A 62,791-nucleotide genomic window follows, 5' to 3' on the forward strand; every position below is an offset into this window, starting at 1 on the left:
TTCACTGGGACCAAGAGAGCTTCAGTTTCAGTGGTCCCGTTTCTTCAGAGATCCACTCCTTCTGCGGAGCTTTCTTCACGCAGGTATAGTGTATCCATGAATCTATACCCTTCAGTTTCACAGCGGTATAAGGTGCAGATGTAAACTTCATCTCCAGGTTGAAATTCATGTATCCAATTCATGGATTGATTAATGGCACATCTGTCAAATCAGGTTGGCTAGAGTATACCTGTTCCATAACCTGCAGGCAGTCATGTTCCAGTTCCCCTTTCTCATCCACCAGCATTAAAGTGGCAGCATTCAAGGCTGAAGACATTTTTAAAATGACATTGTCTTGTTTAGTCAACACCACCTGATATTGGGCTAACCTTCTCTTGCTGCTTGGAGAAGCTAGCCAGTGGTCGTCTTCAGTCTCCCACAGTTTGAGTCAGGACTCCCAGTGCTGCATGCTGCCTCTCATGCATATCTAACATAAAGGGTTTTTTTTAAGTCCAGCAGACCCAGAGCAGGGGCTCTCATTAGTTCAGCTTTAATGGAATCAAATCCTTTTCAATTCCAAATTAATACAGAAAAACCTCAGTAATGCAGCTGAGATGATTGCTAAACACACACACACACAAATCCTTAGTATCTACCCCTGCTTCTTGATGTTATGCTCACCCTTCCTGTGTCCTCAGGTTAATGGCTGCAGGGGTGGAGGGGAGGGCTGCTTACAACAAGTTACCAGCATCCTGATGTCTTTGACAGGCAGATCATGTTGTTCTCGGTAAAGGTTTCCTTCTCTTCATCAGGAGGCACATGGTGATGATTTCTTCCTTCTCAGTCCTGGGGTTCACTTGAGTTTGTTTCTGTATGTATGTTGTTTTTCAGTGGTTCCCAAATTTATTTATTTCTTTCTGTTCTCCTTGTTTTCTCTAATACTGCCTTTACTTGAATAACATGGGTTTGCACTGCGGCAGCAATGAGTGGCTGACCACTCTCATGGGCTGGGATCTGTGGTGTTGCCCTAGAGTCACAGACAGTTCAAGCCAGAATAAATAATAGTTATCAGTATAAATGAAAATGAACGTAGGTGCTAGTTATCTGACCACTGATTGCTGTCACAGACCAAGCAAGCTAAAATCAGCTCAGGCCAAGACAATGCCAGCCAAGTCCTGGTCTTCTGCACCGTGAGGTCAACACAAAGCCGCTGCCCCTGAATAATAATACCTTTGCAAGCCGCCTTTAAGACCAGGTCCTAGCTACTCTCACAACCAAGAGACCCCTTCCCTTCTAGAGGAAAGGCCCCACTTCAAGCAACCAGGGGAAACGGTTTCAAGCCTTCCCGCTCAGGCGGGTAGAAGATCCCCGCCACCTCCTGCCTCAACAGGAGCTAGACTTAAATGTGTCAATGCCGCCAGCGGCGCCACAATTGACGCCTTTGCACCTCCGGCAGAGCAAAACGTTCATAAACGCGGGGTGTCTTCCTCGTCTTCCACAGCCACCGCACCCCTGCTGCTGACCAACGGGGGGGGGCGGCGACCCGGCCCACGCGGGACGGACTCCCGCAGCCAGGAGGACCGACGCCCACTTCACCGCTCGCTCCTGCAGGCGGCCCGCGGCACAGGCACCGGGCCTTGCGACCACCCTCGCAGCACACCGGGGATGGAGACCCCGGCCGCGGCAGCCCACCCGCCCTCCCCGCCGCGGGGGGGCTGCTCCCTGCCTGCCGGTGCGGCCCCCACCCCCCGTCCCTCGGGGCGTCCCTGGGGAGGCGGGGGCCGGTGCCGCCGCTAGAGAGCGCTGCCGCATCGCGCCGGGACGGCCGGGACCGGGATGGGGACGGGGGGGGCGGATTGCTGCTGCTGCTGCTGCTGCTGCCGCCGCGGTGGCGGGGCGGGGGGGGCGGGCCGCCGCGGTTTGCAGCGCTCTGCAGGCTTGCAGAAAGCCCGGCGGGCCGGCGGCGCCTGCCTTCGCTGCGGCCTTGGGTTGTGTCTGGGAGGGCGCGGGGGGGCGCTCAGCCGGCGTTGGCTGCGCTTTCGCAGACGACTTGGGAGATGGTGTGTGCGGGAGAGGGTTGAAAAGAGAGTCGCAGTTAAGGCTGTGAAGTTCGGAGCACGCTGCTCTGCCACACAAGCTGTGTCTTGGTTTCTTTGCTCTGTGTTTCTGGGAAAACCTCAGGCGGTCTGGGGGAGGCAAAGGCGCGATCGTGCTCAAAGCCCCAGGACCGTGGAGACGGACTGAGCTTCAGCCTGTGGGCTGAGGCAAGCGGCCATTCCCCCTGCTTGATGTGGGTGAGCCCACACGAGGAATGCTGGGTCCAGTTAGGGCGACCCAGTACAAGAAAGGCTGGAGCCCGGCTGTGGCCGTCGAGATAGGGAGCTGGAGCACAGGACAGGCTGAGGGAATCAGGTTTGTTCACCTGGAGCAGAGAAGGCGAGTGTGGAGTCTAACTTGCCGTCCTAGAGAGGGTCACAGAGAAGATGAAGGCGAGGTCTGAGGGTTACAGAGAAGATGAAGGTGAGGTCTTCTCTGAAGTGCACCATGATGGGGCAAGAGGCAAGGAGCAAAAGCTGTGACGAGGGAAAGTCCGGTTGGACGTAAGGAAAAATCTTCTTCCCTTGAGAGCGGGGCAGCCCTAGGATGGGGACCAGGGAGGGGGGCATCTCCAATCTTGGAGATGGTCAACACTTGGTTGGAAAAAGCCCTAAGAAGTCTGCTCAGAGTTAGCCATGCTTTGAGCAGGGGTTGGATTCAAGATTTCCAGAGATCTCTTCCCACTTAACTTTTTCTACAGTTATATCATTTTCCTGGTGGAACAGGAGAGCCAGGACAGCCGGTGGAGCACTGCTGAGCCCAGCTGGGCATAGAGCTGCACTCTGTGGCAGCCCTGGCAGTATTAGAGAGGTACTTATTAAAATGGCAAACACAGAATGGGAAGGATCAGAGCTAACACGCTCTGACCAGGAAACAGTGACCAAAGAGGGAGTGGGTATTTGCTGTCACCAGGATTTACTGCTTAAAGTCAATATTGGTAAATCAGCCAGAAAGTGTTCTTATCTCTGCAAGACCAGGCTCTTGCAGGGTGGAATGGCTTTTCATTGACCTCTCGTGGCCTCTGGCTGTAAGTTGCTGGCCCACTTTCTGCTCAGGCTTAGCTATGACTTCACTTCTGCCAAGGACCAGAAAACCCTCCCACCTCAAAACATCACCCATGAGAAACAGCCTGCCACAAATCACCCCTGACTTTCTGCAGATGTGGGGGGCCCTGTTTCACAAGGGCAATTTGAGAAGTGGGAAGCCAGGGTGCACCAACTAAACCACCTCTCTTCTCCCATCGAGCTGGAAGCATGTTTCCTGGAAGGATATTGAAGTATAATTGGCAGTAGGCAGAGGAGAGTCTGGTTCTCCTGGATGTGGTGTCAACTTCCCTCTCCTCAGCTGTCCTGTCATGGCTGTTAGCCCTCAGGATCGCTCCCCATGCTCTGCAGGTCATGGGGACAGGACCCGCGGCCCTGACATGAGCTCACAGCAGCATGGTCAGCCCAGCCCAGTTGACATTAACAAACACCAAGCTGAATCTCAGGACTGAGGAGAGAATCGTGGTGGTCATACTCACTGCATATCACAGCATGCCTGCCTTGGTCTGCATGGCTCAGGTAGCAGGTCAGAGCATCCTGGAAGAGCCTCATGCAGCCCTCTCACCAGTACAGCACAGCAAGGAGGGGAGCATTGTGTCGGGCACAGACCCAGCTCCCTGTGCTGGCCCCATAGCTCAGAAGCCCACTCATAGAATCATAGAATCATTTAGGTTGGAAAAGACCTTCAAGATCATCGAGTTCAACCATTAACCATGCCCACTAAACCATGTCCTGAAGTACCCCATCCACTCGCTTTTTGAATATCTCCAGGGATGGTGACTCAACCACTTCCCTGGGGAGCCCGTTCCAATGTTTGACAACCCTCTCAGTAAAAAAAAATTTCCTAATATCTGACCTAAATCTCCCTTACCTCAACTTGAGGCCATTTCCTCTTGTCCTATCTCCAGCCACCTGACAGAAGAGACCAACACCCACTTCGCTACAACCCCCTCTCCCTGCACCCATTACCCGCTCTTCATCATCCAGAAGGCTACAGTCAGTTAAAGGTCTCTGACCTCCGCCAGCCTTCCCCTTTGTGTCAGACCCAGACCCTACTTGTCACCTCAGAGGGTAAAAATGACCTTCATTGCACACTCTGTTAACAGCCCTGGGTAAAGACATCTCTCTGGGGCTCAGGAAGGAGGGAAAGGAGGGAGAGGGTGATGCAATCTGCAAAACAGCAGCCTCCCTCCCCTAGTTACAGCCACTGTTGCCAGCCCATCCCCAGCTCCATTCAGACAGCAGGACCTACCTCAGGGATGCACATGGACCTCTACTTGTCCAGCTTTGCACCTAAACCCCATCTGCATAAGCAAGAGCTCTGTTATCTGTCCTCTTGTCAGAGAAAGAAACAGTACCTTGTGAGTGAAAGTGCTGATAAGGAAGGCTTTATCTTTCCCTTGGTTATTTTGTGATAAGATTTGTTGCTTGCAGGTACACCTTTCTTACCGGCTGCCAAAGAAACCAGTTAGAGTAAGAGCAGCTCTAAGACAGAGCGTGTGGTACCCAGTGTAACTCCAGGACCTCATGGCCAACAAAGCCATCTCTGCAGAGATGGACAGAGGTGCTTTCTCTGGTCCCTGTGAGCCTCTGCCCACAGGGAGCTCTCCAGTCCTTGCGGCACAGGATCGGCACCGCTGCCCACACGTGTTTCAGCAACAAGCATTGCCCCGTGTTCATAGAGAATTCACCCTGCCCAGCCTTCGCCACCTCCTACAGCTCCACTTCAACACCGGAGAAGGAGGGACATGGTAGATTGTTTTGTGCCCTCCTTGACCGACAGGAGCTGTGAGACGAGTCTAAAGCCTCCCAGAAGTTTCTTGTCCCCAAAATCTAAAGAGCTGTGGAAACCGGGTGAGCCTAAATGTCTGCAGATGTGGAGGTGGGCAGCGCAGCCAATTTCTCCCCCACCTCCTCTGTGAGCATTGCAGAGGGCTGGAGAGCTGGAAAGAGCCACTAGCTCTTCCTGGCCTTCACCACGGCACGTGTGGGGCTCTGCCAGGTGGCAGGGTCTCCTGCCTGCCTGCAGCAGAGCCTACAGACCAGCCTCCTTGCAACGCAGCATCACCCTTGCAGGAGGACCCCAGCACAGATTTTGTGGTGGTGCTCAACCATAACATGGCATTCTGCCTCTGGCTCCCCTTCAGGCCCGTGCAGCCTCAGCTGCCTTCACCCAGTGCCTTGGTCTGCGGTCAGCATCCCTCCCCCAGCTACAGCTCCCTCCGTGCTGCAGGGCTTCTGCGAGGCCCTCTGGTTATGCCTTAAGTATTTGGGGTTGTGAATGAGGTTTGGGTAGTTCATGGCAGAAGGTGAGAGATCTTGCTCTGCTCCCACCGGTATCAGCCACTCAAGGGGACAGCGCAACCTTGTGTTGGCTGAGATGACTATGGAGACCAAAACAGTGCCAGGACACCTGTGTAGGGAGAGCTGTCCCTCCAGGAGCTGCCCACGGGGAATGGGCTGCATTTGCTTAGTTATGGGGCTGCTGGATGCTTTCTGCTTTGACACACACCAGGTGCTTTAGAGCTTCTGGCGGTGTAACTGCAGAGGTCATCCCAGGATTTTGGGGTGGGGAGGCTGTGCTAAGTGCTTGTGAGCACTTGCCCCTCATGCGACGTGCCTGGGACTGAAGCAGGGGCAGGAGTCAGTGATGTCCATCCTGTCACTCAAAAGATGACATTACTGGTGTCACCAGTGAGATGTCACATCTGCTGAGACACAGAGCCTGCAGGGCTCTGGGACAGCAGCAGCAACATCTCTGGAGCCACAAAAAATCTATAAATCCCCCAAATCGAGGGTGACCTCAGTGCCTGGCCAGTCCTGTGCTCTGGGAGACAGGCCCTTGGTAACTCAGATAATAGCAATAGAGACTTCCACCCCACCCCAAGAGGAGAAAGACTCTCTGTGTCAGGATATTACAGGAACATGAGAGCCACCCCTCCTGCCACACACAGGAGAGAAGACCACAAGACCCAAAATGTGGGAAGAGAAAGAGGGTGCCACCTTCCTTCCTGGCTTCAGGAGAAATCCTGTGTGTGGCTGGGGATCCAAGGGCACAGCAGGCTGTGCAGAGTGGCTCCTGTCTTTGCCCCAAACGGCATTTCCCTCACAGAAGTGTATGGTTCAGCCAAGTTTCAGCCTGTCACATTTGGCTGTTTTCAACCACCTTTTGTTTGCCTAACACAGCAGCTCAGCAAGTTTAGTGTGAGGTTGCCCAGAAATTGGAAACAAAATGCTTTCCAGGCTTTAGGAAAGCAAGCTGTTTACCAAGGAGGAGAACAGACTGTGAGAAAGACCTTCAGACGGAAGATAACACAAGGGGCGGTAGGATTTATCGGGTGCAGGAAAAAGCCCAAGCTGGGCTGCTCCAGCCAGCTAAAAATCATGGTGGGATTCAGCTTCACAATGCCACTTGCATTTCTGCAAATCAGAAATGCCCTTCAGAAACATGGAGGGACGCTGGTCTGTACGCTTAAACTGCAGCATGGTGGGGCACTGTGCAGCCCTCCATGGGACCACCACCCAGGTGGAACAGCCTGCTGGCAGAGACAGTTGGGGGGGCCTCATGGACCGCAGGCAGCAGGCACCTCGGAAAGGACTGCCTTTATGCAAGCAACCACGTTCCCCCTCATCATAACCTGAAAGAAGCATAGAAAGCAGAGTGATCAGGAAAGTGCAGGCTTTATTACTCACAAGGAAAGAACTGGTCCAGTACTTATCAGAGTTTATCATGCAGGAGTCAAAACATTGAAAAAACCCCAAACCAACAGCAATTAAAATAGAATATCTGTGCTGTACTCATCATCCCGGTATTCATTTTCCAGAGGAATATTGAAAGCTTCTGGTATTTCTGCTTCTGCTGGTTTCAGCAGGTCTTCTTCACCTACAAGGCCTGTAAGAGACAAATAATTTCATATTGGGGGTCTCTCATGCATTACCCCTCCATGCCATGCTAAAGCCCCCATGGCCAGGCTCCTGCAATTGCTTGTGATGTTAGGTAGCTCCCAGTGGTCTGCCTGCTTTTCAAAGGACACGGCAGTCCCAGGGGCTGTGGAGGGGAGTTGGAGAGGGTAAAGCCCCAGCAGGTTTAAAGGCAGGAGTCAAATAAACACAGGCCATTTCAAGATCTCAGGGCTGGGAGCTGGACTAGTGTGATGTGCCCCAGTCAGACCCCGTCCCTAGGATGCAGTATGGTTTTTTTCCTTGGCATGAGGGCATTGCACGCCTTGCAGTGAAAGGTCTTTTCTCCTTCCCTGGCACAGATGTTGCTGGAAATGCATTAATTGCAGGTCAGGCTCACCACCTCTGAAGCAGATCCTAGGTTTTCCTGGTTTTGAAGCAACCTGCAGGCTTGGCCCACTGGCCACTAAAGTAAATGTGCTCTCCTCTTCCCAAGCCAGATCTGGGAGCAACTCCTGCTGGCCCCAGCTGCATTAGCTGTAAATGGATTTTCTGAGCCCAGATGGCAATCTGCCATTCAGACCAGCTTAGAGCCCTCCATGCCTCGGTCCTGGCAGATTTCAGAGGGGTGGTCCCCTGCAGACACCCACCCCTTGCCCTAGTGCCCACCTTTCCCTCCCCCTCCACCCCGGTGACAGCCCCCAAACCAGGCGGACTCTGGACAGAGCGTGTCCGGGCTTCGGCTCTCCCTGACCAGCTCTGGTCTCAAGAGACCACATCTTCTCTCCACAGCCTCTCTGCCCTAACCTGGCTCTTGGCAGAGACCAGGGGTGTCCTTAGGACAAGGAGCTATTTAGGACCAGGCACCACAGACCCCATGCCAATGACTCTGCTGACAGCAGTGGGCTTTTTGTCACTCCCTGTGACTTGGAGAGTGGTATCTGCTGCCACAGCTCCAGCATCCCCCACCACCATTTCACAGCTACCCAAGTCGCGTTTGGTGGGGCAGGGACCTGTGCCCTAGTGGTGCCGTGGGCCGGCTGTTGATAAGGTGGGCAACCTTGGCTGACAGTCCTCAAGAGGCGGCACTGCACTGCCCCCCCGAGCCCCCACAGGGCCAGTGGCCCTCCGGCAGCTCACCCACAGGATCCTCGATCATGGCTCCCTGCTGCCCCGCTGCCGCTCCCACTTCCATCTCACTGACCAGGTCCTGGATTGTCAGCACGGGCAATTGATGCACTGGCTCAGGCAGTGCTGGACTGGAGGCCACTGGCCCAGCCTCCTCCTGCGGGTTGGGCTGGGGGTCCAGCTCCAGTTCTGGCTCCTGGCTGAGCTCCATCACAGGCTGGCGGCCTCGTCCTCGCCTGCCTCCTCTGCTTCTCTTTTGCCGTTTGATCTTCTTGTAATCCCTGCCGGGGGATTTCACAGGGGCAAAGAGTTGGGTGTGGGGCGGAGGACTTTCCCTCCTGTGCCAAGGCTGCTTTGCCAGCCCCCCTCCTGGGATCGTGACCCCGTCCATCCCAGCAGAAGCTGCATTTCTGCAGCCCTCCTCCCCAGCCCTGCACGGCAGCCTCCTGTGGCTGCACTGGCAGGCAGGAGCTTGGGCACCAGATTTTTCCCCAGCCCCACGCTGTGGTTGAGGATTGCTTGGCACCCAACCTACCACCTACGTAACCCCCCCACCCCACCCCACCTCTGCCCCCCAACACCTGCCTAGACCTTCAGCAGCTACTGGCTGCAGGTCACCTTCCCCCACTGAAGATTGATGGGGCATAAAGCATAAATGAGATTCACCTCAGAACCCACTGAACTGAGTCTTTCTCGTGGGCTTCAGCTCTTCTTTTCCGGAGCATTTCCCGGTCTCTCAAGCGATGGGCGATGCTGACATCTACAAGGACAAATTAAGTGCAAACATGAGATCCTGGCCAAGGGACAGTTTGATCCCTCTCTGCCTGGTGACAGAGGACTGATGCAAGAGACCATGCTGTTTCTGTCATGAAGTGGGTCTTGATACAAAACTGCTTGGGTGCTGTACTTCCAGCTCAGCCTCAGTGGCTAGGATCTGATGACACACCACCCAGAGCTCCCAGGCTCCGGCACTGGATGTTACGCTAAATTTCTAGTTGCATTTTTCTTCCTGCTTCTGCAGCCTTGGGGTCACTCTTGTCCAACCTACCTAGCACTGTAGGGACCTGGAGCCTGATGGAAGCATGGGGCAGGCTTCCCGTGCTACGAGGACACCATGAAATCCCTTGGCTTAGATCAAGTAGCACGACAGTGCTCCCTTGAGAAAAAGGGCTTTGTTCAGAAGCAACACCGCTCCCACGCGTCTGGGAAAAAGTGGGGACTCTTCCCATGCATACACTGAAGAGGTCACAAAAGCACTGATTTTTATAGTTTCAACAAAACCCACACAATAAAAAAGCAACACTATGACCTGCTCCTTCCAGATGTAATCAGATACAGCTCCTTCGACAAAGAGCCTCAGCTCACACTAAAGTATTAGGTCAAATTGGTGAAGAATGGTCATCATTCCCTTGTCCAGCTGGGAGAACTGGACTCACCCCAGTATGCCTTTGTCTTTCCTGTGCCCAGAGCTGCCTAAATCTGGGCTTGGTATTCCAAGTGCTGTCTAATAATAACAGCCACCATCACAACCACAAAGTAAAAAATTATCCTACTTTCTGTTGTTGCCTATTAGTTTTTCTGTTTTTTTATTGCTAGTTTTTGTACGGTAGTTCGAGGACTCCCCTTTGCCTGGAGCACAGTAGAGCCGTACGGGAGAAGATGGCTCCTTTCCTAAAAAAATTCCAGCCTAACCAGACCAAAGAGAAAAGGCACAGCAGGATGTGATACAGATTTGAACATACAACGCCACATACAACAACAGTGCCAGAGTATCTCAGTTATGGCAAACGCATCTCGGCATGACCAGAGAAGGTGTCAGCCTCTGAGACGAAAAACACTGCACTTGGACTGCACACCGTACAGCCAAGTAGATGTTCCCCAAATGGGAAGCTGCTTCTCAATGTGAAGCAGTATCAAAGGCCACAGGGCACAGCCAGCGAGAGATGACTCTGCCATCCACATAGCAAAAGGCATGAAGCTGCTTGGGAAGATGAGGCTACAAGTTGTAGTAGCAGGATCTACCCAGGGCTCACAGGGCTTCAGTTTAACGACTGAAGTGCATAATCCCTTGCACATCCCTTTGCAGCCAAGGTAACTTTCTTTCCCTTTCAAAATGTCTTATGACCCATAAAAGTATTTTTAGCTGCTTGCAATCAGTGTCCTTCCCAACCCATCCCAAGCAAATTGTTTTGCACAGGTAGCAAACACCCCTCATTTATTTCTAATCAGTCCAAGAGAGTACTCCCACGGCTGCTCCAAAGCTGCCGGTCCCCTGCTAGCACTAGGCAGGAAAGATCACAGTAAAACATCGGCATACCAATGAAAAATTATTTAGCAGAGGATACAAAGATACAGAGATGAAATGAAAAGAAAAAAATCCATCAAGCTAAGAGAACAATGAGAGAGTATTGCCAGTCTGCAAACAGACAATATATTGATGCTGCCTGAGGGACTTTGTCCAAGTTGAAAAGCCTTTATAGGTGCTTCTGCCTTTATGATCAGAAACACAACTCAGAAAAAGACACATATATTTGCAGTTAAATGCACATCCTCCATCCCCCAAGCATAAACTGGCAATTATTAACTCCTTTTTTAGAAACCACCAGTGACAAAGATCATTCTCTCCTCTCTCCAAAAACTTAAATTAGGAATATTGTCATCATTACCTGGCGTGGCATACTCCTCCCTGTTTGCAGAGGGTGGCTGGGATGAGTCCGAACAGGCAAGGTCTTTGCTTAAACTCTCCATCGCTCTTTGCAGTTTTAGATAGAAAGCAGCTTAGTTCCCCACGAACAGCATCTGGAGATACTGGTGCAGAATAATGAGAGCTTGAGAAAAAAAAACGCAGACTGCCCGCCCCAAACCTCTTATCTGGCTAGGCCACTAGTAGACCAATAATATTCTCCTTATCAGAGTGCAAAGGTGCACGAGTCTCTGCCCAGGCTCTACTGCGTGGATTGCAAAACATGTTAGTACTTTTATACAGCAACCACTTCAAGTAGGAAATTTACACTCACTGCTGCTAAACTGTGACTTAAATGCCCTCTTTTGTAGTAGAGAGAAGCTGCATGGCAGGGCAGGATGCTGCACTGCCTCACTGCTGGTTTCCAGAGTGAGGTGCAGGGAGGTGTTTTTAGTCCTTGTGGACCCCTTGCAAGGTGTGAAATGGGATGTGTGCTGTTTGAAAGGTGTTTGCACAGGACCCTAGCAGTGCTAGTGGGAAGGGGCTTCCATCTCCACTCCAGCCCCTCCTCACAGCAGGACTGTCTGCTGCACGAGGTCAGGGTGGCTGTAGCATCATATGTTTTGAAAACCCCTAAGGATGGAGACTGCCAAATTCATATGACCTGTCCAAGGGCTACACCACCTTCCTGAGAAATCCAGACAGAATAATGGATCCATACCAGGACTCCAGCCAAGGGCCTCTGCATCTTGAGGACTTCCCAATGACTTGCTGGTCCAGCACCCGGTGGATCAAGGCTATGAGCAAAGCAATTTCCTCATGAAGCAGGATGGGAATGGGCAGCCCCAGTAAAACCAGGGTCCCTTGCTCCCACAGGAGGGTATCCTTTAGTGGTTGCTCCCAGCTCCCTGTTGCCCATCGCAGACCCAGACCTGCACAGCATGCAGGCTCGTGCAGTCTCTGTAGGACCTTCTTCAGGGCCAGTACAGCTGCAAAGAGGAAGCTTCTGCTTGGTACAATGGCTTCAATCCTGAGATCCTGCTCCCTGCTCTGCGGTCTGCATGGCTGGGCCCCCAGGTCAGTCCGCCTCAGTTTCCTGCATTTGGAATGAGGTGGCAGTCCTGGCCTCCTCTTGCCTTCAGAGTTTCTTGTGCCAGGATAGTGCAGAAAAGCTTAAGATTATACCTGTGTATAACAATTCTGCTGGACCAGGGACTCGTCCCCACTTTGGCCAGTTTCTAACACACTCAGTGCCAGAGTATTTGGGATTCAGCTTCTACCAGCACTTTTCCCCATAAGATATTCAACTGCTTATGCTCTGGTGAGGTGCTGGTGCCCCTAACCCCCCCACCAATGACTTCAAAGTGGCTCCAAGACTGGTAGAAGAACCTGACAATGTGGCTACCCCCAGGTGCTTTGGGAATTGGCTGCCTTTCATGGTATGGATGATCCCACCTCCTTGGGCAGTCCCAAGACCTGCCCTGCAGCAGAGCAGCTCCTCAGGAGTAAGCAGATCTGGCCTGCCTCCAGTTTTTGCCAGGCTTTTTGCTTTTTTAATGTACAGCCTTTCCTCTCTGCAGGTTCTCTCTCTAGGTCCCTGGAAGCTCCAGAGTTTGAAATTTTGTGCATGAGGTTTTCTTAAGATGTAACCTGGGGGTCCGTGGTCATCTCTGCTCCCTTTCTGCTTATCCCTTGAGTTACCACTTTGCTCTAGGGCTCCTCCCCTGTGTCCACTGCAGATTACATGGTACCTCCAGAGAGGTGGGGCAGGTTTAACAGCCCCAAAAGAAGGAGCAGGGTGGTGGCAGCAGAGCAGATATGGGAAGACTCTGATACAGGAGGGTGGGCCAGGATGGATGGCAGGCATAAAGAGATGTGAGGCTTCCAAGTCATTCACAGGGAACTTTCTTGCAGCTCAGTCACAAGTGAAGGCAAGGTGTCCCATGCTGGTGAGGCTGTCCACGTTACAGTAATGTATGATGTTGCACGGCCCTGGGGTCACCCTGCCTCATGCAGACATCCTGAAAACTCTATCTTGCAGGATGCTCCAGTGCAAAGACAGTGCTTGGGGAGGGGGGAAAACATACCACACCTCGAATGCTGTGTTCAGTTTTGGGCTCCTCACTACAGGAAAGATATTGAGGTGCTGGTGTGTGTGCCCAAAGAAGAGCAATGAAGCTGGTCAAAGGTCTAGAGAACAAGTGCTACGAGAAGCAGCTGAGGGAACTGGGGTTGTTTAGCCTGGAGAAAAGGATGCAGAGGGAAGATCTTATCACTCTCTACAACTACCTGAAAGGAGGTTGTAGTGAGGTGGGTGTCAGTCTCTTCTCTCAAGTAACAAGAGATAGGATGAAAGGAAATGGCCTCAAGTTGCACCAGGGAAGGTTTAGATTGGATATTAGCAAAAATTTCTTCACCGAAAGGGTTGTCAAGCACTGAAACAGGCTGCCCAGGGAAGAGATTGAGTCACCATCCTGAGAGGTATTAAAAGACATGTAGATGTGGCACTTGGGGGACATGGTTTAGTGGTGGACTTGGTAGCATTAGGTTAACAGTTGGACTAGATGATCTTAAGGGCCTTTTCCAAACTAAACTATTCTATTCTATGATTCTATATGCCTGGCCATAGCGGGACATCACATGTGGAAGCATACAAAGAGCTTGACATATTCTGGGCTGCTTGCAGGTGATATGCCACATGAAAGAAAGGGTGTAAATCCCCGGCTGTTTCAGTGCTGCATGGGAACTGAGTGCATGCTCAGGCTGTAGCTAACTGAGCTTCTCACACCCCCCATCTACTCAGTCACTCCAAAGCCTGGTGACGTCTGATAAATGACTCTTGACTCAGCAAAACATTGCCATAAGACTCTGCAGAGCTGGTACTGGGAATGTTTCTCCATTCCAGCCATCTTCTAGCTGGGTAGAAACCAATAGATTTGTAAAGAATGTTTGTAAAAGAAAGAGTTGCTGTGCCCTCGGAGTCTTTAGAGGTGCTTAATAGAATAGATGGGCTTTAAAATCTTCCAGAGCCTGCACTTGCATCTCTCAAGACTGAAATCTCTGTAAAGATTTGGCTCTTGTGTGTGAATTACTTTAAATGCCAAGGAAGTGATTTTATTATTCCATGGGATCCCATTTGGAAATTACAGTGTGGAAATTACAGACTACACCACTTAGTTTCAAGTTGTCTCTGCCCCGAAGTGGAGGGACTGAGAGGCAGAGACTTGCCCACAATGCCAGGAACACTGGGCTCGGACACTCATTTTAGAGCCCAGTGTTGTTTCTGTGTCCCCCATCAGCACGAGCAACACAGCACTCCTTCTCCAGCAGAGCTCTGTAGCAGATATAGCCAAAGCTGCCTTCCCTTTGCTATAGGTGAATTTGTGCAAGTAGGTTAAACTTTCTGGCCAGTCTCAGTTGCATGAGCTGTTGCAGCTGGATGCTTTACAGTGTGCCAGGCACTGCTTCCTTCCCCTTTCTCTCCACATTTTGGTTCAGCTAGCCCTGGGCCACCTTCATTGATGCATCCAGTTTCCTAGGTGAGGACCTGGAGGAGCTCAACCAGGTGTCCAGCAACCTGAGCAGCTCCAGTGTCACAGGTTCCTTGAGTGTCATTGGAGCTGCTTGGTAGGGGACCCCCCGCCACCTTGGGCACATCTCACCATGCTGGTCCCCGACACGGCTTTCACTACCCAAAAGCCCTGGGAATGCTTTGTCCAAGGGACAGCTGGACCTAGCACTGGATCCTGTCACTGGGCCTGCCTCTGGACACTGTTGGGACTGCTGTCACTGCAGACACAGCAACACCAAGGCTTTGGATCTATGCAGATGTCAAAGCTCTTTATGAGACTCAGTGGTATCTCTGTTTACCCCCATCTGGCATTGCTACTGCAAGGCAATATCCAGAGACCTGCCTACCCCTCCCTGCAGTCATGGATACAGCCCTCAACCCACTGTTATCTGGGGGATCAACATGGGCAGCTGGGAGAGTTATACGGCTGTCACTCTAGCAGGGGGTCAGGGGCACTTCTTCTTCCAGTTTCATCTTGCATGAGAACAACAGAGAAGCAATTTTCAGGCTTGTCCTTCACTCCAACTTGAGGCAGGTTTGGGGGCAACTTGCCTGATTGCAACATGCTTCTCTGGGAGCAGGACTACTAGTAGCTCTGTGTGATGAACTATGGTGCCTGTGAAAGAAGATAATCCCTTTCTGCCCCTGCCTTGACTGAAGCATGAAAAGTTGGGAAACAGATTGGTAAATTCAACAGGCAAAATTGTATGCAAAAGTGCAAATCCACATGCATACCCCCTGCCACAGACCAGTGCATTGCAGGCATCTTGCTATCCACCAGCTGTCTCCTGAGTCTCGCCTGACCTTGCCAGACACAAATCTGCTGGCCTTCAGAGTCAGACTTTCTGTACCAGACCGGCTCCAGCCATTCTGCACCAGCTCCTGAGGTTTGTGGTGGTGTTAAATCACTCCTTTCGCCTCCCCTTGGTCTGAGACTTGTTTTTGAGCCATGTGAGATAAACAGGCAAATCCACCAGTCCCTGGGAGGACGGGTATCTCTGAATTCACTGTGTGTAGACTACACACTGATCCCATCCTGAGGCTTCCCACACTTTGACCTTGTAAGTCTGGCCCACAAGTATGTGCTTTAGCTCTGCAGTTTCTGAATAAACACTCCACGTTGTGCTGGAGGCATGCAGTTTCCCTTTTTAGAAGAGCCCCCAAATTGTCTGTGTTGCTCTTTCCTAGCCTCTGCAAGAGACATGGCTCTCGGGATACACAATGACAGGCTGCAGCCACTCAGCCTGTGTGGCTCAAGCCACTGTGTGGGGCTGAGATGCTGCCCCTGCCCTCCCATGAGAACAGGTCCCAGTTATGCACCATGCTATGCTGGGCAAAATCTTCCCCTCAGCCCTGGCAGAGAGCTGGGACGGAGCTGCCGGAATACATCCTGCCTGCAGTTGGGTTGGCAGCAGCAGATGCAGAAAACCCCAGGGGGGAGATGAGCAAGGCATTTGTGTTGCTCACCATGGAAGTGTTTTGGGGCTGATAACCCCACCAAAACCCTTCCCCACTGTGCAGGGGAGACACCATCTGAAGGTCTGCATAGAAGGAGTGGCAACACAGAGAGCAACATGCAGCCAGATCACCCCCCCTTGCTACCTGAGGACTGGAAGGGGGCAAACAGGCTTGCAGAGCCCCCGGACAAATAAGCAGATGGTCTAATAGCAGCAGCTGTGGACAGGTGAGCAAGCTGTGTCCCTTCCCGTGCAGAAGTGGAAAGGGTCTGGGGAAGGAAAACAGGGACAATCAAAGCTCGGGACAATTCTGAGCAACTAGCCAGGCTAGGACTTTTCAGCCTGGGGAAGAGCTTTTAATCTGCTGGGTAATTAGTTCAGTTTGGAGGTTGCTCTAAAGTACTGGAGCAGAGATCTGGGTTCCCTTGTGTTCAGGGTCTCCCCCTGGGCTCTTTCCATGCTCCCATGTGTCATCTGGGCTGATTCCTCTTGTGTGAAAGGCTCTTGGAGAAAAAGCTGAATAACATCTAGTATGAGAAGTGCAGCTGTTACTGTTTTCAATTTATATCAGCTCTGGAAGCAGTGGTGTTTGCAAGGGAGTCAGGGAGTTTTCTTCTCCCATGCTGAAGAAACTTTACTTTTCCTTCGCTAAATGGCCTCTGCAGAAAAAACCTGCACTTGTTCAGGACCTTCTTCATCGGGATCTGTGTGTTTCTTGCTGCTCCCTTGTGGCCTTTCTCACAGGAATACTCACAGTGCAGAGCCTTGTTTTGTGATGTGGATTTGAAATGAATGTTTTGACTGTATGCTTTTACTAGCCCTTTGTGGGAGTTGGCTTGTGCTGTTTTCCCTCAGCCTTGCATAAAAAAGTGATGTTGAAATAAGATTGTGCATGTCATTTTATTATTCACCTTCACTAACTTAAATGTGCAATCAGGAAAGAGCACACAGGATCAATTAATCACCTGTTGCTAAGCTCAGGAAAGCTACCAGAAAGCTTAGATATTTTGACACTCTCCATCCTTCAAAATCCGGATGTCTTGCCTGGTTTTCCTAGAATAACATAGGAAAAAAGAGTAAGAGCTCAAAAAAAATACTCCTCAAGTTGTATTTTGGCTCCTGTACAGCCCATGGAACAGAGCTGACTATTATAAAATTGGCTTGTTCATTTTCCTGTCTAAAAAGCTGAGATGACTGCAAGCCATCCTGGCCCACAGATGTCCCCTCCCCGCGTGTGCAGCGCTGGTGGTGGGTCTCCAGCCCAACCTGCTCTCAGCAGGGCTGTCCCCAGTGTGGGGTTATGGTGGCCATGGCTCTGTCTGAGCCCTAACCACCCATGCCCCAAGGATGGAGACCCCCCCCTGACCTCCGTGGTGTAACACCCTCCTGGGGAAGGGTTTTCCCCCATGTCCAGTCTGTACCTTCTGGGGCTGCTACCTGTGGCTCTTCCCCCATGTTGCATCACCTGCTACCACCAAGAAGAGTGTGGCTTCATCCCATGTACAACTGTAGGCTGCTGCGAGGCCTCCCCAAGCCTCCCCTTCCCCAGACTAGCTGGACGCAGCTCCTCCACACCTCCTTGCAGCCTCCCTTGACAAGCTGGTCATCCCTCTCCTCCTGCAGTCCAGCACGCAGTTTGTGTTATTTGCCGTGCAAGTGCACTGCTGACCTGATCTTCATCCTCGGTCCCTTACTAGCAGGAACCCCTGCCCAGACAGTCACTTCCCAACCTAGATAAAATCACTGCCCCAAAGCAACCCTTGTGCTTCTCATGAGGTCCCTGTTGCCCTTGTCCTCAAGTTTGGTTTGAAGTTCTGCCAAAAGAGCCATGAGGCACATAACTGGGCATCTGCATTCACAGAGGTCCCTTTGAAGGACTTAGTGGTTCTATTTGGCTGTCCAGACTAGATGCCTAGTTGACCTTTTTGCCCATCTAAGTTCAACTATCCCTTCTCTAATTGCAGGCAGCACAGACAGTGGGACCTTCTCCCATCCTCTACAGAGCATCTGGTTTATTGCCAGCTTGCAGGCACTTGTGTTGGAGGGTCTCCTGGCCATGGCCTCCTGATGATCATGCAGCCATAGGGTGGTCTGATTTAGCAAGCTGATCCAATGGATGAATATTCAGCTCTTCTGGGGGATTAGTGCCCTGCCAACACAATAAGCTAGATCCCTCAGCCTGCAGCTGCACAGTAGCCACTAAACATGGTGCCAAGGATGGGGCAGGAACCCGCAGGCAAGAGCTAGGGATATTCCTGCACCTATCCACTGTCACTGCCAGCAAAGGAGGGTGAAGCTCACAGGCTTCACAGCCCAGCACCCGGCTCAGCTGACATGAAAAAGCCCTCTTCCACTTTGCTAGGCAGGAATACATGTGTTTCCCATCTGCCATGGCTTTCCCCAGGCACGGGGGAGCCTGAATGACAGTATTTCACGAGCACCTAGTTTCAGACCCCCAAAATTAGACCCCTGGAGGTCTCTGCCAAAGGCATGAGCTTACATTTGCTGCACACAGAGCTGGCATTCATTGGCATAGGTGTTCCCGTCGGTCCCACAGACAGGCAAGTGCAGGAGGGGGCAGGCCTGCAGCTCAACCATGTCTCCACACACCGGCTGGAAAGGAGAAACCGCAGCACACATTTGAGTGCCAGGAGCACCCATCTCTTCCTCCCTCAGCACCCAGGCAGGAGCAAGTACCACTAGCGACCTGGTTCCCTCTGCCCCAGACAGGGCAGGGAGTACACACAGAGCAGGAAAGTAGCGAGCAGAGACCACCGCATCCCTCAGTGGGACTCACAACCTGGGCTTTGATGTGGGTTTGATGCTGGAGCACCAGTACCCATGAGGCTGGGGATGATTGCTGGGATCAGCCTTTCTCCCAGGCATGCCAGGCACTAAATCCCATCTCAAGCCATGAACAAAGAAAAACCAGAAACCGCTTACCCTTCTCAGGCCATTCCCTTCGTTCAGCTCTGCCCCTGAAACAGAGCAGAGACCTGTGAGAGTGGCACACCTGTGACAGGAGCATGAGGCATCGACAGAGGGTCACATCCAAACCAAAGGGAAGGCAGGGTTGTGCAGGGCCCACTCAGGACACAGATCAGCTGTGTGGGTTTTGGGAGGTGGGATCAGCTTACTCCATGCCACCCCCCCACCCTCCCAACAGCACAGTGCACAGTCTCCATCCGCAGCTGAGCTTGCTGGGACAAAGCTGGGAACGTCTGTTCCCACCCCCTAATCCCTGTCCCAACAGCCCTCTCTCCCAGTCTGCACCAGGAGCTCCACAGAGCATCCAGCACATCCCAGGAAATGTGAACGCATGCAGCGCTGCATGGGAACATGGGGTATTTTCAGAGGGCTGAGGCTGGGTGACGCTGCACAGCTGGACAATAGCCATCCCGAGGGAGACCTGCATTCAGTGGGTTCCTTTTCTGCACTCAGGCAGAGCAGTAGCACCAGTTCACAGCCCATCTGTGCAATGCACAAATGTCCTGGGAGCATGAGGGCTCACACACAGGCTGCTGCAGGACCACCACTACACGCGCCTAGGTAGCACCAGCTTTCCAGGGCCTACAAACAGCTGCTTCCCACATGAATATGCTGAGCACATAGTGCTCTTGCAAAGACTTGCAGGTCTTCATGGAGGCAGGAATGACAGTAGCTGCCATCCCAGTGTATGTGCTGTACTCCCACATCCTGGTTCCTGTTCACATTGTGGGCTGTCCCCTATCCCGTCCCTCTACTGAGTGCAATATGGTTGATGAACCAGCCTGTAACCCTTGCCCTGAACTGCTAATAAGGCACGGTGTGTTTGCTCTGGTCCTTCTTCCCCACCACACTGCCACTGTGTTTCCTTGCCCTCCTCCCCTGTTCACCAAACCAGAGTTTCTCGGTCTTTCTGCCCTCCCACCCATTTTTGGTCCCTCTGTGGTTCCCAACCCGCCACTGGAGAGCCAGCTGCCGGCAGCAGAGCTTACCACCAGCAGTGATGAGAGTCACCAGTGCCGTCACCACCACCACCAGCTCCCTCGCAGGCATGGTCTGTTCAGGTGCACATGCTCATGCACCTCGCTCCGCTCGTGGCTGCCTTTATAGGGGAGGGCACCGCCTTATCTCAGTAGTGCTGGGAAAAGCAGCATTTTGAGCAGTGTTTGATCTGTGCTGGGAACAGCTGGACTGTGCACCCAAAGGGATCACGTAGGTGCTCTCATGCAACTGATAAGCCACCCCAGTGCCACTTGCCAGCTGCAGGTACCAGCACTGGAGGGTGCTTTACCACCCCTTTGCACTGTAGCCTGAGCTGGGCAATGCTGCTCTTCTCCACTCCACTCAGCCAGCTTACCTCTTGGTACGCCTCGCCTGAACCAGCCCCCCAGCTTTGCAGCTGCCATTCTTCGTATGTGGCAGGTATCTCCATTTGGCTTGGGAGACTTCACATGGAAAAGCCAGGAAATTCAGGCTGATTTGGGTGGTTGCACTGTGGCCTGATCATTATCCCATGAGACCCGGCCAGGCGGACACTCACCTGCCTAATGCACAGGGTAGGACCCCAGGAGGGGGATCTCAAACACACCGGAGGCCTGCTGTCATGCTGTGGCAAGCCCACCCCATTGCTGGATGGGGTTGGACAGGCTGGGGCTGCAGAGACACCAACTCTTCAGTGAAGAACTTCTCAGCAAGCATCGCCACCCCAGAAGATCCCAGCTGCTTTGCCTGCAAGACTGGATGCTCGACGTCTGTCTTTCCATGTGAGCATCCTCATCACCTCTCTCTGAGAAGCTGAATTTTCCACACCTGTCCCCACCTTCTTGTGGTGAATCAAAATCCATTGGTGAAGGCTGAAGGATGGAAAAGAGGACTGCTGGGCAGAAAGTCGGCATCATAGCTGAAGACCAGTGTTGACTAAAAACTCTATTGGGACAGACTTGCCAAGATGAAGTCTGGGCCAGAAGAAGGGTGCCCTTCGCCCTGGTAGCGGGTAGGAGGTGCTGCGTGCGCAAGGGATGGGCAGGGGTTAGGTGTCCTGCAGAAACCACCAGCAGGCTGGGAGAGCTCCAGACACCCACAGCATGCACATTTGCACTTGCTGAGGAGCCGACCATGACTGTGCTCACGACATTTCTTCCCCACAGTCTTACCTGAGGCTTAGGAACGTTCACGCTGGCTCCGGCCGGCTGAGACAAGAGGGAATGGCTTGGTGAGCATCCACCGTGGCCAGAGGGGTACAGGCCCTGCATGAGGCTGCGTCCATCCTTGCCCTTTGGAGGTCCTTCCACCAAACTCAGCAGGGCTGTGACCAGGTTTTGGGAAGGGGAAAGGTGACCGATTCAGGGTTCCCCTTGCAGAACCATTCCTCTGCTCTGCCGAGGCGGCTGTGCACATGTTTTATATTCCCTCTTCAGGGAGTTTACACAGTTCAATAACCTTTGGCTTTTATTATTATTCCACTTTGGAAATCCCTCAACTAAAGTAAATATTTAACTGCATTAGCAGTTGCTCCTGAGGCACACGGGGGCCTGTTGGTCTTGTTTAGGCTAGTACCAGGGAGGCCAAGGGGGAATCTGATAGCAGCCTACAACTGCTGGAAGGGCAGTTGATGGAGCCGACCTCTTCTTGGTAGTGCCAGATGACAGAATAAAAAGCAACAGGCACAAACTGCAGCCCTGAGAAGTTCAGGTCAGGAGTTAGGAAAGAAACCTTACCCCAGAGGGTGAGCAACCCAAACCAGCAGGGAGGTGGGAGACCTCAGTCCTCGGTGGGCTGTATACAAAGCTGTGGATGCCCTGACCAAGCCCTGCTGTGCACCAGGTTTGGTGGGTGAGCCCTGGAGGGCCCTGCCACCAGCACGCTGTTGGCTGATATGAGGCTTGATCTTCCTCCACCTGGTTCTTCAGTGGTATTCTAATGCCACTGCCTTTGCAGAGCAAATTACAATGACACACTAAGAGATGACAAAGGGGAAATCACCTCTTGCAAACTGGTTTTGTCTTTTCCTGCTTTTTATCTCAAGCACAGGCTTGCAGCCCCCGATGAGAGTCCTGCCTACTGTCCCCCTCGAAGAAGAGGTGGGGAAATTCTTCCCTGGATGGGACAGGAGGTTTTCTGGTGGCTGCTTGCCCTCACATTGCCCGCACAGCTCCAGCTACTTCTGAGAGAGTTACGCATTTGAGCCTGGGCTTTCCTCCTCTGTCTTGCTGGTATCACGAAGAGGGGCACCTTTCTGCTTTCCCCAGCAGGTCCTGGGCTCCCAGCAGTACAGCAGCACATGGGGGAGCTGCTCCCCATCCCCTGCATCTGGGACTGCCCTTGGACTCAGCTCTGGCTTCTCCTGGGACAGGGAAGAGGGTCCTGCTCTGCCACCTCCTCCCTGCACTCTCAGCAGCCACAGCCCCGCAAGTCGTGCAGGAGGGTCAGGTATGAAGGTCCCGGGCTTGCCTGCAGAGCTGGAGGCTTAGTCTCACCACCAGCAAGGCAGAGAAACTCTGCTGGAGATGGCAGCAACAAGGAAGCAGACTTCTTCTCCCAAAACTGATCTCACGCTTGTTCCCTCACGACATTGCCCCTGTCTTTGTGCTTGTTCCCACACGTTCACCGGCACCCACCCGCCCGTGTCCGTGCTGCCCGGTATCGCCCATCACATCGTGAGCCCTGACTAAGCATTTGCCTCCCAGGTGACGGCGGCGCTGTTTGCCGGCTTTCTGTCTGGCTGGGCACAGATGGCAGGAGGCCATCACATCGCTCTTGCTCTACGTCTGCCTGGTGCCCTTATCTGCGTTGTGGCCTTGGTGTGACCACTCCACGCAGGACCTGCCGGTTCTTTGCTGTTATCTGTTGCTTTTCCTGGATTTCACAGTTCTTCTTGGCCTCCCAGCTTGCTGCAGTCGCACCGATATTCTAACTTCTGTTCTGCTGCTCCTCCCAGGGCTTTTGCATACCAGCAAACACCGGGGACCCACAGTACCTGGGAGCAGCGTGCTGCCTTGCTCATGCAGCCCAAGCCCAGAGCCTGCAGTCTATCCTCCCGTTGCACGAGCGTGGAAATCAAAAAGAGGAGGGCAAGTACCATGCTCATTTTCATCCTTAGCTCCCTCCCTTTCTCCAGATGTTTTTTAGACGATGATAGCCTCTGTTCTGCCTCTCCACTCACCCTGAGGTTTCCCCACAAGTAGGAGGGAGAAGGACCAATTTGTTCTTCTCCTTAGCACATAAAAAAAGCAGAGATGCAAGTGACCGGAGGTTTTCCTTTGGATATACAGGGGAGCCAAAACCTCACACCTGAGGAGGTGTCCCTGCATAACCGGGGCAGGGACCAGCCATCACCACCTCCCGGCAGTTTCGCCAGAATTTCTGGATGCAGACCACACCTTCAGCTGCCTCCCTCCTCTCTTTATTACTGTGGGTAAATATTCCCACGTGGCAGGCAGTAAGTAACGCTCATTATTTGTTTGATGATTCAAAAATTTCTCAGTGATACTGTTGGTTGCAAGAGCGCAAGAAAGGGTGATTACACAGACGAGATCTGCTGCCTGCTGACACTCCCACCAGCAGAGGGGACAGGGCCAAAGTGGCATCGATCTGGACAAGATCAGAGCTTCCCACCAAGCCAGGCTGGACCTTGGAGGTGCAGAGGGCTAGGGAGAGCATCCATTGCACACCTTTTTCCCCTGCTTCAGCTGCCAGCTGGAGTCACTGTAGCTGGGCAGAAGTTGCTGCAGCTCACCCCGATGCAAGGACACCTGCCTCTCCTCTCCCTTGGGTTTGCCTCTGCCTGTTCAGACCTCTGGACAGCAAGATATGCTCTGAATGCATCTGCAGCCCACAGATGCCCTGCAGCTCTTCAGCAGCATAAGGATGGTATTGACCTTCCTTTTTCTATGTGCTCCCACATGAGGGACAGGTGTCCAAATCCTCAGTGCAGCAGATAAAACAGCAGAAAACCATGGATTTACTTTTTCCCCAGTAAATGCTCAGCATGGGGTAAACCAAGCCACCATGCTGGCGTAAGGGAGGGGATGAGGCTGTGTGCCTGGGCTGGATGGCAGAGCGCTGAGCTAGCTGGGCTGGGACTGCTGTGGGACTGTGCCCTCCTACTCTGAGCTGACACAGTTAACCTGGATGCTGGCAGTAGGGGTGGGTATATTGGCTGTCTCAAGCATGCCGATGTTCACTCTTGTTTATCTGGGAACTTGCACCCACTGTAACTTGCCAGAAAAATCAGATTTTGGAGTCTCTTTCTCCCTGGAGTTTGTTACTAGATGAACAAACCTGTACTGGGCCTCAGACTTTTATACCTTCTGAGAACAGTGTTGCTAATTCCATCTTGCGTAGGACTGAATGCTGTCATCATGCTGTATTTAGCACCACGCTGAAGGAAAATGGTTAGCACATATGCTAGCCCTCCCCTGCAAAGTGAGAACTGCTCTTAGCAAGTATTTGTGGAGGAGGTCCTTCGGCTTTTGCAGGAAAGGCCTGGGCTGTCAGTTGCTAAAGCCCCCGGAGCTGCCCCAGGATGAATTAATGTAAAGAGAGATACAATGCAAGATAATCAGGGAAGACTTTTTGTTCCTCTGTGCATTGAGGGGATGTTGTTCAGGGACGCTGCATTTGCATGGATCTTTGGCAGCAAGGTCACCCAGTCATGCCTGGCCAACTTTCCACATTGCCACTGGTAACTTTCACACTTGTCTCCACTTTATTCTACACATCCAGGGGTGCAGCATCCATCTGAAGAAAATTCAAGGAATGAAATGCTTTCCAGCGTGCTGTTTATACAGTGAATGTGCAGGCACACAAACTGCTCAACACTTTCCTTTTAGCTAAATTGCTAGAGAAGGAAGAAGCAGGTCTTTCTTACACGTAGATATTAAAAGCAGAACTGTGTGTCCTTGAGGTTGCCTGCTACTTCTGACTTCAGAGCCCACCTACTGTGCAGGTATCTTTTTTCCAAATGACCTATTAACTATTTGGGTATATACAAATTAACACTGGGAGGGAGCCAATAGAAGGGCAGTGTCACCCCCAGCGAAACACACCCTGTTTCTCCCAGCACATCCCGGCAGCTTCTGGTTTTTATTCCTCTTAAAAGTTTCAGAGTGAACTTTGTGCTTTGCAGAGCAAAGTTCTTTCTGAGACATCTCATTTATGTTGATAGCAATATCCTTAGTTAACTCACATCTTTGCTTTACATTTTACTTTCACACTATGGCTATCTAGGTCTGTACTGGCAGATCAGAGCAGAACCAGAAGTATTGCAAGCAGCTTACTTTTGAGTGGCCAGATGCTAATGCAAAGTTTCTCCTTTGTGAACCTGTCAGGCAAAATGAGCTCAACAGCGGCACCAAACCACACCTTTGTGCATAACCTTCATCCCAGATTCTGCTCTGGAAAATACACTCTTCAAGGGCCCAGCCAGATCCAGGCACCTCTGGACAGATGCTATTCTTGCTGCTGTTTGTCCCAGGAGGCAAAGCAGTGCATAAAGAAGAAATGCACTGCTGATAATGACAAGCACAAAGCCTGACCACCTTTATAATGGATTTCTGTTTAAATTGCTGTAACACACGATTCAGGCTGTGCGTTATGGGAAGTGCTACAGCAGGAGCCACCGAAACCACCAGAAGATGAGCCTCACAAGGAACTGCCTAAGTGCAGCAGTGACTCCGCCGGAGCTGGCTTTGGAGCTAGATCTTGGCAAGGCCCATTTAACCTTATTCTGGTGGCTAGAATGGAAAGTGTATGGCACCATACCTTGGGCTAAGCCACGATGTCTAGCTATAAAAACCACACAAAAGAGATGAAGGAACCATTCAGGTTAAAAATGACAAAGACTGTAACTAAGAAATGGTGGAAGTTTAGCTTCACTTAGATGAATGTAACTGCAGGTAGAATACAGCTTCTTGCCTGGCGATGAGTTTCTCTGCAGATCAAGTTATTTTTTTCTCTTGTACTCCTCAACCCACGCACAACCAAAGTTTTGCAGGCACCTCCCTGTGCTCTGACAGGTCTGACTGTGTGCCTCTTGCAGAGGATTGTCCTCACTTCTCTGCCAAGGTGAGCACACAAAATGGGACCTGAGACATGAGACACAGCTTAGCACCATCCAGTTTAAAAGATGCACATGTGCATTTGTCACAGGATTGGCTACGACTGAAACGAAAGGGGGAATCAGCCCTGTAGGGCTGGTAAGGAGATACAGGCTCATGCACCATTCCTGACACTAGTATGGGACACCCTCAGTCTACAGCAGGACCCACCATTCAGGAAGCAAGGAGGTTAGCAGGAGCTGGTCTATGTCAGCAACCCACAACTTCAGGGCTGCTTGGCACCCTTCCCAAATCGCTGCACTGTGCAAAACGATGCCGCAAAACTGATTGACTGTTGGCAGCAGAAATTAAAGAGGAACTGTGCAAAAAGACTTCCAGGTTTGTAAGATGATGTCGGATGTGAGTCTTGCACTCTGCGAAGCTGGACCAGTTTCAAGCCTTTATTTCAAGTAATGAGCGTTGCAAATGGTAGACAAAGCTTGTTGTCTGGTCTCTCATGAGACTTCTTTCCACGGAGACAGTGCTGTCCCTGATTTGACTCTTCGGGGCTTTCAGCAAAGGGCAGCTGGATGTTGCTTTTGGATCTCCAGAGCCTTCTGCCTCTCTTCACTTGTTCCTCTGCTGTCTGCCTGCCTTGCCTGCTACCCGTCCCTCCAGCTGAAGTCAGCCCTTCCCAACCCTCCTCCTAAACCAGCGCCTTGGAAGAAGAGATCTGCGGCCCATGCAGTGGCAAGCAGTAGCCTGGCAGAGCGGTATCCCAAGAGCAGGGGGCCATGCAGGGACACTCGGCTTCATGGCTCTGCAGCAGGGTGACCCGCAGGCAGCACGGAGCCTTGCCTTTGCCTCTGGCCCCTACCCTGCGGAGATGCGCTGCTCCACACTGCTGCCACAACAGTGCTGGAAAAAAATGGAGGAATGTGCCTGAATGGTGTGGCACCAGCGTTGCATGCCTCAGAGTGGGGGGGAGATGGGGTGGGGAGAGAGAGAAAGACACTGGGGATATCGCTGGGGTTTTGCATGCCTTAAAAGCAGCAATGACCTCAGAGAGGACCATATGTCTGTCCTGCTGGCACTCCTGGAAGCAGCGTTTCTATTAAGGCAGCTGCAATAAATTTACCCAAGAGCACAGCTGCACAACACAGTGCACAGGCTGGAGTCCAGAGCGTACATGCACACTCAGGGTCTGTCACCAGCACCCAGGGTGCACAGTGCCAGCAGAGGGCACTTGTGAATTGAGGCAACCCACACATGGCCCCCTCATGGGTGCACAGCCCCACTGCTGCCCCGCTGCTGCCCACCAGCTGCCCACCAGCTCTCTTCATCTGGCCCTTCCCCAAATCACAATCTTACCTTCCTACTGCTCATCTTGCCTGCCTCTTGCCTGAGCTGCACTCATCCCAGGCACTACTTCCATGCCCTGGGGAGATGTGCTGCATGTTGTTTTGCTCTTGTGAGCAACCTGGGCTGTGGGCTTCACCCCAGTGCAATCTGAGGCTGCTCACACATGCAGGGCCTGTTGCTGTCCCCAGGGATGCTCAGGGCTGCCGTGACCACACTGAAGAGAAGGGTCACAAGCCCAAACTCCCACTCTGCCTGGAGAAGCTGACATGATGCATGCTGAGCTTGGGGTAAACTGGTAGGAGAGCTGCTGCATGGGCTGTGCTTCTCTGTGGCCTCCCTGGCCAGAAAAGGGCTTGTGAGGCTTGGCACAGAGACACTCAGAAGGACTAGACCAGGTCCTGCCCCACTGTTGGCCCAGCCACCCTCAACTCCACCAGGCCATGCACTTGGAGGGGCCATGTTTTGCTGCAGACCAGGGGACAGGGCATTACCATGTGGAGACACCCGTGCAGAGCTGGTGGTGACCACACACTGCTCTTTAGGTAGGGAGTGGTTGCCCTGTGGCAGCAGTTAGTGCTACCCCCATGGCTAAAACACTGGCCTCAGCGTGGGCCTGGAACGCTAGATCACACCAAAACAAATCCTTCCATGAGCTGCAGGATTCATAGACCCCCATTTGGCACATATTCACATCCTTTCCTGGATTTTGCCATGCTCCTTGAGAGCTTTGCTTTTCTTCTAAGAGTATGGGGCTTACAACCTCCCTCTTCCCCCACATACTTTGATGCCTAGGTACAAATATCTCACTACACTACCAGTGAACTTTCACTGTGTTGCACCCTGATAGCTTGTTTAAGCAAGTATTTTGGATGTTTATGATGTCTTCCAACTGCCAAGTTTGATTAAAATCAGACTTACAAGTCATTAGGCATGGTGGATGGGCAGACGTATTCACGTGCAGCAAAGCGGTATAGTCACACAGCCATTTTTTGTAGGGAGAAAAAGGCTAAAAATTAGCTTCACCAAAAAAGAACATGACCACCACAATGAAGCCAGGGAGCTAGAAGTTGATTTGGGTATGACGGTAAAGTGACATCTCCAAGAACTCTTCACAAGTTGGGCTGGGGTGGAGGCTGCAATGGTGAAAAGCTGCAGAGGGCTGACATGCAGCATGCGCAGCCGGACCTTGCCTAAGCACATGCACATACACATTTTTCCTTTAAGGCCTGTATTTCTATTTCCTCATTCACAGGTTCAATAGTACACATCTTACCTCTATACCAGAAATAGGTGTGCCATTACATACTTAGATTTGTATACCTGTATTTACCCATACACACATGATTCCACGCTTGCGTGTGTGCAGAGTGGAAATGATCCCCGGGCTGCAACAGAGGCTTCTTTCATCACAGAGCCCCACTCTACTCCCAGACCTGCATTGAGTGCGAGCAAGACAGTTGTCCCATGGAAAAAATGGCAATATTTTTATAGCACTCACACAAAACATAGCAGGCATTCATGGTAGGGTGCTACAACGGACCTGTGGAAAAATGTGTTAGACACTTCCTAATCCTCTGATGTTTGTACTGAACACTGTGCTGTAACTTATTTTGCTATTGCTAGCTAAATTTAAGACGTGACATACATAGTAGTATCATGGGAAATCAAATTGACTGTACCTTGAGTCACAGTCAAGGTCTGACTCTCAATGCACCACCTGGAACTTTCCCTACAAGTGCCCAGTTCAAAGCTGAAAGAAAAGAAAGACAAATTTTACTAGCACAAGTCTGGGTATTTGCTGACAGCAGTGAAACATGCAAATTCTGGACTGACCTGCAAGTTCTGAAGAACGGATTGTCTTCTGAGAGTCACATTGCTAGGTTGCCTTTTGCTAACTGACCCATAAAGATGTCTGCAGAGCCTGGAGGCTTTGAAAGTTGGGTTTGCTCATTGAAGAAGGCAATTTACGAGCTGGTCCTTAGTTGAATGCTGACTGTGATGGCATTAGTGTCATGGACACCAGCATTGTCATTGTGATGCTCACAACATCAGGTTTAACCAAAGCACAAGGTGATTATTAGACTGACTTGCAGAAGGTGTCAGAAAGAACTGAGAAACATGTAAGTGAACAGACAAGAGGAAGCAGACATCCCTGGTCATGCACCTTGACTGCAGGATAACTCTCCTTGAGCTTCCTCATGGCAAAAGCAAGGCCTGTATTCCAAAGAAGCTTTCAGGTGGTTAGTGGAAGCCACTTGGGTAGGGCAAAGAGACACTGAGACCTGACGTCAACTCCTTGTCCTTTCAGAAAAAGGAAACTCCTTTTTCCCAGAGCAAAGTAGATATGTTCATAATCAGGATTGCTCCTGGAGATCGCTGACCATTTCAGTTTTTAAAGACGAGTGCAGACACTCCCTCTGATGGCAACAGCCATACTTCCTTGGCATTCTCTTCCTCTTTCTGCTCCCTCAGCACAGCATCACAAACTGAGACCATGCCCTGCTTGTTTTCACCATGGCCAGTAATAAAAAAGCACGTGTGCTTGCTTGTGCATAACATTGAACAGCTCTAGTCCATGGGATCAGATGACAAAACATCGATCTGGTGAGGTCCGGCTGGCCCAAACCTCGAGGCAAACCAAGAGAAACAGCTACATGCAGCATCATGCAGCTCACAGAAGAATGCCAATCTTGAGACTAAGAAACAGCGTTGTTGTCAGAGGTCAAAGGACGGGACACGGCATGGCACACTTCTTCAAAGACTGCAGACGGCATATTAATCTGGATGAGTACCTGTGAGCAGTCATTGAATGAACATTGAAGGAGCATGCAAACGCATTGGACGAGAGCCCAGCTCCACAGACCAGTACTTTGGCAGCCCACCAAGCAGCACTGGAGGCTGCCGAAATCAGCAGACCACGGGGGCTGAGGGAAGTGGAAGTGGTGCATGCGTGCGTTGGGAAGTAGTTTTAACCAATGAAAAGAACGCAGATTCACTTCTTCTTGCAGTGACTTTGCTTTCATGAGACAAAGTAAACAGTCACATTAAATAGCAGCATTAAGGACTACTGGTAGGAGTTATTTATTGCACTTGAAAACCACTTGAGTGTCACCCGGTGTCCCTGAAGCACTCTGAGGCTCATGGGGCTAACCAGATACATGCAAGTCTGCCAGACCACCAGCAGGATTTTGCCTGGTCAGCTGTCAGTCTCACTTACCCTGTGAGTCACTGATGCTCACCGACTCCTCTCCAGTCAGCTGTGAACAAGGTGCCTGCAGCATCCAGGAGAACAGCAAGGTTAGTACTGGCTTCCTGACTGTTGCTGCTCTGTAGAAGGGCAATGCTAAGCCCTCCCACCATCACCGCTGCTGCTGGCGGCGACAGGGTTACAGGGCAGCTCCAAGGAGGTTTCCTTCCAGGCTCATGGACTCACCACTCGTAAGAAACACATGTAACTTTGAGGGATGTTGTATGGCGCCCAGACCTGCTTGCCTAGGCACTTCTGCTGACTTGATGATGGGCATGAGGAAAGTCCCTCCTCAGGAATGTGGGACAGCTCTGATAAGGGCACCAGAGAGGTGGAGACCTCCATGCTGGGCAGCTTTCAAGGCTCGGTGGGACAAAACCACAGCTGACTTCACCTACTGCTGGCAATAATAAATGGTCTTGCTCCCAGCAGGACCTTTGGCTGGAGACCTCTGGAAGGCCCTGCCACCAGCACTGCTGGGGTCCTGTGACGTATTCAACAAAAGGGTGGTCCTGGGCTTTTTTGCTATGCAGAAAATGCGTTGAACCGAGCTGACGGAAAACTACAGTTTACGCTGAGTCCTGTCAAGTGAAGGCTACCTGCAGCCCTCCGAGGGGCGCGAACCCAAATACAGCCTGCGCTCCCCCGCAGCAGCTCACAGCTGCCGCTTACCCCCTCTGCTAAAGCCGAGCGTTCTTGCGTGCCGCTACAGTGACCCGCACGAACCTGCGGCCGCGGTCGCTGCACCGTGTCAGCGGCCGCCGTGCCGGGGACCCGGCCAGAGAAGCGGGGCGGGTGCGTTCCCCAGGGGCCAGCCCCGCGGCGGGGCCGCCCGCTCCGGTGCGGGGCGAGACGCTGCTCAGCCGTCGCTGGCGGAGGCGGGCGGGTTGCCGGCGCCCGGGATGCCGGGGCGGGAGGCTCGGGGGCAGGGATACCGTGGCGGGATGCCGGGAGAAGGCGAGGGGCCGTGGCGGGACGCGATGCCGAGGGGGCGGGGGGGGCGTGTCCCGCCGCCGAGGCGGGGTAGGGGGTGGGGGTCCCGCCGGTGCTCCCCGCGGCGGCGGGCGGCGGCGGGCGGGGCGCGGCGCGCGGGGCCACCCCCGGTGGGCGGAGCCCCCGCCGCCCCCGCCCCGTCCCCGTCCCCCGTCGGCGGCGCGGCGCGGGGCGGGCGGCGCTCCCCGCCAGCGCAGCGGCATGAAGGAGCCGTCGCTGCCCGGCACCTCGCTGCAGCGGGCCTGCCGCCTCCTCGTCGCCTTCTGCGTCCTCCACCTCTCGGCCACGCTGCTCTACTACCTGGCGGGCAGCGCCCTGGGGCCGCCGGGCAGACCCGAGCCGCCGCCGCGCCGCCCGCCGGTCGCCAACCTCTCGCTGCCGCTCTCCCGCCCGCCGCCGCCCGCCGCCCGGCCCCGGCCCCGGCCCCCGCCCGCCTCGCCGGCGCCGGGCCCCTGCCCCGAGCCCTCCCCGCTGCTGGGTAAGTGCCGTCCCGTCGGGGGTTGGGGGCGGCGGGCATCCTGCCCCTCCTGCCGGCTGCCGGCTCCCGCCGCCGCGCGTCGCGTCCTGATGTCCCTCTGTCCCCGCGGGGCGGGGGCGGGTGTGACAGCGGCGCGGCTGCCCACGCGTGCCCCGCCGGCCGGCCGGCGCAGCCCGGCAGCGCCCGACGGAGGGGGATTGTGGGAGAATCCCCGGGGAGCCGGTGTTTGGGGGCGGGGGGGGGTACCGAGGCGCGGATGCTGTCGCAAGGAGGGCAGCGGCGAGCGGAGCCCCGGCGCTTTCGGGGAGCGCTGCCTCCGCGACCGGCTGGGTTTGTTTCTGGTTGCCGGAGAGGTTGGGTAATTTCCTATGGGAACTCTACCCAAAATACTCCTCTTGCGCAATCTCACGGGGAGGGTCGGACGGGCCGTTTGTGCTGTGCAGGCGTTCGCAGCCTTTTGTGTGCGCGGACCTGCTGGATGAGCGGCGTAGGTTTGAAAAGCGCAGTGAGGCAGGGTCATGAATACAGTTGTTATGCATCCCAGCGGCGCTTCCCACGTATTTGGTCCTGTGATGCAGCATCCTGATACGTGGCAGCCTGGCGTGTGTTTTATCTGCACTGGAGCCGTGCTCCCCCCAGGCCTTTCCCAGGACTGCTCGGGTGCTGGGAGGCTGGCAGGCTGTTGGCGGGTTTGCAGCCTGCCGGTGGTCCAATTTTTGCGTTGGTCACCTGCTGCTGTTTTGATCCACCGGCTTTGTCACAAGGCAGAGGTGGGGAGGAAGGTGAGTTTCAGCTTTCTTCCTCCCCTTACGAGGTTCTCGGCCAGCTTGCTGTTTGTAGCTGCTGCTCCTTGAATAGACCCTCCTGTGGTGGAGGCAGAGTTCGTCACTGTGACCTGCTGGCGTCCCAGCTGACAGTGAACTGGCCACAAGCTATTTGGGTCCTGGAGGCTGGGGATCATCTCCCTCTTCTACGGCATGCCACATTAGCACGGGTGCCTTTTTTACCGGAGATAGCAATGGGGGAAGAGACTTTCAAGAAGCTACCTGTGGTTTTCAATTTACGAAACCGACACAGAAATTCATAAGTTTCTCTCGGTGCTGGCTGGTCAGCTGTTTATGGATCAATGCATCTGAATAACAAATGACTGGTTTGTTATTTTAGGAAGGTGGTTTTGAGGTCACTAAAAGGAACTGTGCTATGTTTTGTTGTTGTTGTTTTTGATTCGCATCTTTCACTTTTTTTCCCTTAGATCACTTTAAGTTGAAAGCGGCTGTGCAAGCCTGTCCTCACAGAGTGGATGTGGGAGCCCTTTATGAATATGGCTTTGCTTTAAATGCTCTCCACTTACCATGATCCTCTCAGGAGTGAGTCATGTGATTTTGAAATGCCTGGAGTTTAGGGAAATGCTCCAAGATTCAAAGCGTTATCAGAGTTAGTCGCTGAAGGGTCAATTAAAATATTTTGTACCGTCTTTGTAACATCTTCAGCGCAATTTGCTGAATCTGCCAAAGGCCAGATGAGGCTATTGGAAGTGGTTACAGATGTTCAGGGAGCTATGGGGCCATGTAGAAAGTAGCTGTTTACAACGCAGTAGGCAAATGGTTTCTAGCTGTTATTACCTTCAGTACTTGTGGGGTGGTGCAGTCAGATGCAGGCTGGCACCATCACGGCTTCCAAGTTTGTAGCCAGCATATAGGTGACAAACCTGACGGGTATTTATTTTTTTTCTGCTCTTTTCAGGTTTTAGTAGCAAACAGCATTTGTAAAATAATCCTGTCCTGCCTCAGATGTTGGTCAGAGCTGAGTCTGCCGAGATCAACATCCTATGTATCTCTAGGGTCAGTGTGGGCGATGGAGATGTGTACACTCTGCAGGCATTTCTGACAATTCACCCACCCAGTATTCAAAAAACCTCTTCTTTTTGTGCACAAAGCTCCTTATCGACATGAAGGTAACAAGCAGGAACTAGCAAGGACCTTTCTGTGATTCCCAGCTTCCCAAAGACATGGAGAAGTGCTCTAATGCGAACAGGTAGCTCTAACTGCCCTGTTCCCTCAGCATAAACCTAAATTTATTAAAACGCACCTCATCCTTTTTTTTTTTCTTTTTTTTTTTTCCCCCCTCCCTCCCTCCTCCTTGCCATCGTTGGGAAGCATGTGATGAATCATGCAGGATATGGGTGACTGAGCTGCTCCGGCTTTTTGAATGGTCAAATAGCCAGGTACTCATTTCGGAGGCCCAGAGTTTTCTTTCTAGCAATGTTTAGAGAGAGTAGTTTACAATTCCAGCTGTCTTGCTCTGCAGCAAATGCATTAGCTGAATGAGGTTTAATCTCTACAAGGAACTGCCAAATGTAAAATGCTTTTATGGTTCACTTGCCTTTGTTTACAATTTAAAAGGGTAAATCAGGGCTGGGGATATAATACTATAATTCAACTTTGAATTAAAAGTCCTTAACAGCTATGAAATTCTCTAATACAAGGTAATACAAGCATTTTGGATTTAGTTTAGAGCTGCATGCCAATGAGTGTCTTAAATGGGGTATCGAGAAGCAGAGCCCATTTGCTGCAGTGAAATTTCAGCCTCTGAGAAGCCCAAAAGCAAGTAAACCCAGAGGTATCCGGCAGGTGTCCCTTCCCCAAACTGTTACGTTCTTCAGGAGCTGTAGAACAGTATGGGTTTTTTTTTTAATTAAAAAAAAAGAAGTTGCTCCTTACAACTGGTATGTATGTTGACCTAAGTGCTTTCAAAACAGTCAAATGCTTTTCTTCTGCCTTTTCTATGAGGTGTTTGTGGTTTGTTGATGGGGTACTTAGGTTCCTGCTGTTTTTAGGAGGGAGTGTGGAAGGGGGCAGGTTCTTTGGTAGTGAGATCCCTCTGCAAAAGCGGCGCTTATCTTTTGGTGCCAGAAGTCTGAAAGCAGAATCTCATGGACAGGCTTATCAGTATTTCGGGGATGTCATTTTCAAGTCTTGCCCAATCGAGAGCACATGTTGTTTATGGAGGTTATTTTAGAAGACAGCTGTCTCCTTAGCCTTTCTTGACCCTTGTTTAGATACCAGGTGCGGCTGGTAAGGGATGGCAGACTGAAGAGATGTGTTCTTACCCTCAGCCCTGTGAGCATCTCATGGCAAAGATGACCCAAGTGCACTAAACGTGTTGCGGTCAGGTGTCTGGCTCAATAGCTTTTCACCCCCAGGTTTAAGTGTAGAAAACTGACAGCCCCAAACTGTAATAATTAAGGGATATTGACAAAACAAAAAAATCTAGGTTAATGTGTGAACCAGTGAACTGTCCAAAGCACAAACCCCTAGAGTTGTGCTCATTTTCATTAATGTTTAAAAAGGAATACAGTTTCCAAATGGCCATTTGCTGGGTGATCTTGGGCATGCAAGAAAAATACCTGTTTTGTCAAGATGCCGGAGTCCTGGATAGAAACTGATGCTTCCCACTGTTAGAAAGGCATGTTTAAAAAAAATTGAGAGAAAGAAGCTCCTTTGGCCATCTTGTGGGTGAGCAGCTATTGCTTGGTTGTAGGTGGGAAGACCTACATGGCATGGGCTTTCTCTTCAATGCACCGCTTTTGGTGCCTGTGTCATCAGTGCGAGCACTCGCTCTAAACTGTAGATGCTGGAGATAAGTGAGGAGGATATTCTGATGCTTTGAGGTTTGTTCAGAGGAGACAGGCGTAGCCTGTGATGCTTAGTGCCTGTATTACAGAAGTTTTTAGAGGTTATGTGCTGCCTGAGAGGTCAGTGAATTCACAGATAAATCTAGTTTGAGTCCCCTGTATATGTGGACATTGCATGGGCAGGGGTAGAGGATGCTTTAGCACTGGCAGCATCCTAGAGGAGCATAATTTGGTGTGAGAGAGTGAAAACCTCAGAGGTGCTGACAACACCATTTTTTAAGACAACTTCTGGTGGTGACTGTGCCGGAGAGGTTTGGTAGGTTTGACGTGCCTGGGCTCCGGTTCTGGTCACGTTGCCCACCAGCAGGCATGGGCTCTCGTCTCCCTGTGGGGGGTTTCTGTCCCAGAAACTGGGGGCCTCTGAATCTGTGGGGTCACTTAACAATACCAAGTGGTAGAGGAAGCATTTACTTTACGCGCAGCATCTCCCTCAACTCTCATCTGAACTTGCTATTGGCTGCTTTGCTTTTTTTTGTTGTTCTTTTCAACCTTTCCGCTACAGCTGCTATCCCTGCTCCCTCCTGCCTCCCCCCCCAACCCGGGTGCTACCAGCATTACTTCGCTTATGGCCATAAGCTGGGGTTGTGCTGTGTCCCTCCGCTGCCTTGCTTTGAAAAAGAACAACAGAAACTCGAAGAGTATGGAGAGGGCTGGGGGAGGGGTAGCTAACACGTGGACCAGTTTGCTCAAAGTTAGGCTTTCTTGGCCTCAAAAGAGAGGTTGAGAAACTGTGTTAAACTTATCCAAAGAATACGTTTAAGATGTTTGGCAGGGAGCAGATGTGCAATCCTGGCAACACCACCGACAGCTCCACAGCTACCCGTGTGGCTGGGAGCACGTCATATCTCTGAAGCACAGGCTTTCTTGGTGGGCAGGGAGCAGCCTCTGTGGCGACAGCATCCCTAGCATCCTCTTAACTGGGCAAAGTGAAGGTCAAAGACTATTAGTCGGGCTTGCAAACTAACTCGGAAAGGTACCATTCCTTTCTGGAGAGCAGCTGTTTCAGGGACGTGGCACAACAGACAGGATGTGCTGGGGAGAAAAGGAAAGTCTTCCGTCTCGTGCATCTAGTGTTTTATAATGTGCTTGTTGCTCTGCCAGCATTGATCCAAAGCAATGCTAGTTTCTTTGGAAATCGGGCCAAGTTTGTGTTTGGAAAGAGACAGACGCTTGCAGCTTCCCAAACGGCACTTGGATGCAGAGTTCAGTTAAGCTCTCAACTCTGCTCCTCTGGTGTGGAGCTCCTTAGTCTGATTTCTCTCAGCAGACGGAGGACATTGTTGCTGTGTTGAGCCACCCCCCACCCCCCCCGAAAGGGTAGCGTGCTGGGGGTGCACGGTCCTCGGCAGGGAGGTGCTCTGGGTCTGGTGGCCTCACGAGCAAGCCGGCGGCGCTGGGCTGCTGGACTCCACCGCTCACGTCCTCTCCTCCCTGGTGGACCCTCCTCTCCAGCCAGCACCCTGCAGCTACTGCTCCCTTCCCTCCCTCCCGCCGGGCAGGAGGGGTTTTGGTTGCTGAGGTTTTGGGGACAGAGCTGGCCAGTCCGCACCAGGGCTGCAGTGGTGGGGCCAAAGATCTGGGGTTTTCTGGGATGTGGACGGAGCGGTGTCAGTGTCCAGCTTGCCCCGTCTGTCTGGGCTGGAGGTCTCGCTGCTCAGCCTGTCCCCACTGGGACGGTGTTTTGCTTTGTGCAAGTCTGTGCCTAGAGCCCCTGCCTGCAAGGAGGAGCTGTTTGGTGACCCGGGTGTGGATTAGCACCTCCAGACGGGCAAGTGGTGGCCGAGGCCGCCGGTGATGCGGGGGCACGGCAAACAGCCTTTCCAGCAGCCTCCCGGCTGCAGCTGAGCTGCGGGAGCTCGGGGCAGTCCCCAGGCCCCTGCAGATGTTTGTCTGAAAGAGGGCCGCTTCTGTCACCTCGCCTGCCAGCGGTCCCCAGGCTGCGGTGCCACCGGACTCGCTTTGAGGGCACTTACCCGCAAACATGTCTTGCTGAAGCTGGAAACGGCCCTGTAAAGACTTTACAGGACAGGTTTCCGCAAACCTGTGCGCTTGGGGGCAGCGGGGTTTCAGCAGCCGTTTCCCCAGGCACGCAGGGCTCTGCTCCTGCCTTCGCTTCCCACGCTCCCCGCTGCAGGTGGCACCCCCTGCTTTTGGGGGTGCACGAGCCCTGGCTGAGTTTTGGCCAGACAGACACACCTCTGCCCCACCTGGCACCCTGCGCTCCCCCCCACTATCTGGGGAGCACGCCCCAGCTCCGGGGCAGTGCTGGGATCCAGGTGCAGCCGGCGGGATGGGATGGGATGGGGTGGAATGGGATGGGATGGGGCAGGGGGGGTTGGGGGCTGCCTTGCCATTTGGGGCTCCCCCTGGCAGAACCGCGTCCCTGGGATGCCACTCAGCCCGGGAGAGCCCCTGTCCGCCTGTCCCGTCCTGCAGCAGGGTGGGGGGTTCCTGGCGCGGGGCAGCTCAGGCTTTTTCTGATCCGGGCCTCTCTGTTTGTTTGAGTTTGCTGTTTGAGGGCCTGGAATTTAATTTCACGGCGGCAGTGAGAAGGGCTAATCACATGCAGATTGCCCGGCTCAAAGGCAGACGGTTCAAAGCCGCTGCAGAGAGCGTGTGCTGGATTTGAGCCACCGATGAGGACTTTGCTTCTCTCCCAAAACTACCTTCTTGCAGACACGACAACCTTTTTTTTTTTTTTTTTTTTTTAAAGACGCCACGTGCTAGTGTGAGACCTTCTGTTGGAATAGGCAGTGTTTGGGGTTGGCTTAAGAAATTTTTTTCCCTGGCTGTAGTCGCTCAGTTAATCATGCAAACCTGCTATCATGTAGACCCAGTGTTGCCAGCGCATGTGATGTATCCTCATTTTTTTCAGCCTTTTTGCCTTTGGTGTCCCCAGTCGGCAGATGCCAGATGCTGTGTGAGCCTGCCCAAGACTCGGTACGTGCTGGTGTAGCAGGCTCAAGCCTTGTGCCGGCATAGCTGACATCTGTAAGGGAAGTGTAGACCATCCAAAGAAAACGTATCCTGGTCCTTGGGAAGGCTTTTTTTTTTCCTCGTTGGGATATTTCTAGCCAGAGTCAAGGATTTTTTTAGTTATTTTTTTAAAACACTCTTAGGGGAGCAAGGGCTGCAAGCAACAAGGGGCAGCAGCTGCCAGCCAGTTTCCAAGGAGACAGAGATGTCCCTATGGCCATTTTGGCCAGTGGGCCACATGCCAGGACAGCAGGCTGCTGGGGGGACTCAGCTGGGCGAGGGGCGCTGGGGCTGTCCCTTCCAGTGGTCCCGTCCCCCCACCGCGGGACTGAACCCCAGTTTGAGCCTGGTTGGTGCCGCCTGCGTAGGCACTGGCAGAGCTCTGAAGTTTAGCTGATTTTAATAGGAAATGCTTGCTTTGCTGAGGCGTGGGATGCAGCTGCCTGCCTGCCCTGGAGCTGCCACGTGGGTCTGGGGGCTGGAGCGACCCCTGCTCCACAGCCCGGGGTGAGGGGACTTGCCCCCGCGTTTTCCAGGGTGGAGCTGGTTGTGTTTTTCCCAGCCAGGGCAGACTTGGTGTGGCTGACAGGCCCTTCCCTTTTCTGCTGGGCCCCTGCAAAGAGAGGTGGTTGGGGGTTTTTTTGCCCTGTCTGTGAGTTCTGCTTCTCTTTTCCAGCTTTCCTTTCGCATGAGGTTTGTCTAAGCGTGGCAGCGCGAGTGTGCACATGGCTCGGCAGCTAGAGAGCAGCACCCGGCTCTCGGCCAGGGCAATGGAAATGTTCTTTTCTTCTCTGTTTGGGGAGAGGTTTTTTCCAACCTCCGTGCTATGTGCTTTTGCTTTCATTCTCACTAAATCAAATATCTGAGATTTGCGCCTGGCTGAGAACGTGCAGGTGAATTTTGCCGGTTTTCCCAGTGAAGTGCTTGGGAGGGCGATTCAGTCTGCTGGATCACCTCTCCAAAGTTGCCCGTGAGCTTAGCTGCCCTTCTTTGCATCTCCTTCTGCTGGGGCTGCACGGCCCTCCTGGGGAAGGGGTTTCCCCACCCCTTCCCCCCTGAACGCCCCAGGACTGCCCTTGGTGGCTGCTGCCCCATGTGGTACCACCCGCTACCCCCTTCTTGGGTGGAGCGTGGTGCCATCCCGTTCGCAGCCCCCCTGGGGATGCAAGAGTACAATTCTGGCTCTGTGGGGCATCGCTGCTTGAGTTTTCCCAACACTTCTAGTATCTGTGGACCAGGGAGGCTGGAGCGGCCTCTAGATGTGTTATGGCATCAGGCTGAGTGGATTCTGGGCTTTTTGTGTGAGGGTCCTCTCATTTGGGTCAGCAGGGTGAGCACTGGGAAGGACGTGTGCTGGCAGCCTCAGACGGCAAGCGGCTTAGCTGTTGTGGCAAGCGTGGCCATTGGGAAGTGGGGGGCGAGAGGATCACTGGGGCCGTGGGCCGGTGTCCCGAGGCGAGTGCTGCGCTGCCTCTGGCTTTTTGCAAGCCTCACCGTTTTCTTCGCGAGAGAAGCTGCTTCCTGTTTGTGCGCACCACGACGGTATCTGTGCCGGCACAGTGCTTTTCCTGTGCACCTTCCCTTTGAGCAGAAGTGCTTCTGAGCGTCAGAGATGGGGGGCGGGAGGGGGGTGGCTTTTTTTTTGGGGTGTGTGTGTCTCTCTTACCCTACCACTGCCAGCTAAAACTTCCCTTTACAATCTCCGAAGTGTTTGGATGTGATGTCGTGCTTTTGTGTCTTTTGCAAGCTTCCGGTGGTTGCTTATTCATGTTTTCGAGGTTTTTCTTCTGCTAAAAATGTACGGTGGAGGCTCGTGGAGCTGCTCTGTTGGAGCTTTGTAACTCTGAACGCAAAAGGCATCAGCCTACAAATCCTGGGCCGTATGGGTGACTGGAGTTGCAAGTCCAGATAGCTCTGTCATGCCTGTCTGTTTTTAGCAGGGGCTCAATATATGGTGGCTCCTATGTCAGCCAGTCACCTTGAACAGAAGCAGGAAAGGTTGAGATGGAGTGAACCGGGCTGGAAAGTTTACCAAGTAAACACAGACAGGGATACAGTTTTGGTCGGTGGGACAGCACTTGCAGCAAACTGCACCCTTTCTTGGCATTGCCAGATCATGTCCTGAGTCAGCATCCTTGGGCGACAACAGCCTTGGGGCTGGTTGCTGTCCAGGTAGTCAAATTTTGGTCAAAATGATTTAAAATTGGCAACTAGAACTGTGACTCTGGTCACCGGTTGGAAAGCCTCTGTTTGCAGATTTGGCTTTAGCCTTGTACTGCTTGGGAAGAGAACTGAAAGTGTCAATTTGCAGCAGGTGGTATGTTGCTGTTGCTTTTTGTCAGCCACGTGGCTTTACGAAGTCTAGTTTGTTTTAGCTGTTCTGTATTTGAAAACAGCCTATTCAGGTTTTTTTACATTTTCGTATTCTTACTGACACCAGTGAACGTATTAACTGGGAGATTTGTGTCAAGCCTGTCTCAGAAGCAGCTGCCTTGCTGTACATGTAGAGCGCCGGTGCCTGGGGTCTTCTCACTTCTCACTGCATCCTTCGGGGCAGCATTTGCAAGAAGGTGTGCTGCCTTTAAAACTGATTTGATTAACTGAAGATCAGAGCAGTACAGATCCTTTCTCACCAGTGTCCTTCACGACTCTGGAACTGTTAAATCTCCATCTTCCGCAGCTGGTTTTTATCATGGATGTGTTTTCCTCTCCCATCTTCTCTTTGCTGGTGTTCCAGAAGCCTCCTGAAGGCAAGCAAGAGCAAGCGCTGGCAGGATGAGCGGTCTGCGTTTGGCCCTGGGGGGTTGGCGGGTGCCAGCCTGCAAAAAGCGCCCTGCTCGCAGTGTCCAAACGCTTGTGGCTGTCCTTGCCCAGCTGGAGCTCACAAGCCGCCAGCGGGAGATTTCCCCTGTAAATTCGCCTAAATGGCAAACTTTCGTTTCCTCCCCCCTTATGCTGTGCCGAGTGAGTGCGAGACATTTAAAAGAGCCTTTGTTCGTTAAACCAGAAAGCACCCCTGGGGCTGATGGGGGCTCACGGTTGTTTCTCGGGAGCGGCAACTGGGAGCAGAGGGAGCGGCAGCTGGATGCAGAAGGAGCGGCAACTGGGAGCAGAGAGGGAGCAGCCCGTCCTGGCAGGAAGGGGCTTGCTCGGTGGGACGGCAGCCGCCCGGCGCCTGGCCCCACGAAGGGATGTGTGGCTTCCGCCCCGCTGCTTCCTGCGGTGTCCTGCCGGGTCGGTCCCACTGCTGGTGGCGGGGCGCGAGCGAAGCGGGAAAATAACGTCCCTGGGCGCAGATGCCCGACGTCGTCCCGTGCGCTGGCCGTGGCCAGATAGGTGAACCGTGCCCAGTGCACTTCCCTTTGCTGTTCGCTGGCACACAAAAGTGTAGCATCATCCTAACTGTGAGCGCTGGTCTTCTCAAGGAGGTGGTGCTGGGGGGCGGGAGGGGGCCAGGGGAAGCAGGCAGGGAGGTGGGTCAGGGCCAGAAGCTGTTCTGGGAGACCGCTTGCCACCACGGCGGGGAGGCAGTGCCCGAATTCGGAGGAAACGATGCGCTCTCTCCCCCTCCTGCCCCCGCTGGCCTTGCTGCTGTGGTGCTTGCCCCCTGCCTGTCCCACTGCGTGGGGGGTGGCTGTGCCTGGCCCCCCCCCCCGATCCTGCCACCGCTGAGCTCCGGTCCCCAGTCATGCCACTGCGTGTTCCTTCCTGCCCCAGTTCCTCTCATTCTTGCCTCTTCCTCCCACTGCAGAGCGCTCTCCGAGCGCTCCCTGCAAGCCGCTTTTCGACGGGAGAGGCTTTGGCCCTGGCCGTGCGGCCGCAGGGCAGGCGTCCCCAGGAGCCAGCTTGCTCCGAGGGGCAGAGAGGATGGGGAACCGGGCAGGCACATCGGGGGGCGCAGCTGGGGACCAGGGGAGCTCTGAGAGCGGGGGCAGACTGATCCTGGCGCCTGGAGCCTGAGAAATCGCTGCTTCCTCCCGGTGTGAGAGGGAAACGTGCAAACTTGCCCATTTAACTTGTGCAAAATGTAGAGATCGGGAGATCCCTTTGCGTCCTGCCAGTGACGCCGGTTTCTGCAAGGTTTGGCCTCTGCTGTGCAGGCAGTGAATCAGGCAGCAAAGCTTCCTCACTGCCTCCGGGGGTGCACTGAGCAGCACCTCTGCCTGTTTGGCTGGTCTCCTTCTTGACATCTCCAGCCTGAGTGAGCGCGGGTTTGTGGAGCGGCACAACTGAACTAGCTGAAGTAGCTTCTTCCAGATAAATAACCAGGGAATGAGCTGTAAGCCTGGTGCATTATTTATGCTTTTTTAGTAGTCACATGTTGGGTTATGCTTTTTTAGTAGTCACATGTTGGGGTATGCACAAGGTTGGTTTGGCGGCCACCGCCTTTTAGAGCTCTAAAAATCACTTGTGCCCCTTCTCAAGGGGCTCCGTAAGTGCAGCGTACATCTCTTCAGCAAATGCAAAGAGGAGACAGTAGCTCTAAGACACGTGTGCGAGTGTGTGCACGCACGCACGTGTGCGCGTTCACACCCAGATGGAGGAGAGGGGGAGGGTACAGCAGCCAAATCTTTTAAGGAGTGATCCCCAGCCTAGTGTTATGGTGAAGACCTTCTGCTTTATGCGTGGGAGCCTCAGCATCCCGCCCCATTGCAGAGGTTTTAGTGGGAGCCGAGTGTGCCTGCAAAGCCCAATTTATTAGATTGCCATTGCTGGGAGCAGGACGTGGCAGCAAGAATGGTCCTTCTGCAGGCAGCTGCCGTGCTCTTTAGGTTTCTGCAGCAGATCCCTTCCTCGGGGCTGGAGCAGCTGGAAGCAAATACTGCAGAAAGGCCAGCCTGGATGTTCAGAGAGGGCATCCGCAAAAGGGCTGTGGTCAGCAAGGCCATGTTGAGCGCTGGACCCACGTACAGCTGCATGGGAGGGACTGACTGCTTCAGAGACAGGACGGCAGAGCAGAGAAGCCCTGGCAAGCAAAGAGCACTCATGCAGACGCATGAGCCAAAGTCTTGCAAAGTGGGTCTTATTGGCTCTATCGGTGCCCGGGGCTGTCACTGTCTTCTCTCCCTGCGCTCGGCCTCCAGCAGCTCAGAGGCTGCCATCCTCTCTGTGGTGCTGGTGGGGGCTTCTCAGTTTTACACACCAGTTGTGGCATAGATTATATTGGTGGTTTCAAAACCTGCCGCTGTTGAAACCATGCGCAGGAATTGCCAACCTGCATGCAAATCTGGATACATTTTTTTTAGCAGTTCTAATACAGGACTTTTAATAAATAGTGGGCATGCCTGCAGAACACGGAAAGTATAAGAAAAAAACAAGAAGAAAGGGGGTTTTGTTCACTTTGCATGTGGCTAGCCTTGGCGTAAGTAATTACGTTGGTAGGAGAGCAGGTCTATTTTTGAAGTGCTCAACTCTCACGCTGTGTGAGGTGGGTGAGAGCGCAGAGGGCAACGCTCTTCTTAGTCTGCTTTTGTGGCACACGTGCCAGTGGGAGCGCAGCTGTTGGTTTGCCATGCGGATAGGAGGATTTTCAAGACTCGTTTTGCGTCAGCGACTTGGTTGGGATCTGACACCAAAAGGCTACAGCATTTGCAGGTTGCTTTGAATGGTGTGCAGTTGCTTTCGGTACAGGTGGGGTTTGGGTGTACCACTGGGATTTTGTTTGGATCCAAACCTGTTTTAAAAACCAAACCAAATGTGTGTAAAGGAGGTATGCTCAGAGAAATAGATGGTGTGTGCTAACTCACTTTGTGCTGTGCATCTCTTCCAGTTGGTGCACTACATGTGGAGTTTTCCCAGCCTGTGAACCTGGAAGAAGTGGCGAGAATAAACCCAGAAGTCAAAGCAGGAGGTCGTTTTGCTCCGAAGGACTGTATAGCACTTCAGAAAGTAGCAATAATCATACCATTCAGGAACCGAGAAGAGCACCTGAAGTACTGGCTCTATTACCTGCATCCAATTCTCCAAAGGCAGCAACTAGATTATGGAGTGTATGTTATCAACCAGGTAAGATGCTAAAGACGCAGGGCTTTATACCGCTCTCATAACAGTGCTTGTGCCCCCTAAAACAGAGGAGTGGTTGCTTTACCCTGAACAGCAGTGGGCTGGCAGGCGGGCATAAGGTTGCTTTTTGAAAAAACCCAAATGCTGTAGTGCCAAAAAAAAAGTGAAAATGAACATGAGCAATTTTGCTTCGATGAGATTTTGATGGACAACCTGAGGTCCCTTCTTCTGATCAGGCACGATTCACTCTAAAGAGCTTCTGCTTAAAGAAACAACTTCGTGAGGAGGGAAAAAATCCCTCATAGCACAACCCAATCTAATATCTCTTTCCAAATGTTCCTTTTCCCATCTGCTGCAGGAGTTGCATACAGAGATCTTTAAGGTGACAAGGTAGCGTTAATGCCTAATCTGGCATTGGGTGTGCCATAAAGCCGTAGGATTTAGTTTACTTTCTCGAGCAACTTCTGTTCATGTTAGTAATAGTGAACAAAGTGTCAGGATGGAGAAAGCAAAGCGGTGGCAGTGGAGCAGGTGAGTGATAGTCTTCAGGTGAATAGAAAAGAAAAGAAACAAGTAGTGATGGGAGGGAGTTCTTGGTTTTATTCCTCGATATCTGATGGCCTTACACCTGTCTTTAAAAAAAAAAAGAAAAAAAGGCATGTTTCACTCAGAACAAGCTGTCTTAATTTATACCATAATGGTGGTTAAATAAGTGGGTGGTGTTCACACTTGGAAAAGCTTAAAATGTGTAGGCATTTGCATGGGCTGTAGCGTGAAAGGGCAGATGCAGTTCTGAGAGCTCCAGCAGAGACCGCTGGCTGGACAATCTCACAGCACAGTTTCTCTTTAGGATATGTATTTATATCCTGTTTTCTCAGCTCTGTAAAAACTGAGATGAAATAACATGCTTCTTTAAATGCAACTCCTTAAATTTGCAGATCAGTTGATGCGTTTGGGCATATCAAACACCATGAATATTTAAAATGGTCGCCCAAGTGATAAATTTCCTCACAGAATTGAAAGCACATTTCCTCACAGAACTGAATCTACTATTTCTCTTACTTTGCTCACTTCCAGGGTGCCAGAGCTCTGGGCAAAAGTGATATGTGGGGAATTAGCAGTAGCTCCCAGGCACAGCAGCCAAGATGCTCCGGTGTCTGCAGCTGACTGCTTGTGGCCCGGCTGGCCGCGTTGCTGAGGGTGCAAGGTATTTCTGCAGCATGCAGACTGGCACGCTGTGCTCTAAAATTAAGCCCTGTAAGGACACCCTTCCTGTGTAATTCAAAGAGCAGCTGGTGCCGTGGCGGTCCAGCAACACGGGGCAGCCCCAGCCCTTCGTCCTTCAGGCTGCGTTTCCTTGCACGTGCAATGTTTGCCTGTGCAAGTTACTGGTGCCACAAGGTTGATTGAGCCACGGTCCCCACCGGTCACTGGGGTGCAGGTGGGTGAAGGTGGCGAGGCGGCATGCCTCCCTTCTCTGAGCGTGGCTCAGAAGCAAGGGTGCGATGCGGCTTCCAGCAGCAGTCCTGCAGTGGGGGCTGCTGCTCTCCCGGCCAGGCGTAGCTCACCAGCCGGCACTGCTTGTGGGCGAGCGGCCGTCTCCATTGCAAAGAGCTGGTGGTGCAGCTGCGGCTGATATTTCCCTGTCAGCGGTGTTCAAGGGTAAGGAAAGTGAGGGGAGCTGCGCCGGCACAGATAAAGGCAGCCAGCGTCCGAAGCCTGGTTGGAGTTCCCGCTGCTGCTGCGATGGCGCATGCTGGCTTGCATTGCCCTGCGTTGCTGGCTCCTCCTCTTCTCTGGTCCTGTCCTCCAGCGCTAGGGCTTTGGGACTTGTCTGTGTGCTCTAAAGTTAAACCTCGCGAAAATTACGGAAGCAAATGTTTTTTTCAGATGCATCCCTTGAGCAAAGTTGGAGTGGGAGTGACATGCAGTACACAGGGTATATATGTCCTGGACACATCCAGCAGTTAGATGTAGGTTAGCAAGTAAGACTACTTGATTTGTAAAATAAACACGCTCCTTCAGCATGCCTCTAACAAGCTGTGTCTGGAGGAGGCAGAGTGGTCAGTGGTAGTAAACCGACTGGATGCATCTCTCGAGGGTGAGTGGGAATATTGTATAGAGAGTGCTGCAGAAAATGTATTAATTCTGCCAGAAGTACAGTAGGAAAATGGTCTTATTTCTCTGCTGTCTTGACAATTGCTTTTCTCTTTTTCTTGTCTGTCCTTCCCTTTGCATCTGCCCTCCTTTTTTTTTTATTTTATTTTTCCTTCTAGTGGGGAAATATTACCTTTACTTGTTAATCCTGTCTATATCAAAGCAATCACTGAAGCAAGGAGAATTACTGTGTGATCTGGTTCTTACACGCTGCCTACGTGCTCTTCTGTGCTCTGCATCTCATAGAAAGAAAGAGGAGTGCTGAGGCCTGCTACTGCTGCACTGGTAATGTCAAACTTCTTCCTTTCAGCGCAATGTGTTTCCATCACGAGTCCGTTGTGTCTCCACCATGCTGTTCTTGCGTGCCTGAATGCCTCAGAGTAGGACTTGGTTGAAGTCAGGGGGATGATGTTTGTAAAATGTCTGGTGTGTAACAGGAGCCAGTGGAAAATATATATTATGCTTCACCCTCCGTACTCCACCCCCAGCAAAACCTCAACCCAGTGCATGGAGTAGCAGTTACAGGATCTTTCAGGTAAATCTGAGATGAGGCTGGGTGCGCTTTTGTAGCACCCATTCGATGCCATGCGAGCTTGACATCAGCAAGTGAGAAGGCAGCGGTGAATTGGTGGCATCTCTCTCAGCCCCGCTCACTCCCACTGTTACTGATGTGCTCTCCAGTGCCTTCAGCTTTTGCCACCTGTGCACTCGGGTCTAGAAATGAATTTTCTTGCTGCAGTTCAGCCTGTGCAAATGCCCATGCAGCCAGACTGATGTTTGGGAAAGGGGGAGACTTAGCAAATTCCCTGAAAACCATGCAGTTGTTCAACCGTTTTCCACTGGCCCCTAGCATTACCTGCAATGTTCTCAGTAGCAATTTTCCAGAGTGTGTGTGTGTGCGTGTGAGTGTGGAGTGTTTGGGGCATTGCACTTACTCATGTTATTTTGCAGGGGGTATTGGGACCCCCAGGTATGCAGGCAAAGGAGGGAATTGTGCTTGGCTCCTGCTTACCCATGCAGTGATGAGGGAGGTGAGTTTCCCTTGTGGTTGCTCTCTCCTGCTGCGCAATGTAATGGTGCTGAGGCACCTGCTGACACAGAAACAGCAGAGTGTCTCCTGGTTTCTCTCTATGGCCCTGGAAATCTGTTTTGACCTGCTCAAGTCCACTGGAGTGTGGACTTTCACATGGATGTTGTGTGTGTGGTTCAGGCTGTCTTGGCGGATCCCTGACTTAGCTAAGCAACCTCCTGTTGGAGGTGATGGCTCTCTCCTAGCCAGCCAGAAACATGTATCCTCACCAGTACCTCCCTGAGACCTGGCGAGTTTAGGATCCAGGTGAGAGAGATGCAGCCACAGCTCCTCTGCACTGCTGTGCTGTCTGCAGGAAGAATCACAGAGCTGCCTCCTACATGGAAGTTGCAGGGCAGGACAAAATGGGGACAGATGGCTTCTTGCTGGTTTGCAAGCCCTTTAGCTTGAGTGACAGTTCCAAAACCCTCATTGTCATCTGTCTGGCACTGAAAAAAGATAGCATCCTTTGGTAGGTCTGGCTGAGCAAACCAGATTCAGCAAAGGTAAGGGATGGGAAGCAAAAAAAGCTTGGATGTTCTTTTGCTCAGGCTGATCATCTCCAGGTGCGAGAAGGAGTCGGTGTCAGACCTTGCAGGACTCAGGCACCATGTTGTCCCCCTTCAGCCAGTCTCTTCTGGACCAGGGAATGGGGATGGACTTGGACGTGCTGGCAGAGAAAGAGTAAAATCAGGAGCCAGAAACAGGTGCTGGACGCCAGCACTGAACTCAGACATGGGTTAAATTTCAGGACAAGAGAACATAGGGGAAAAAATTATCAGGAAAAAAAAATAGCAAAACGATACTTGGACTACATCTTCTCTGGTTGAAAGCCTAGGAAATAAGCATGGAGGCTACGTCTAGAGCTTGGCTGTATTGTCAAAGCAGCAGTCCCCCGTGTGCTGCCTAGCTCTTCAGGATGATGCTCCCCTGTCCAAGCAAGTCCAAACTAATCAGTTTCCTTGTGGCAAATAACAGGGAGCCTCCATGGGATGAGGAGCTGCCAAGCAGAGGCAAGGGCTGGAGGTTTCTTCAGTTTTGCTTTATCTGCTCTCTCAAGGGTTGTGTGTGGTACTGTGCCCTGTGCTGACCTGGAAGGGACAGCAGCACAGAAAGGAGATTTTCCAAGTCTACCTTTTTTTTTCTTCAAAATGTTGGGGATCAGTCAAAGGTGGAAGCCTGCAGCACATTTCTGAGTTTTGAGAGATTTGAATCTCAGATACTGCAAACACACCTGTGCTTCCACATTGCCTTAGGTAACGAAACAGAGCTTTCTGCAAAAAGCAAACCCTCTTTTCAGTCTTTTTTTTGCTCCAATACATGCTGTAAAGCCTTGCATACCTCCTGGGACAGAAAACTAGCCTCCTGCCCTCAAAGGAGTTGCAATTGATAACAGCATTGCAGAGTTTGCTGCATGAGCTACCTGCTCGCTGTAAAGTTAATAAAAAACAGCTTGTAGAGGGGTTTTGTTTTCAGTTGTGATTCCAACTCCCCATCCCAGACTTTTGGATCCCAGTGTGAAGCTGTGTGGCCGTTTGGGAGGAGAGCAGCAGCGCCCGTGTGAAGTGTTTGCTGTGTGTCTGGTCCCTCTCCATGCCTGGGGGCCCTGGCGTGGGCTCTGCCAGGGTCTGGTGGGTGAGGTGGCAGAAGGGGTCCCCTGCACTCTTGGTCTGGTCAGTGCACTGTGCTTTGTGTTTTTTCAGGCAGAGGTTTAAAAATGCAGCTCCTTGTAGCATTGTTAATCCCTAAGCGTCACCCAGAGGAGTTAGAACCTACCAAAAGGCGTAGGTTGATTATGGCTGAGTCTCTCCTGGTCACAAAATCAGTGTGAAGTGCCCTTTGCCCTGAAATTTCATTATGAAAAGAGCAGTCAAAGGGTGTGAAATTAGGACACTCTTCCTAGACTGGACCCAGTAGGTGCTTTAAGGTGTGAGTACGTTGCGCTTTGCACCAGCACTGGGAAAAGTCCCCCTTGGGACTATGGAGCCAGGCCCGGGTTTGGTGCCGTGGGACCTGAGGAGCACTCAGCAGCTGGGGCTGGGCAGCCGCCTTTGCTGGGGGAAGAAAACCCTCCAATCCCACAGCCTCAGCCTCTCCCTCTCCCCAGCCTCTTTGAAGGCTTGCCCTCATTTTCTGCACTCAAGTTTTCACTGCTCTTGCTTATGCATGATGGTGATCATCTTCCCACTACCTTAGTTACTGGGTGAACCCTTTTGTTTCGGGCGAGGATGCTGAGAATTTGCTCAGATCCTCCTCCACAAAAGCTCACTCCTCCCTGTGAAGTAATTTATGCCCAAGGCAGGTGATGAATGCTTTTGAAAACCTTGGTTTGACACTCGCATGTTAAAACCTTCATTTGAAAGATATTTGGGGCTGTTTCAAGAACCTCCGTTAGCTCTCCAGCCACAGGTCCATTAACCACTCTGGATTGAACAGTTTCCCAACGGATTATTTATTAACCAGGCAAAGCCGTTTGGGAGAAGGTGATGGATGTTTTAAGCTGCTGCTCCTTGGGCACTGTATTTTGCCTGTCCCTGATTTGCGTCCCATGCAGGGTGCAGGTACTGCAGGGTGGGGGGATGGCTTGCATGGTGGGGGAGTCCTTTGGCTGGACACTGCCCAGAGGGTGTGGAGGGGGAAAGGTGGGGTGTGGTAGAAGAGAAAGGATTTGGCAGTCTTGGGTTCCAGGCTGGCAAAAAACTTCAGCCTCCTTCAGCAATGCCCTGTTGAGTTCCATTCCGCCTGCTCTGTTCCCCTGCACAGCATTTGGGTTTGAAGCTGCTGCTGCAAAGTTGGGTCCTGGACTGGAAATCCTTACTCTCAAACCACTGGCATTTTTGGGTTTGTGGGTGTGATGCTGTTGTTTTTTGAAAGTACTCGAGCAATTTGCGAGCCCGTACTTGTGCTCAAAGCCACGTGTGCTTTTGAAACGTTTCTGCCTGAGAGAGGCCAGACTGATTCTCCTTGGGCGCCTGGTTGCTCAGGGAGGAGAGCCGAGATTTTCCTCCCCTGCTCTCTGCAGTCCCTTCGCTCTCTGCAGGTCCTTTCGTTAACTGCGCCTGCCCCAGGATAAACATGCCCTGCCATGGTGTCAGCTCTTTTCAGGTCCTTCCCATCGTGGTGACAGCCCTCCTGGTTTCGTTTTCCTGGCGAGGCCCCTGGGACAGATGGCGGGTCATGCCGTAATCTGGCTGGCAGAGGAGCAGCAAAGAAGGGGCTGTGCACTGCAGCGGACAGCGGTGTCCGGCGTGGGAGCTGTAGCCCTTGCAGGAAGCAGCTTGCACTGGCCTGCCATCCAGTAAATAAGGTTGTGTGTCACAGCCACGTGCCGAAGCAGCAGCGACCTTTCCAGGGCACGGGAGCAGGAGCGAGCATCAGGAGCGCCGGACCTTAGCTCCTGGTGCCACCCCGTGCTTTGCAAATCGGGTCTGACGCGTGCTGCTCAGCAGAGGCTGCGCCACGGTCCCGCAGCCGTGTTGTGGCAGAGCTTAGGGCGAGGGTGCTGAAATCCTGGCCAGAGAAAGGTGTTGGTCTACGGTCGTTGTCCTGGCCGTAAGCTCAAGCACTGCCAAGGTTTCTCTCTGTAGCAAGAGTCCCTTCTTCTGGAGGAGCTTGTCTCTCTTTGCTTTTCTCTGCTGCTCTGGCAAGCCCCAGCTGCTTGCTCCAGTGGTCCATAAGCTTTTATCCTAAAATTCAATCCCCAAATGCCTGTGCATGGAGTGGGACGGGGGGACTGGACTGCTCAGCACCAAACCTGCCTTCTTGGAGCCTGCTACCAAGAGAGGGGAGCTGAGCCAGGCCCAGCCTTTCCTCAGCCATTTCGGCTGTCCCCATCGTTTGTAGCTGGCTCGGATGCCATGTTCCTCGGGCAGCATTCCGGGGTGGAGGGCGGCGAGGGTGCTGCAGATGTCCCGTGGTTGCTACGGCGTGAGTGCTGGGGCTTGAGCTCAGTCCATCACAGGCAAGCGTTGGCGGCGACACCAGCATCCAGCAACAGGTAAGAAGCTGCTAATGTCAACTGCTAAATTTAAGTCACTTAACTGGTTTTATTTGTTTTTACATTAGGATGGAGAAGAAGAATTTAACCGTGCTAAACTGCTGAATATAGGATTCGCAGAGGCCTTGAAAGAGTATGACTATGATTGCTTTGTGTTTAGTGACGTAGACCTCATCCCAATGGATGACAGGAACACCTACAAATGTTACAGCCAGCCACGGCACCTGTCTGTATCCATGGATAAATTTGGATTTAGGTGAGAAGGCTTTTGGAGGGGCATTTTGTTCCTAATATTGCCATTAGTCTTGCAGGCCAGGCACAGCGTTACACATCCCCACCCACCATTGAAAGCATGGGAAAATGTCTCTGGCAAAAGCCTGTCTTGGCATGCATGTCCCTGCAGGGAGGGGGTGGCTGCAAGTGGGATCGGCTGGAGGGGAGGAAGGGGGAGAAATGCAGCTGAGCCATTTATTAAAATTCACAGCTTCTGGAAAGTGAAACGTAGGGTTGAGGAAAAGCTAAAGAGCCCGTCGTTTTGCAGATGCCCGCATATCCCTTCTTGTGTTTCAGGCTGCAAGCTGGAAGACAGCTAGTGTTTCCACCCAGTCTGAAAAGTGAGACACTCTCACACAGTGAGAATTATGTGCAGCTTTAAAAAGACTGCATCAGACACTATTTTAAGAGCAAACTGAAATATTTTTGGCTGTTCGATTTTGGGCCACTGAGGGACCTGCCCTGGTATCTGAGAGCAGAACAAAACGAAATGCCTTTCAGCATACATTTGGGTTCAGCAAGCTGCTGTAAACAAAAATGTGTCTTGCTTTTCCTTTCGGGTTTGGGGTTTTTTTTGTTTTTCTATCCCGAATTCCCAAGGGGGAGTTTAAAAGCTCATCTGTAAAGTGAAAACGAGTTGTGACCCCATGGTGGCCAGTAGTGCTAAAGATACAGCAGTGGTGTTGGTGGGATGACCCCTGCATGTCTCCACTCCAGACCCAAGCCCTGCTCGGAGCGGGACTGTCACCGGCACTACAGCAGCTGCAGTTTTTTCTTGCAGCCAGGTGAAGCTTAGAGGAGAAATGCAGGCCCCAGGGGTTTCTTCTGCTTGTTGAAGCAGAGACAAGGTTTGCGGTAGGTCCTGGTGATCCCTGCGTGGGCTGGCTTCTCATGCTGTGGGTCTGAATTTCGTGTGTCCCCGATCCCCTGATGAATCATCCCACATTTCAAGTGGGAGCTGGTTGGCTTTGTGCATGCAAGGTCACACTGCTAGCTCAGTTTTGGGCTGCGAGCTGTCCTTTGGGGCACTGGGGAGTGTGGAGGCAAGCAGTAGAGCTGCAGGAAGAGAAGGCTTTGCAGCACCTCCGATGCCTCACTGAGCTCTTGCAGCTCCTGGGACACACATGTCACCCATCTGTCCTTTGGTGAGCTGATGTGCATCTCACTGGCCCATCCTTTGAAGACAGTGAACTTCTCAGTGAAAGGCTGCAGCTATTGCCGGTTGCAAAATACTTCCCAGCAGTTTTGGGGACTGAGCCCACCAGCTCCCTCTACCTCAGCCAAGTCCAGGGCACCAAAACATGTGCTGCTGCCTGCTGCAGGGAGGCACCTTGCAGCAGGTGCTGGCTCTGGGGTGAAGGGTGGTGGCAAGCCCTTTTCGGGTGGGCAGGCTGCACCTCTCCTCCTCTAATGGCCTATTTCTTCCTCCTTCCAGGTTGCCTTACAATCAGTATTTTGGAGGTGTGTCTGCCTTGAGCAAAGAGCAGTTCACAAAGATCAACGGGTTCCCAAACAATTACTGGGGCTGGGGTGGCGAAGATGACGACATTTATAACAGGTAAATAAATACCCCACTTGACACCCAGAGTGCCTCCAGGGTGGGGATGAGCACAGACCTGCTGCTCTCCCCAGGTTGGGGCGGGGGGGGGGGGGGGGGGCACAGGGTGTCTTACCTCCCTGACCACGGGAGCCTCCCCTCTGGTGGACGACCTGCTGGCTCAGTGAAAGTGTGTTCCTGCTGGGTGCTGGCACCCCATTTCACAGCTCCCAAGGTGTGCTGGGGAGTAGGTCTGGCTGGAAGAATCCCACCCCTGCCCCACACAGGCATTGCTCACTCGCCGCGCAGCCTTGCAAACATCCACGCCAGTGCACGGGTTGGAGCACCGTGCTTCTGGGTCTCCAGGCACTGGCTGAAGGAAGGGGATTCGGGGCACCCTGTGGGGTGGAGAAGACCTTGACCCATCTAGCCCAACGCATCCCGAGGCTTGCCTAGGTCTGCAGCCTGGTAGTGGATCCCTTTGTTCCCAGGAGGGCTTCATTCGTCAGGGTATTAGCCACCTCTAAATAATGCCCTGAGCTGGCACTTCCTGCCTGGAAGGAAGCCGAGCAAGGCTCAGAATTGCAGGAGAGGAGGAAGGTGTTTGCACAGGGCAGCCTGGGACCACCCCTGCCTGAAGACCAGGGCAGAGGGTGGACATGGGGTTGTGCTACCTTGTGGCTTTTCCCGTCCCCAGGGCAGTTGCTGTGAGAAATCATCATGGGGAGCTCGGATTTGGGAAGCCCACTTCGTGTTTCTCAGTGGCAAAACCACTCTGCGTGGTCTTTTCTGGGGGCTTTGCGAGCTCTTCAGGGCTTCAGGAAAGGTCTTCCTTAAAATGCTTGTACCTTCCCAAGGTTCAGCGCTTCTGTTTAATAAACCAAGCGGGGGACAACCTTCCAGTGGGACAGGGCATTCAGAGCAAGGAGGTAGTCCTCTCTTTTTGGGGCACTCAGGCTTTGAGGAGCAGAAGATGCTATACAGAAATGAAAAGGGAGACGCAAAGAGGAAGAAACCAGGTACTTTTCCAGCATTGGTGTCCACGAACTGCAGGTGCCTTGCAGAGAGCATGCAAATAAAGACAGGCTGCCCCTCACCCAGTGGGTCCCAGCATTGTGGCTCTGACCATGTCCCCCCACCATGCTGCTTCACCACTGTTCACTTCAGTTTCTACCAGCACTGCAGCTTTCACATCGTGAAAAATGAATGCTCTTCTCGCTCCTTTCCAGACCGGTTAAAAACTAGATGCCTCCCATTCAAATTCCAGTCTACAGCCTGGAGCAAAGTTAATGTGGGTGTTGGGCACTGTTGGAGCTGGCGGGGCGGGTGAGGGTGCGGTGAATTAGCAGATCCTTGGTGCTGGCAGGCGGATGTCTCTTTCCCCCATGCTGATGTGCTGGCGTGGAAAGGGACTGGCTTTCCCCCCTTCCGGTGTTGGCAAGCCTGCAAACGTGTTATCAGTGTCGTGAAAAAAAAAAAAAGGCAAAACCTCAAAACCCAATGGTAATTTGTGGAAGGTGTGGCAGTGGCAGAGCATCCCACATCCGTCACCTGTCACAGGTGTTTAATGTACTTGCTTTTTACAGGCTGGTGTTTAAAGGCATGGGGATATCCCGTCCAGATGCTGTCATTGGGAAGTGCAGAATGATTCGGCATTCCCGGGACCGGAAGAATGAACCCAACCCTGAGAGGTGTGTCTCCCCCCATCCCGCAGCAGATTCAAGGGGTGCCTTCTGCCCTTGCTGCTCCGGCTGCTTGGCTTTCTCTTTGCTGTGCAAAAAGCCCAATTGCAGAAAGCCTGTGGCCATCTCCTCCCTTGCTGACCTCTCTGTTCCCTAAGCTGTAAGCTGCCCCCTTCCCCTCACCAGTTTTTTGCCTTATTACAGAGCTTTTCCCTAAGATTTCACTATGGCACGAATGCCTCTTATCTTTTTTTCTTAAACGCAGCAAATCAAGCTCTGAGCAATTGTTTCCAGCTTGCCTTTGGTGTATAAAACCTGTGCTCTAGTGCAGGGCTGGAAAAGGACCTGTGTGATTTAAAAGCTTGGCTGCTTTTTCCTGGCTAAAATTTGATCCCATAGGGATGCTTTTGCCCACTGCTCTGGCTGGCCAAATTTGGATGTTTATGGGACCCCTACTGATAGTCAGGTTGTTCTTAAAACACCGGAGATGCCGCCTGAGAGGCTATAAAAATGTCATGCAAAGTCGGGTTGTTTAAAGTTTTTGTTTTCCTTTCTTTGTTGTTTTTTTTTTTCCTGTTTTTTTTTTTTCCCCCTTCTGCAGGTTTGACCGAATTGCTCACACAAGGGAGACAATGAGCTCTGATGGTTTAAATACACTATCCTACAAGGTGTTAAGAACTGACAAGTACCCCCTGTATACAAAGATCACAGTGGATATTGGCTCACCAAATAGCTAACATCACAGACACAAGAGAGACCTTGCCTATGTTGCCCAGGACATCTGGCCTCACTGATGCTTTATATCTGCTGGTTTTGTAACAGTTGCAATGAACAACAGAAAAAAGACTCCTGGCATGCCAAAGCATCTCCAAATTGTTTGGACAAGTGATTTTTTTCTTTCTTCTTTTTTTTTTTTTTTTTTAAACTCCAAACTTGACTTTACACAACCTTCTAGCTCTCCATTGTTTTGTAAGTCCAGAAGCTGTACATAGGAGTTGTAAATATTTACTTTGCCAGAAAATGTTGAATCTGATCTATTTGCTGCAGTGCTCTCCATGTTGAGTTAATAGTTGGACCCAAATTTCACTGATTACAACTGTGATGCATCAGCAATTACTGCCCATGATATTTGGTATTTTAAATGAGGTGGATGAAAACATTCCTTCTAATTAATTCCTGGTTTTACTTTATGAAGGACTGTAAAATGCTGCTAAAATTGTACAAGTTTACGCTTTGCATTAGATTATTATTTTTTTTTAAATGGAGACAATATCATACTTTTTTCTCATAGTGACCAAAACAAACATCTTCTCTGTGTGCACAGCAAGTGTTGAACAATCAAGTCTGGATTCAATGAATGTCATTATTTCTTTTAGCCTCAAAGGAGGCTTTGAGTGACTTGAGCCAGAATTTGCCAGAATTTGTCAGTGAGCTCTCTGCAGAGGGTGGGAGCTACGCAGATGGCATCTGCAAAAACCACTGGCTTCAGATAACTTTACTTCTGGATGTAATAGTGACTTTTTGCCTCAGCACAACAACACCTGGGGTTTTTTTGGGGGGGCAGAGGGGGGTGATTTTGGTTTTTTTCCTGAAATAAAGATGAATTAATTTAATTGCACAATGACATTATAGCCTTAAAATTTGCTGACACTTGTTAACAGTGGTAGAAAGTTAACCATGCTATTTAAACATTGTCTGAAGCTTTCTAAACCCAACATTTTTCTTGCAAGGTCATGCTTAAAACTTGAATTTTTAAGTCATTTGTATATCATATGCAGTATATTTAATACCAGATTAAACTAGGGTGCAGCATAATAGGATATGATTCAAGGCCTCCTTTATCTTCAGAGTAGTAGGCTTTTTATGTGCGTCATTATATATAAGCCATGTATTATATTTGCTCTGTGTATTTGTCCATGAAATCTCCTGCGGTGCTGAGATATTCACAGCAGGGCTGACATCCAATTGATTTTTCTTTGCCTAAAGCCTGTTGCAATGTGTGTCCTCTATCGGGAAACTCCCTTCTGATTTTCTCAGGCTTTGAGGAACATGCATGTTTTGGAGTACTGCTTTTTGTCAGTGCACCAGGGCACCACCTGTACAGACACCCTGCTTTTCCTTCCCATGACTGTATGAAAGCCTCAAGCGCTGACACCCTTGGAGCTGGTTTAAGTGATTTTAAAGCTCTCAGCCAGAACTGAGAACTGAATTCCTTCTGGTGAGTACTTTGCCACCAGCTCTGACCACAGCAATTTGCACTTCCTTGGCCTGTGCTGAAGGCTGTTAAAATCAGGGATGTTCACTGTATTGGGGATCATCTTCAGCACTGCCTCTTTTTTTTTTTTCTTTGTTTTTTGTGTTTGTTTTGGTTTTTTTGTTGAGACCTGAAGGTTTTGCTGAACCCTTGCACCGCAGGGGTGGGATCCTGCAGGGGCCAGGGGACAGTGCATTTCTTGTTAGGCCAGCAGTGGCTCAAAGTATGCACGGAGACTTTAGTTAGGGAGCTGCCTCTTCAGTCTCACTTTTTCAGAGTGTTCACCCCCTTCGCTTAAAAGCTGTTGCTGGCCAGACTTGCTGCTTCAGTCATGCTGGGAGCTGAGCGAAGGTGGGTGTGCATGGAGCAGGAGCAAAGCACAAGGAAGCAGGCTTGTATTTAAGAGCTGCTCTCTTATGCTTATCTTTGCATTAAAAAATTACTCCTTTTTGGCAGGTCAGGCTCCGGCTCTTGCAGATGCAAGGGTGTACAAAAAGAGGATGTGTTACAGAAGTCAGGTCAAATATCTACCTGCAAAACATCGGTGTAGCTGTAGTCTGCACCAGTAATGGAGACACAGGTGAAGACTTTGTTTTTAATTTTTTTATTTTTTCAAAGGTGCCTTAGAAGCAGGGCCCCGCTTCCACAGGTGGCAGATCAGCACCAAAACTCATTGACGCTCTGCTGAAAATCCCAGGTCTCTGTGGAGAGTACCTCAATTTTGTGCTGAGCCTTTTGTAAGTTGAAGAGTTACGACCTTCAGCTGTAGTGGTGTCTGTCTGCTAACAGGCTATGCAAAGGGGCTACCTGTTGTAATTGAGTGGTTGGTTTGGGGGGATTTTTTTCCTTGCCTTAGGATTCTCTGAAGATTAGAAAAAAGTTTGTGTAACAACTCATCATTTGGCTATACGCCGAAATCCTTGAGCATCATGGAGGTGGTCTGAGCACTTGTTTCTGGCTGTTGCAATCAAACGTCTCTACACATGTGCCTTGAAAAAGGAGAGAAATGGAAACTGGAAAACCAGAAAATCTGAAAACCATTTTTGGCAGAGAGACACTAGCAGTGCAAGAAACTGTAGCTTAGTTTCTCTTCTGCTGCTAACACCACAAGCCATATAAAAGCCGAAGCTGGCTTTCATTGCTTGTTTTGCACTTCAGTGCTGACCCGTGATTTCCAGATCTCATTGTCGCTGTGTAAACTGTATCAGTCAAACTCATGAAACGCGCTTGACTCAATCTGGCCATGAAATTTCTCTCCCCAGGATTTTCGGGGGCCTTTCCTACAAAAGCTTGTGTTGCACAGATGTGAATTCTGGCCATGACCTGTGGTGGGTGGTGTTTTTTCCTCTCCTGTACTGGTAGCAACACTCAAAGTGATACTGTGTGTAACGGTTGAAACCCAGAACAAATAGCTGCAAAGGAAATGGTAATGCTTGGTTTGTTTGGGATTACTGTTTGCTTGTTAGGATGAGGGAGGGTCCTGGCATGCAGCTTTTCCCCGGGATGTTACCTGTGTACTGGACTGCTTATGGGTTTCCTGTAGATGGTTTTGCTTTTGCATTTTTATCATTTATATATCATGGGATGTATAATCCAATGTTCCTACTTTACTATTGATGTCAAATAAAGTATTTTCGCTTATGACATCTGGCAGCATTGCTCTGAATTACCTCTCCGCCTGAGTGAGTTTCTGGCTGATGGGGTGAACTTGGTCATGCCTTAGCCTCCTTACATTAACTTTCTCCAGCTTTTCCCCCCTCTGGCTGCCCCCCTGAGTGAATTCCTCTCTCTGCACTGCAAGATTTTTGCCAGCATTAGAGAAGCAGATCCAAGAGTCCCCAGATAACACCACAGAACCTTAGGGTGGTTCATTTACCTGTGGGTAGGGGGACAGTATGCAAACCCATGCTGAAACCAGGCAGGGAATGCAAGCCTCCACCCAGGCTGTCGGCTGCTTGGGGGAAACAAGTGACTGCTTGCTCCATGGCTGCTTGTGGGTTTGGCTAGAGTGTGGAACTGGAGAAGTCATTCCTGGGAAACTGATGCAAATATTTGCCTGTGTTCCTTGGCACTTTCTCATGAAAACAGTTTCCATGGAAGAGGTTTTTCTGGCTGCAAGACTGTGGCTAAGGCTAGGCAGCTGGCATGAGGTCCCCGGTGCTCTCAAGGGAGAGGTGGGCTTGTTCCCAGGTGGAATCAGTTATCAGCCTTTGGGGCCCAGGCTGGCACAGTGGGCAGGACATCCCCAAGCCCCTGCAGGTGCTTGGAGGCATGCTCTGAAGGCCATGTTGACAGAGGGCTCTGGAAGAGGGCATGGGCCTCTGCCTGTTTAATCCCTCCAGGACTGGTTACCGGGGCACTGGGGACAGTGCAGGAGCATCATTGTATGGGAGCTGCCAGCCGATGGGGTGCAGCAGAGGCCTTGGACAGGGATGCGGTGGGAGAGGGTAAGTGGTCCCTGTGGCGTCTTTCATTACTTTTGGACTCTGAAAGGTGATGCAGAGGAGTCATGGGTGTTTCTTCTCATGGTTCAAAGTGTGGTATCTACGTGCAGAAAAATGGTCCGAGAGGGACCTTCCACTTTCTCCTACTTCTGTCCCCAGAGTATTGAGCAGTTCCTTCCCTCTTCTGCTTGGGTGGGTGAGGAATGGGCAGGAGTCACACAGCTCAGTGGCTAGAAGAAGCCCTGTGTGGAAATGCTGTCCCTTGTTGAAAGCAGTGGCTGAAAAGTATCAGTAGGATTTCACCCTTCTCCCCACTGGTTACCAAGGCTTCCCTGGACCACATCAGTATGTGGCTTATGAAGGATCTCTTTACTTTTTAGCTGTGAGACCATATGCGTTTTAGCAGAGCTTCCTTTCCCATCTCCAGCTCCACCTGCCTGCCCAACGGCGAGGATGGGTGAGCAGACGTCTCTGACATTTATCCCATATGTTTACCCTGCTACACCTTCCTGTTCTCCAGCCCATGGGAAAAAAACAACAAAAAAGAGGCTGTTGTTAGAAGGAAGAAAAGGACTAAGCTGGAGTTTGCTGACCCGTTTCACCCCCTTGGAAGGAGTCTGAAGTGGGTGTGCTTGCCCTTTGCTCTTGCTCTGTTTCTCAGCACAGCAGTGCTGACACTGGATGTGTTCTTATTTGCCTACATCCCATTTGCAGGATGTCTATGCACTTGAGGACGATGCACCCATACAAGACCTCTGTTTTCTGTCTACCCGAGGCAGCAGCCCTGCTCCTGGAGCCTGTTTTCCTTTTCTGCTCTCAGTGTTACTACTAGCAATGCAGATGAGCACACAGAGGCAAGATCTCTACAGAGTCAGGGGTGACTGAATTCTCAAGCTTGCACCAGACTTCGCAGTGAAAAGCTGAGTGGGTAAAACAAGGTGCTGGGGTTAAGTCCAAAGCCTGGACCTTTGGACTCTTCCTGGTTACCTTCCTGCCTTTCACATGCTTGAAAATGATCTCCAAGAAGTCTTGCTCCATGATTTTTCCAAGGATGGAGGTACTGCTTACAGATAGCTGTTTCCCAGATCCTTTTCCTTGCCCTTCTTAAAGGTGGGCATAATATTAGTCTTTTCAATCAGCCCTTTCCCAGTTGCCATGATATTCCACTGTGACTGACAGCAGCTTCATTCACATCAGCCAGCACTGTTAGCTCCTCTGGGTGACTGCCATCCACCCCAGTGGATATAAGTATGTCCAGCTTCTCAAAGCAGTCCTTAAACCCAATGTTTGGCCCTCCCATCTCCTTCCCAAACCATGGTGGTGAATGCAGAGATCCGGGACCAGGCTTTGCCTATGAAGATGCTACAAAAATCCATTGATCATTGTAGTCTTTTCCATATTTTCCAGCACCATGCTGTCTCCCCCATCCATCAGTGGATGTGCATTTTTCCCAACTTCTAGTATGCCTGTAGAGTCCCATTGTACTACCCTTGATGATCCTCACTTGTCTGAGCTGTAGACGGTCTAGGACCTGCCTGATGCCACCTCTAAGTATCCAAGCAAGCAATGTTTACTACATTCTTTTGCTGTCTATTGTATTTGCCATTCTTGCCATTCATATTTTTTTGCATTTTAATGCAAGAAGCTCCCTTTTTAGTCAAGTAGGACTTCCACTGAAATTCCCTGTCTTCCTGCAAAAGGGAAGGCTTGGGAGATTCAGGATGGACACTCTGAGAAATCCCTTCCCCGGGAGTGTGGTGCAGCCCTGGGGCAGTGTACTGGGGTGGCGGGAGTCTCCATCCTTGGGAGGTTTCAAGGATTCGTCAACGGTTCCCCAGCTGTGTGACCAATACAGCAAAAAAACAGCCCCCCAGGAGCACCAAGCTGGAGCCAGTGGAGCAGCAGGAGAGGGCAGTCCCTGTGTTAAAGGACACTGCTGCTTTGGTGGCCAGGAGCTAGGGCCATGGATGACGCCAGCAATCCTGGAGAACCCTGCAGGGCACTGCCCAGGAAAGAACATGGAGCCAAACAATTGCCTGTGCTTTCCAAACTGGCTTTACACTGTGTTTCAAAAGCCAAAACTTGGCATGGTATTTACCACTGTGAGTGTCTGCCCGGCTGCAAGAGAGAAAGGGAGGAGCTGTGAAGCTTTCCACACTCCGGTCCAACTCATCCAGAGCTGGCAAAGGGATGCTGAGCCCATGTCTGGGAGCATTTCTTCCAGGCGTCTGTGGAGGTGCTGGCTGCTGGCACGTAGGACATTACAATAAGAACTCACTGACGGATTTTTTTACACCCTCCAACTTTCTCTTGAGAGGGAGAGAAACAGTTTGGTCAAAAAATGCAAAACATTGGCAGATTCCCATGTGAAACAGAGACAGGCTGAAAAGCCATCCCTCCAGCAGCACCCCACCTATCAAATGCCCCAGTTTTCTTTTACCAAACCACAATCTGGAAGAGAAAAAAATCTCATTTGAAACAAAATTAAAAAAAAAAAAAAGTCATCATCACCATATCTCTTTCCCATGGGCTTTAGTGGCAACTCTAAGGGAAATGCACTGACGAGTCCTTGCAGGGAAGAGCAGTGCTGATGAAGGGGTTCTGAGGTCACAGCATCACTCCAGGAGCAGGATGTGCTCTGGTAGCCTGGGAGGAGATGTCTCTGCAGCGTAACTATTGTCCTCCCTATTTCCAGAAATACTCTTAGAGATATGTGGGCCCAAGGAAAAGCATGATGTGCCAGAG

At 51.8% G+C, this 62,791-nt stretch overlaps 3 protein-coding genes across 4 annotated transcripts; 1 reads left to right on the forward strand and 2 right to left on the reverse strand.

Moving 5' to 3' along the window:
* Positions 1-6,784: 6,784 nt before the first annotated feature.
* On the reverse strand, positions 6,785-10,991 carry HEMGN (hemogen). The gene is made up of 4 exons (XM_075020055.1): positions 10,814-10,991; positions 8,814-8,907; positions 8,160-8,428; positions 6,785-7,011 (listed from the first exon to the last, which is right to left on the reverse strand). The coding sequence occupies exons 1-4, from the start codon at positions 10,893-10,895 to the stop codon at positions 6,893-6,895; spliced, it is 564 nt and encodes a 187-aa protein (XP_074876156.1). The 5' UTR covers positions 10,896-10,991; the 3' UTR covers positions 6,785-6,892.
* A 5,756-nt stretch (positions 10,992-16,747) lies between these two features.
* SPINK4 (serine peptidase inhibitor Kazal type 4) lies at positions 16,748-20,462 on the reverse strand. Of its 2 annotated transcripts, XM_075020496.1 has the most exons (6): positions 20,384-20,414; positions 20,201-20,288; positions 19,836-19,981; positions 18,802-18,836; positions 18,359-18,471; positions 16,748-16,911 (listed from the first exon to the last, which is right to left on the reverse strand). In XM_075020496.1, the coding sequence occupies exons 3-6, from the start codon at positions 19,894-19,896 to the stop codon at positions 16,857-16,859; spliced, it is 264 nt and encodes an 87-aa protein (XP_074876597.1). In that variant the 5' UTR covers positions 19,897-19,981; positions 20,201-20,288; positions 20,384-20,414; the 3' UTR covers positions 16,748-16,856. The 2 variants fall into 2 exon arrangements, with proteins under 2 accessions (XP_074876597.1, XP_074876596.1); XM_075020495.1 differs by having other exon boundaries at positions 19,836-20,462.
* An 11,165-nt stretch (positions 20,463-31,627) lies between these two features.
* On the forward strand, positions 31,628-59,248 carry B4GALT1 (beta-1,4-galactosyltransferase 1). The gene is made up of 6 exons (XM_075021648.1): positions 31,628-31,960; positions 44,401-44,636; positions 51,925-52,112; positions 53,565-53,687; positions 55,253-55,357; positions 55,950-59,248. The coding sequence occupies exons 1-6, from the start codon at positions 31,684-31,686 to the stop codon at positions 56,083-56,085; spliced, it is 1,065 nt and encodes a 354-aa protein (XP_074877749.1). The 5' UTR covers positions 31,628-31,683; the 3' UTR covers positions 56,086-59,248.
* Positions 59,249-62,791: the final 3,543 nt, after the last annotated feature.

Source organism: Buteo buteo, chromosome Z (assembly GCF_964188355.1).
Source record: "Buteo buteo chromosome Z, bButBut1.hap1.1, whole genome shotgun sequence".
In the NCBI taxonomy this organism is placed as follows: Eukaryota; Metazoa; Chordata; class Aves; order Accipitriformes; family Accipitridae; genus Buteo; species Buteo buteo.

Excerpts from the sequence above, each read along its gene's own strand:
- HEMGN (XM_075020055.1), bottom strand. The coding sequence starts at position 10,895 with ATGGAGAGTTTAAGCAAAGACCTTGCCTGTTCGGACTCATCCCAGCCA. Across the intron at positions 8,429-8,813 it reads TCAGTTCAGTGGGTTCTGAG|GGATTACAAGAAGATCAAAC; the intron begins GTGAATCTCATT and ends ATCCCCCGGCAG. Across the intron at positions 7,012-8,159 it reads CATGATCGAGGATCCTGTGG|GCCTTGTAGGTGAAGAAGAC; the intron begins GTGAGCTGCCGG and ends TGTCTCTTACAG.
- SPINK4 (XM_075020495.1), bottom strand. The coding sequence starts at position 19,896 with ATGCCTGCGAGGGAGCTGGTGGTGGTGGTGACGGCACTGGTGACTCTC. Across the intron at positions 18,837-19,835 it reads GACTCTCATCACTGCTGGTG|GGGCAGAGCTGAACGAAGGG; the intron begins GTAAGCTCTGCT and ends GCTCTGTTTCAG. Across the intron at positions 18,472-18,801 it reads AAGGGAATGGCCTGAGAAGG|CCGGTGTGTGGAGACATGGT; the intron begins GTAAGCGGTTTC and ends TCTCCTTTCCAG.
- B4GALT1 (XM_075021648.1), top strand. The coding sequence starts at position 31,684 with ATGAAGGAGCCGTCGCTGCCCGGCACCTCGCTGCAGCGGGCCTGCCGC. Across the intron at positions 44,637-51,924 it reads GAGTGTATGTTATCAACCAG|GATGGAGAAGAAGAATTTAA; the intron begins GTAAGATGCTAA and ends TTTTTACATTAG. Across the intron at positions 53,688-55,252 it reads GATGACGACATTTATAACAG|GCTGGTGTTTAAAGGCATGG; the intron begins GTAAATAAATAC and ends TGCTTTTTACAG.